This window comes from Crotalus tigris, unplaced genomic scaffold, assembly GCF_016545835.1.
Source record: "Crotalus tigris isolate CLP2741 ecotype Arizona unplaced genomic scaffold, ASM1654583v1 scf7180000024361.1375286210:1436186, whole genome shotgun sequence".
Taxonomy (NCBI): domain Eukaryota; kingdom Metazoa; phylum Chordata; class Lepidosauria; order Squamata; family Viperidae; genus Crotalus; species Crotalus tigris.
Window position 1 is genome coordinate 301738 of NW_024100529.1, and position 56449 is coordinate 358186.

At 46.5% G+C, this 56449-nt stretch overlaps 1 protein-coding gene across 3 annotated transcripts; it reads left to right on the plus strand.

Moving 5' to 3' along the window:
* The first annotated feature begins 3700 nt into the window (after positions 1 to 3700).
* On the plus strand, positions 3701 to 51966 carry EIF4E2 (eukaryotic translation initiation factor 4E family member 2). Of its 3 annotated transcripts, XM_039327388.1 has the most exons (9): positions 3725 to 3847; positions 10435 to 10473; positions 12329 to 12443; positions 14616 to 14750; positions 25030 to 25134; positions 26556 to 26708; positions 27894 to 28030; positions 45161 to 45242; positions 51579 to 51966. In XM_039327388.1, exons 1-8 carry the CDS (start codon positions 3828 to 3830, stop codon positions 45204 to 45206), a joined length of 750 nt encoding a protein of 249 aa, XP_039183322.1. In that variant the 5' UTR covers positions 3725 to 3827; the 3' UTR covers positions 45207 to 45242; positions 51579 to 51966. The 3 variants fall into 3 exon arrangements, with proteins under 3 accessions (XP_039183324.1, XP_039183322.1, XP_039183323.1); XM_039327390.1 differs by lacking the exon at positions 10435 to 10473 and having other exon boundaries at positions 3701 to 3847; XM_039327389.1 differs by lacking the exon at positions 45161 to 45242.
* The last annotated feature ends 4483 nt before the right edge of the window (positions 51967 to 56449 follow it).

Consider the following 56449-nt stretch of genomic DNA (forward strand, 5'->3'; position numbering starts at 1 on the left):
GGAAAAACTGCAAAGAAGAGCAACTAAGACGATTAAAGGCTTTTATGGCGGCTGCAGTGTCTTGGAGTCATGTGATCACCTTTTGCAACCTTCTGACAAGTGTGGGAAGACAGCACCCCCTCCCACAGAAGGAAATATTTTGGGGAATATTAAAAAGGCAGAATATTATATTTCCCCAAAGGAAAGGCAGAATCCCACCCACTCCCAAATCTCTCTTCCCTGAGCAGAGGCCAGGTCTGTAGAAATGCAGATTTGATCATCCTTTCAGAAAGACTGGAGCCAGAATACTTAGGGCTGATGGGATTAGAAAGACAAAGATCCCTAGAACCAACAACCCCTCACCCACAAAATCCAGCACAGGACATAGCCATCAGCCCCAACCCCAGGAAAGCAGGACATGACTTTTAGGAATAGGATTAACTCACCACCATTAAAATACCAGGAAAGCACAGGTCGAAGTTCATGCCACAGGAATAACTCCAAACACAAAAGCCCAAGGAGATATTAAAAACCCAGTTTTCTCAGAGCTTGTCTGGCTCTGCTCTTCAATAAACTACAATCTTCTTTCTACAGTAGTCTCCATTTTGTTTATTCCCGGCTTGGACTGGACCCCGATGAAGATTTTTCTTTCAATACAAGCAAAGTCAATGAGGGAAGCCAGGTTTACTTAGCAACCGTGTTACTAACCGAACAACTGCAGTTATTCCCTTAACAACTATGGCAAGAAAGGTCGTAAAGTGGGACAAAATTCGCTTAACAAATGTCTCGCTTAACAACAGAAATTTTGGACTCCATTGTGGTCATAAGTCAAGAACTACCTGCATTTGCCAGCAAGGAAGTTTTATTTCTATTTATTTTCTAAGCAGTGTCACAGTCTAACTTACCCTAAGCTGCTCAAATGTCCCAAAGTTACAGATCTACTGGTGATGCTATCTAGCCTCCAAATATCAAAATATCTGCAGGAAGAACACCAAGAATCCAACTAGCAGGTATATTTGTACAATGTGCTATGCTTGGTTACTCTGTTCCTCTGGTTATAGTCAAATATATTCTGTCTGCTTAGAATATAAATTAATTCAGGGTTGGACTAGAAGACCTTCAAGGTCCCTTTATGTTCTGTGGGAAGTCAGCCCCCCAGAGAAGGAAATATAAAAAGGGCAGAAAAATATATTTCCTCAAAGAGGCAGGAAAGCAAGCCCAGTTTTCTTAATAGCCCCAGGTCTCCCTTCCCCAAGCAGAAACCAGCTCTATACTATAGAGATGCAGATGTAAATCCAGGGAGCTAGGAGATTAAGAAGACAAAGACCTAAAATCTACATACCCCATCCAAACTAAGAGTCCTCAGCCCCAGCCCCAGGGAAGCAGGATATGACCTTTGGACATAATAGGATTAACCTATCACTATCACAATACCAGAAAGGCACACTCAGACTCAGGTCAAAGTTCATGCCACAGGAACAACTCCACAAACAAAAGGCTCCAGAGGGTATAAAAATAAGGTGACCAACTTTTTTACAATGAAAAGGAGGACACAAATAAACTGAAGAAAAAAATATCGTAAATAAAAGAAACATTTTATTCATTGCAACAATAATACAGACAACTTGCATGTGCAAAGTTTGCCAGCCGGGTGCTTTGGCGCGCTCAGCAGCAATTCCAATTGGTTTTCGAAAGCCGATAGCGGGAGTAGCACAGCTGATGCAAAAGTTGAAAAAAAAACCATCCAAAAAAAGGTGCCAGAACGCCGTTCTATGAGGAAAAAAAAAGCCCTGCAGATTAGTCTTCAAATATCGAAAAGGAGGACATGAAGGAGGACACTTTTTGAGGGAGGACAGAACTTACAAAAGGAGGACTGTCCTCCCTAAAGGAGGACAGTTGGTCACCTTATAAAAAACCCACTCCCTACATGTGTTCACTCTTTTTTCTACCAGAGCCATCTTTCTTCTGGCTCTCTTCTTCAATAAACTGCAACCTTCAATAAACTGCAGTCACCATGTTGTTTATCCCCAGCTTGGACTGAACCATGATGAAGACTTTTCCTTCCAACAGTTCTGTATTCTAATTCAGGTACCAGGTTAAGCGGGTCTATGGCAGGGGTGTCAAACTCAATTTCATTGAGGGCCGCATCATCATTGCGGTTGTCCTTGGTGGGCCAGGTAAGTGTGGCCAGGGTGGGTGCAGCCTATTGGATGGGCTTTGTCAGAAGTAAGTTTTCATCCTGGTTCATCCAAGCTGGGAATAAATAAGCAACATGGAGACTGCTTTGGGAAGAAGGTTACAGTTTATTGAAGAAGCAGGAAGATGGTCCTTGCAAGAAAGAGCAGAGGAGAGAAGGGCTGAGCACATGGGCAGTAAGTTTTTATACCCTCTCTAGCCTTGTTTGGAATAGTTTCCTGTTCCTGTGGGATGAACCTTGAGGCTGTTTCTGAGTGTTTGTCTAGGCCTTGATATCTGTAGTTTAATCCTATTATCATATCCTGCTTCCCAGGTGATGGGGCTAATGACTCCTAGAGTTTGGGTGGGGTATGCAGATCTTCTCTTTGTCTTCTTGAGTGCTCTGGCTTCAACTCTCTGATGGTTTTACATCTGCATTTGTATGGGTCTAGCTCTTGCTTGGGGCAGAGAGATAGATTTGGGGCCAGGTTTGGTTTTTAAAAAAGTCCTTTTGAGGAAAAATATATTTTTCTGCCCTTTTTAATACTTTCTTCTCTGGGCTAACTTCCCTCAGCGTGGCTGGAGTGGGTGTGCCCTACAGGGTGGGCATGGCCAACTCTACATTGTTCGCATCAAGGGCATCTGTGGGGGCCTGGGCAGGAGTGGGACAGATCTGAGGGTCTCTGGAAGAAGCGGGTGGGACTGGGGCAAGTGCCAAGGCATGGTCCACTGGAAGAGTAGGCGAGGGCCATTTGCTGGACACTTCCAACTGATGGTGCATTTCTTCATTCCTCACAAAGGGTAACACCTTCCCAGCATATCATCCAGAGGGCAGGGCCGATGCGGCAGGAGCTGGTCCCTTGCTGTTTCTAGATGGCCTTGTGGAGCTAAGCCTGAATGTTTTTCAGCATAGATGGCCACCACAAAATTGTGCATTGGCTCCTGACCAGCCTGGGCAAGGCAGTGGGGGCCGTTCCCTCACTGTTTCCAGGATGGCTTTGCGGGCCACATGAAACCACTTCGCGGGCTGCATCCGGCCCCCAGGCCTTGTGTTTGACATGTCTGGTCTATGGTCTAATGCCCGCAAGGTCCAGGCTAGCCAAGTGCACCCCATAGAATCACAGAGTTGGAAGGGATCTTGGAGGTCATCTAGTCCAACCCCCTGTTCAAGCAGGAGACTCTATGCCATGTCAGACAAATGGCTCTCCAGTCTCTTTCTGAAAGCCTCCAATGATGGAGCATCCTCAACTTCTGGAGGCATAGTTACCCTTTTAGGTGCCCAGCCCTTCCCACGTTGCGCAAAACCTGCTTCATTCGCGAATTTTGCGTGGCCGTGCTTTCTACGGGCGGTTCTCAGATTTTAAGCACGCGAGCCAGGAAACAGCCTATCCACGGAACGGAGGTGCTTCTCTTGTTTCTCTGCTCTACGAGAAGCAGCACAGGGATGACGAGGCGTAGAGGGACTCAACCATAGAGTGCCACAGTCAAGAAAGTCTCTCGCAGCAGCCGGAGTCCTACCGCCTCTTCAGACCGGGCAGAAGCCGCCGCCCAAGAAAAGGGTTCCGCCGAGCCGGAAGTGGGGGAAAACTGCGAATGGAAGAGAGGCAGGCCGCTGAACGGAAGTCGTGCGGCTGAGGGGAGGCGAAGCGGCTTCGAGTGACGGAGCGAAGAGGATGAACAACAAATTCGACGCGTGAGTGAGTCGGGACGCCGCGGCATTGCGGGACAGGGCCGGAGGGAGCCTCCCGGTCGGGGGGGGGGAGCCGTGGCGCGTGCGCAGTTGGTCCCAGGAACGGGGGGGGGAAAGCGGGGTTCGCCGAAATACCCCTTTGCTCTGGACTCTCGAAGACTCTAAAACTTTTTCGGGGACTGCCAGTGGAGCCCCTAACAGGCTCCGGGGCTTCGGCTTCCTCAAGCCCGGAGCCAAGGTTCTAGTCCTCATCGTCAAAAGTAAAGACCTAAAACGAGCAGGAATGTCTAAGCAGCTGCTTATGAAATGCGAGGGGGGGAGGAGGAGGGAGGGTACAGGTAGTCCTCGACTTAGGACCACGATGGAGCTCAACATTTCTGTGGAGGACGTTTGTTAAGTGACTTTTGCCCCATTTTACGACCTTTCTTGCCGCGGTCGTTAAGCGAATCATTGCGGCTGTTAACTTAGTCACGCGGTTGTTAAGTGAATCCGGCTTCCCCCATGGACTTTGCTTGCCAGAAGCGTCGAAAAAGGGGATCACAAATGCCGGGACACTGCGACCGTCATAAGTATGAGTCAGTTGCCAAGCGCCTGGATTTTGATCACGTGACGACCCTGGGGAGGCTGCCAAGGTCGTAACTGTGAAAAATGGTCATAAGTCACTTTTTTCAGTGCTGTTGTGACTTTGAACGGTCGTTAAAAGAACTGTTGTAAGTTGAGCACTGCCTGTATTGAGGCCAAGGAGCTGGACCTGTCCCAGGCAGGGGATGATGGGCCATAGCTCCTCCCCAGCAGCCCTTGGAGGGGAGACCATCAGAAAATCCTTGCAGGGCACTCGAACAGCACCCCAAGAAAGGGCAGTGGGGGGGGGGGCTTGTCTCTCATTGCTGATGGCTGAAGGCAGCCTTGACATTCTCCATAGACCAGTGTTTCTCAACCTTGATAATTTTAAGACATGTGGACTTCAACTTCCAGAATTCCACTGCCAGCAAAGCTGGCTGTGGAATTCTGGGAGCTGAAGTCCACATGTCTTAAAATTGTCAAGGTTGAGAAACACTGCCATAGACATACAGGTAATCCAAAATCTACGTTGCTCGGTGAGAAATCCGTTGAGTGAGGTTTGCCCCATGTTACGGCCTTCCTTGCCGCAGTTGTTAAAAGTGACTCACTGCAGTGGCTAACTTAGTCACACGGGTTGTTAAGTGAATCCGGCTTCCTCATGGACTTTGCTTGCCAGATGATTGCCAGAGGTGATCACGTGACCCTGTCACCGTCATAAGTAGGAGTCAGTTGCCGAGCATCCGAATATAAATGACATGACCACGGGGGGATGCTACAAGGGTTATAAGTGCGAAAAATAGTCAGTGCCGTTGTAACTTCGAACAGTTATTAAGGGACTGGTTGTAAGTCGAGGACTGCCTGTGGTTGGCCACAAGCGTATGGGGCTCATGGCAGCCTTGGGATCCCTGGAGGGTTTGAAAGGATCCATTTTCCCAAGCTCCCGGCAGCTTTTCTTTGGGCACGAAGTCTCGCCAGAAAGCCTGGTCTTCAGTCCTGGATCTCTGTAGCTCCTGCCTCCTCAGCAGCCAAGAGCCAATGATCTTCTGGGAACACACACACACACACACACACACATAAACACACACACACCTTGTCATTTTCTTGGCCATAAAGAAGGCCTTGGGTGAGTCCACAGCCCTGCTGTCTATGGAGATTCCCAGTCATGCTTGTCTCAAAGGTGCTTTTTTCAAAATGACTGGCCTCAGACACTGGAGATTAGAAAGCCATTTATCTGGAATGATATATAGGGTTCTCGAGCAGAGGGTTGGACTAGAAGACCACCAGGGTCCCTTCCAACTCTGGTATTCGGTTAAAAGACAACTGGACTGTGTGTTTCCTTGAAGGAGGAGGAGACATTTCACTTCTCATCCAAGAAGCTTCAAAACCAAATGCACAGGTGTAGTATAGGTCAGGGGTGTCAAACTGCCAGCCTGCGGGCCGGATGCACCATAGCGAAACCAACAATGGCAAAAAAAAGGTCATGATATGTCACGACATGTCATGTGACGTTGCAAGTTTGACACCCCTGGTATAGGTGGTACTTTGCTCAATAGCAGTAACTGTGAGAGGGATCTCGGAGTCCTAGTGGACAATCCCTTAAATAGGAGCCAGCCATGTGTTGCAGCTGCCGAAAAAGCCAACACAGTGCTGGGCTGCATTAACAGAGGGAGGGAATCAAGATCATGTGAAGTATTAATACCGCTTTACAAGGCCTTGGTAAGGCCACACATGGAATACTGCATCCAGTTTTGGGCACCACGATGTAAAAAAGATGTTGAGACTCTGGAAAGAGTGCAGAGAAGAGCAACAAAGATGATTAGGGGACTGGAGGCTAAAACATACAAGGAACAGTTGCTGGAATTGGGTATGTCTAGTTTAATGAAGAGAAGGACGAGGGGGGACATGATAACAGTCTTACAATATCTCAGGGGCTGCCCCAAAGAAGAGGGAGTCAAGCTATTCTCCAAAGCCCCTGAAGACAGGACAAGAAGCAACGGATGGAAATTGATCAAGCAGAGAAGCAACCTAGAACTAAGGAGAAACTTCCTGACAGTGAGAACAATTAACCAGTGGAACAGCCTGCCTCCAGAAGCAGTAAATGCTCCAACACTGAAAGTTTTTAAGAAGAGACTGGACAGCCATTTGTCTGAAACAGTATAGGGTTTCCTGCTTGACCAGGGAATTGGACTATAAGACCTCCAAGGTTCCTTCCAGCTTTATTTTAGTATTAGTATTATCCTTCCACCGCTCCCACCATCCTTATATCCTGTCACAACGAATCTTTCCATTCCCCCTTCTCTATCCAGCCAGAACTGATTAATCTTTTTGGATGAGAAGCCAAATGTCTTCCTCAAAGGAAAACCTACTCCAGTTGCCTTTCAAAAAAGCACTGTTGAGACAGCTCTGCTGTTTCCTCGTGGTCTCCTTTCCAAGGTCCTGACTTTTTGAGGTAAGCCAAGGACCAGGTAGCAGGGGACGCAAAAGAGCTCAAGCCAAGCCATGCTAAAGTTAAATGAGAAATTGTTCTGGCTCGTTATTTATGTTGGCTGGCATTAACACAGCTTTCTTATTTATATTGGCTGGCATTAACACAGCTTTCTTTCTAGTCCTTGTTAAATACCTTAAGGGGTAACAGATACAAAGAGGTATGAACATATAAAGAATGGTTGCAGGATTTGGGTTTGGCTGGGGGGGGGGATGTGATAGCAGTATTCCAGTGTTTGAGAGGAGGGGGTCAACTGGTTTTCCAAAGCAGCAGAAGGCAAGACAAGAAACAACGGATGGAAACTAATCAAGGAGAGAAGCAACCTGGAACTAAGGAGGAATTTCTTAACAGTGAGAACAATTAACCGGTGGAACAACCTGCCTCCAGAAGTTGTGGGTGCTCCATCACTGGAGGTTTTTAAGAAGAGACTGGACAGCCCCATTTGTCTGGAATGGTATCTGGTCTTCTGCTTGAGCAGGGGGTTGGACTAGAAGACCTCCAAGGTCCCTTCCAGCTCTACTCTGATTGAAATTGAAGGTGCCAAGGAACCTTTTCTTCTTAATAACTATAGTGTATCAAAGAGATTTTTATAGCTATGCCTGTTGAAGCGACTACTTCCACGTAATAATTAGCCCAACTATTCTTTGCAGGGGTTGCTTTATTTTATAGTCATCTGTATTACCCATCATTGACTAAGGCTGAGTTGTTTTTTTCCTGGCAAAGTATATAAGGCAAGCAAAACATTCAGCAGCCAGAATGTTGATAGATCAGGCACCGCTTTCTTTCCTCAAGAAAGTTTTCGGAGTTCCTTTATCTGCCAACAACAAAGATTTATTTGATATGTCTTTAGTTGTCGAGCTTTCTGCCCTGAGGTATTATTTGCTACCCAAATTGAGAGATGAGAACATTTTTTTAAAATATTTTGCTCGTTCAGATAAATTCAGGTTTAACACTTAAAACAGAAACCTGCTTGGGAATGGATGCATATGCTTTAAAGCAGGAGTCTTCAAACTTGGCCCTTTTATGACTTGTGGACTTCAACTCCCAGAATTCCTCAGCCAGGCACGCTGAGAAAAGTGTACAGTAGAAATGCCACTTTTGGTTAATTTTCCACCCATTTTTCTCCTAATTTCTTTATAACTATAGCCTTCACTTAATAAGACTATTTTACATCGCTTTCTGGACGACTGGTCAACTCTTTATACCATCACTTTAATTTTATGACGTTTTACAAGCTCACTAAATGAACATAAAAAAAAAAAACCCAACCAACTTGATAGCCATCACATAACACACTGACCAATGTCCTCCTCTCAGCTTCAATATAGAACATCGATAACTGAATCCTAACTGTGATCTGATTGGCTCATTGCCAAACAAGGTGACACCCAATTGGCTCTCTAAACACTCATGCTCATTGGCTACAATCAGGTGAAGGAAAGCTCCCTGAGATCAACCTAAGCAAGTTATGCTTCCTTTTTCTGGTTAGTTGGCTATAACTTTTCATAGAATACAGTACAGATAATTGAACAGACTTTGCTGCCTTATATTCCTGATTAAATTATCTTTCCATTGATATATAATTTTATGGTACTGCTCCAAAAAAAGGGGTATTATTAGCCATCAAACCTCAAAAAATACACTTTTCCCAAAAGGTTTCCACAATTTTGGCCACTACTGTTAAGAGAATCACCCCTCAGAGATCGTCATTGGAAGCGCGATCTCTAGCAGCCTACCTTTTGGAAATTTGGTGACCCTCAGTAGAGCTGCTCCTCGATTTACAACCACAGCTGAGCCCAACATTTATGTCGCTAAGCAAGACAGTTATTCAGTGAGTCTCGCCCCATTTTACCACCTTTCTTACCACAGTCCTTAAGTGAATCACTGCATTTTTAAATTAGTAATATGGTTGTTAAAGTGAACCGGGCTTTTCCCCGTTGACTTGGCTTGTCAGAAGGTTGAAAAAGGGGATCCCATTTCAGACAAATGGCTGTCCAGTCTCTTCTTAAAAACTTCCAGTGTTGGAGCATTCACTGCTTCTGGAGGCAGGTCGTTCCACTGGTTAATTGTTCTCACTGTCAGGAAGTTTCTCCTTAGTTCCAGATTGCTTCTCTCCTTGGTTAGTTTTCATCCGTTGCTTCTTGTCCTGCCTTCAAGAATAGCTTGACTCCATCTTCTTTGTGTCAGCCCCTAAGAGATTGGAACACTGCTATCATGTCCCCGCTCGTCCTTCTCTTCGTTAAACTAGACATACCCAATTCCAGCAACCGTTCCTTATATATTTTAGCCAGTGCTTTTTTTGTAAAAAAAAAAAAAAAAAAAACACAAGGTGCCGGAAATCACACACATTATCCAACCTGCCTTGCCTACCCTACAAGGTTCCATCCAAAAAAGGTGCCGGAATTCCGTTCTGGGTGTTCTATGACAAAAAAAGCCCTGGTTTTAGCCTCCAGTCCCCTGATCATCTTTGTTGCTCTTCTCTGCACTCTTTCTAGAGTCTCAGCATCTTTTTTACATCGTAGTGGCCAAAACTGGATGCTGCATTCCAAGTGTGGCCTTAACAAGGCCTCGTAAAGCGGTATTAACACTTCACGTGATACTTGACTCCCTCTTCTATGAGGGGGAAGGTTCGTTCTCTGAGCTTGGGAGTTGGTTTCTGTCATAAATGTGAACCAAGTTGCCAAGCATCTGGATTTTGATCACGTGAGCCCCGGGGATACTGCAATGGTCATAAGTATGGAAAACGGTCCCTAAACGAATGGCCGTAAATTGAGGACTACTTGTAACAGTTGCAGAATGCTGCCCTCTGCATTCACGTCTTGTAGATAATGATAATGTCCTGGTTCCAACAGATGAAACTCTTCAAAGAACTTCGAGGCATTGTTTACCTTAAAGAATCTTTATTTGAGAAGCATAGCATCTGCACTAACACAGCTGAAACCAAAAACTGGATTCCCCCCCCCCCACAGCACATAGTATCAAAGCATAATTCCCTCCTCCAATTAACTGTCATAAATCACATTCCCTAATTAGCTTGAAATGCAGGTTCTCCCTCCAGTTCTCCAGCCCGGGCCATTTCTTATCATTTCTTATTTCAATAACCTTGGTTCTCATGCTAGGTCCAGTATTGTTATCTCTAGCTAAACTCGCAGGCACATTCCTCCCCCAACATCATCTAACTCTAACTCTAAGAGTAAAACATAAGAAGAAAATGGTTGCATCTCCATCTGTTGTCAAAGCAAAAACATCCAATGTTAGCAGCGTTGACAGATAAAAGGAGAAGCTTGTTGATTTTTTTTATTTTAAAAAAAATAATGCCGTAAGAATTGATAAGTCAGCAGCTCAGTTTGCATTCTCAGGTCAGGTGAAGGAGGAGGAAAAAAGAGAGGCTGAAATGGAACAATTTGTCTCGAAGAAGACCAAGCTCTTAAGTTTTAACTCCGCTGGTCAGGATTGTGGGAAATAAATTAGCTTACCTCTGAACAAACTCTCCTTGAACGGAAGTTGTTATTGTTATTCACTCTTCTTGTTTCTCTCAATACAGGACATATAGTTCCCACTGCCATTCTCAAAGTCCTGTTAGGTAAGTTACGAAGGTCAGTGAAAAAGCTTTCACTGAGTAGAGATTCCAACTCAGCTTTTTCCCCTTCACTCCACCGGACTTCCCATTTGGGCATGCACACACAATTGTGGCCAAAATTGTGGGAAACTTTTGGGAAAAGAGTACAGTCGAAATGCCACCTTTGGTTAAGTTTCCACCCATTTTTCTTCTCATTTCTTTATAACTGCAGCCTTCGTCACTTAATAGGACTATTTTGCATCGCTTTCTGGGCGACCGGTCAACTTTTTGCACCATCACTTTAATTTTATGACGTTTTACAAGATCACTCAATGAAAGAACACACACAAAAAAACCCCAACCAACTTGATAGCCATCACATCACACACTGACCAATGTCCTCCTCTCAGCTTCAATACATAACATCGATAACTGAATCCTAACTGGGACCCGATTGGCTCATGGCCAAAACAAGAGGACACCGGATTGGCTCTCTAAACATTCATGCTCATTGGCTACAATCGGATGAAGGAAAGCTACCTGCGATCAACCTAAGCAAGTTGTGCTTCCTTTTTCTGCTTCTTTTCATAGACTACAGTACAGAGAATTGAACAAGCTTCGTTGCATTACATTCTTGATTAAATTATCTTTCCATTGATATATCATTTTATGGTTACTACTCCAAAAACCAAGTGGTGTTATTAGCCATCAAACACGAAAAATACACTTTTCCCAAAAGGTTTCCACAATTTTGGCCACTACTGTAATTGTCACCTGTGTGAAATTAACTCCTTGCAGTAAATGCCTCGGCCCACACTTAGTAAATAAAAATGGAACTTATACTAAATAATCATAATAATACTCTCTCTTTCCCTCCACTCCCCCCTCCACGGTGATGGGTGTTTTCTTGTCTTGGAGAAAATAAGAATGCTGCTTGGTATAACTAGGGGGGGGGGGAAATTCTGCTTCCCAAATTAGTCCAGGAAAAGGTTTCTCACAAAATAATTGTTGCTCTGCACGTCACATCCCTCTCTCTGTTTTGCCCTCTGAAATAAAGAAATAAACTGCAGCCTTGGATAAACCTGGGACAGGTAGCTAAAATGATTGCTAGAACTGAACCCTCTGCCTTGAGAACTGAACTGTCTGCAATTTCTCCCCGCGGTGGCATTGATTTAGCTTCTGATGTTGGGAGGTAATTTGACCGAACAGTTTGAAGATGAAAGAGGCCTTGGTGTTTTCCCCGCTGTGTAGGATAACAAGCCCTCTAATGCACCTCAGGAATCCTTTTTTAAAAATAAATAAAATAACATAAAAATATCTAAGGCCATCAGACAAAGCTATTATTTTTTGACTTGGATTCCACGTATCGCGGGAACGTATGTATTTATTCAATGTTTATAGCTGCCCAAGCCAACCAAGTGACTTTGAATGGTATAGCTCAGGGGTTGGCAATCTTGGCTCTTTTATGACTCGTGGACTTCAACTCCCAGAATTCCTGAGCCAGCACGGGGGAACTATGGCCCCTTCATGACTCGGGGACTTCAACTCCAAGAATTCCTGAGCCAACATGGGGGAACTATGGCCCCTTCATGACTCAGGGACTTCAACTCCCAGAATTCCTGAGCCAGCATGGCTCAGCTTGGAAACCTCTCCCTTTTCCCTCAGCATGGCTGGCTCAGGAATTCTGGGAGTTGAAGTCCACGAGTCATAAAAGAGCCAAGGTTGCCTATCCCTGGTATAGCTCCTGCAGCTTATTCAACCGTCCCTAGTCCGAACTCGGTCACAAAGGCTTTTTTTTTTTTTAATCTCGAAGGAAAAGCAGGTGTTCTCGCTTTCAAGCTGCTTTTTTCATTCTTTTTTTCTTTTCTTTTTTTGCTAGCCTGAAGGATGACGACAGCGGCGATCATGACCAGAATGAAGAGAACAGCACACAGAAAGATGGTGAGAAGGAAAAAAACGACAAAGACAAACCCCAAAGCAGTGCCAAGAGGAAGGTATGTCCCCATCTTTTCAATCAATCAATCTATCAGAAGAGAGCCAGAAGGGATATTAGAGATCTCCTAGCCCGGCCCCCTGTCTAGAGCAGGGGTCACCAACCTTTCTGGGTTGGCGGCCTGGTGGGAAAGGGAGGGACAGGCACCTTTAGGCGTGGCATGCGCACAGACGCAAATGTGGCTGAGCGTGCGCGCGAACGGAGCTGTGAGCATATGCGCTCTGCAAATGGGGCGGCTTGCACCGGCTTGTGGATGCTTGGCAACTGACTCGTATTTACGACGGTCGCAGCATCCAGTGGGGGGGGGGGTCACATGATCCCCCTTTTGCGACCTTCTGACGAGCCAAGTCAACAGGCAAGCCAGATTTCACTTAACTACCCTGTTACTAACTGCAGTCGATTCCTTTAACAAGGGCCAGAAAAGTCGTAAAATGGGAGAAAACCTGCTGAACAGCTGTCTCGTGTAGCGACGGAAATTTGGGGCTCAGTTGTGGTCGTCGGTCAAGAGCTACCTATAGTGGAGGCAGGGGGCTCTCGCGCCCACCCCCAAAATTAGAGCAACGAGAATGCAGAACAGGAGGAGGAGGAGGAGAAGGAGGAGACTTTGTGTGGAGAGAAATCTTAATTTTTAGTCTTTGTGACAGGGTGGGAGGGCACGCAAAGCTGGACCACAGAGACCGATTTAAACTCAAACTCCGTCCCCGTAAAGGTGCCTGTTTTGGGACCGCTGCAGGGGAGATGGGATTTCAGACTTTTAACAGGCCTTGTCTTTAAAAAGTCATTATTATTATGGTGGAAAGGAAACTTTCCTTGCTTAAAGGCATCTCTCCAGCAGCTTTTACTGTGCCTGTGATTTGGGAAGGAGTATAAAACGGATCTTGAGCCGTGGTGGCCCGGTGGTTAGAATGCCGTATTGTAGGCTGACTCTGCCCACTGCCAGCAGTTCGATCCTGACTGGCTCAAGGTCGACTCAGCCTTCCATGCTTCCGAGGTCGGTCAAATGAGTGCCCGGATTGTTGGGAGCAAATAGGCTGACTCTGTAAAAACCACTTAGAGAGGGCTGTAAAGCCCTGTGAAGCGGTATATAAGTCTAAGTGCTATTGTTATTCCTTCCTCCCTCCCTCCCTCTCTTTTTCTTTGCATCTTCCCTCTCTCTCTCTCTCCCTGTCTCTCTGCCTCCCTCTCTTCTTCTTTGCATCCTCCTTTTTGCCTGCCTGCCTGCCATGGTTAACAATGCAGTATTGCAGGCTAATTCACTGCCCACAGCCAGCAGTTCGATCCTGACTGGCTCAAGGTCGACTCAGCCTTCCATCCTTCCGAGGTCGGTAAAATGAGGACCCAGATTGTTGGGGGCAACAGGCTGACTCTGTAAACTGCTTACAGACAGGGCTGTAAAAAAAGCACTGCAGAGTTGTATATAAGTATGCTATTGTTCCTTTCTTCTTCCTTCCTTCCTTCCTCTCTTCTTCCTTGCATCTTTCATTCCTGCTTCCTTCCTTCCTTCCTTCCTTCCTTCCTTCCTTCCTTCCTTCCTTCCTTCCCTTCCTTCCTTCCTTCCTTCCTTCCTTCCTTCCTTCCTTCCTTCCTTCCTTCCTTCCTCCCTCCCTCCCTCTACCTCCTTCCTTCCTATGTAAGGAAGGTATATACGTGCTATTGCTATTTTTGATTTGCCCTTTATTAATTGGGAGCTGTACTCCTGACTTTTGCTATTCGGGCAATCTAAAAAACGGAGCAGAGTTGGTTTGCTTAAATACCTTTTGCGGCGTTTGTCAGAGCAACTCAACTCCACCTGCTTCCTTTAAGATCTGTTTGCCTCCAACCAAGAGGCACATCAAGGCGTGTAAAGCAGAGTTCGTGAACCGGTCTTGTGCAACGAGCTGCTTTTAAGGAAGACAAAAAAGGCCTCTGTGGAGCCTCATCCTCTGCCAATTTGGAGAAACTCCAGCAGACAGCAAACGCCGCTAATCTCTGACTTAAAAGCGTAGTCAATTTCTGGCAGACTAACGGTCTGTTTCAAGCTATTAAGAGAGGTGGGGATTTCAGGAAGAAAACGAAGCGAAACGGTTGGTTCACACAGGGCGCCAGCGGGAACAGGCGTGTTCCTAACTCTAGAAATATCTGCTTTAGAGAAAGACGTTAGGATCAGTGAGTTGTTTGAATGTCACACACACAGGCTGCAGTTCCGGGACCGGCGGAGCACCCTCTGCAGTATAATTACACGTTCTGGTACTCCAGGCGGACTCCGGGGAGACCCACCAGCTCTCAGAGTTACGAACAGAACATCAAGCAAATCGGCACTTTCGCCTCGGTGAGTGCATTGCGGTTGTGCGGCTGCGATGCAGCTTGAATGGGGTGGGATGCCCACGCCTGGAAAAATTAAGGGATATAATAATAATAATAATAATAATAATAATAATAATAATAATAATAATAATAATAATAATAGTTGTGGGAACATAGGGTAGAAAAAGTTATTGAGAAGATTGGAAGATCTGCAAAAAATATCATTTGCCTGTAGGCAAAAACTGGTGGGATCATAAAATAGAGAAAGTCATAGAAAATGATAAAATTAAACTGCTCTGGGACTTCAGAATTCAAACAGACAAGCACCTGCAACATAACACCCCAGACTTAACAATTGTCGATAAGAAAGACAAAAAAGTCTGGATAGTGGACGTGGCAGTGCCTGGAGACAACAAAATAGACGAGAGAGAACTGGAGAAGATAACAAAATGCAAAGACCTACAAATAGAAATAGAAAGACTGTGGCAAAAGCAAGCAAGGGTAGTACCAATAGTCATAGGCGCTTTGGGTGCAATCCCAAAACAACTGGAGCACCACTTGAACACTATTGGCATTGACAAATTCGCTATTAGTCAATTGCAAAAGGCGGCCTTACTAGGAACTGCTTCCATCCTGCGACGATATCTCTAATACCATCAAACATCCACATCTGCCTATCCCAGGTCCTGGGTAAGGACTCGATAGGTAGACAAAATGCCAAATCCAGTCTGAACATCTGGGTGACTGTGCGATGATCCATAATAATAATAGTCGTTGTAACATAGGGTAGAAAAAGTTATTGAGAATGAGAAAGTGAAGATCTTGTGGGACTTTCGAATACAGACAGATCAACATTTGGAACACAACACGTCAGATATCGCAGTTGTAGAGAACCGACGTGTATACCTGATTGACATCGCTGTACCAGGAGATGCCAGAGTCGAAGAAAAAGAACTGGAAAGAGAAATTACAAAATATCGCGAGCTGGCCATCGAAACTGCGCAATTATGGATGAAATGTGTAACAGTGATACCCATGGTCATCAGGGCACTGGGAACTATGTCCCAAAACTTTTGCAAAATACATCAAGAAACTGCAGCTTCCTGCAATAACTCCAGCAAAGCTACAAAAAAATGCGCTACTCAGAACATCTCACATTTTAAGGAGGTACCTGGTTGACACCCAGACTGCTGGCAGCATCCCGTGTCAATCATCAGCGCCAGCCAATTTGAATGTTCAGTTGACTGAGGTTCATGTCTAACGAATAAAAGATGATGATGATGATGATAATAATAATAATAATAAAGTTGGAAGGGACCTTGGAGGTCATCTAGTCCTATCCCCTGCTCAGGCAGGAAACCCTATACCATTCCAGACAAATGGCTGTCCAGTCTCTTCTTAAAAACTTCCAGTGTTGGAGCATTCACCGTTTCTGGAGGCAAGGAGTTCCATTGGTTAATTGTTCTCACTACCAGGAAATTTCTCCTTAGTTCCAGGTTGCTTCTCTCCTTGATTAGTTTCCACCCGTTGCTTCTTGTCCTGCCTTCAGGTGCTTTGGAGAAGAGCTTGACTCCCTCTTCTTTGGGAGACATGAGAGCAGCGTTCCAGTATCTCAGGGGCTGTCCCAAAGAAGAGGGAGTCAACCTATTCTTCAAAGCACCTGAAGGCAGGACAAGAAGCAACGGATGGAAACTAATCAAGGAGAGAAGCAACCTAGAACTAAGGAGAAATTTCCTGACAGTTAGAACAATTCACCAGTGGAAGAACTTGACACAAGAAATTGGGGGCGGGGAGCCTTCATCAGTGGAGGTTTTCAAGAGGAGACTGGACAGCCCTTTGTCCGAAATGGTATAGGGTCTCCTGCTTGAGCAGAGGGTTGGACTAGATGACTTCCAAGGTCCCTTCCAACATTATTATTATTATCGATCATCGCACAGTCAGCCAGATGTTCAGACTGGATTTGGCATTTTGTCTACCTATCGAGTCCTTACCCAGGACCTGGGATAGGCAGATGTGGATGTTTGATGGTATTACAGATATCGTCGCAGGATGGAAGCAGTTCCTAGTAAGGCCACCTTTTGCAATTGACTAATAGCGAATTTGTCAATGTCAATGGTGTTCAAGTGGTGCTCCAGTTGTTTTGGGATTGCACCCAAGGAGCCTATTACTATTGGTACTACCCTTGCTTGCTTTTGCCACAGTCTTTCTATTTCTATTTGTAGGTCTTTGTATTTTGTTATCTTCTCCAGTTCTTTCTCTTCTATTCTGCTGTCTCCAGGCACTGCCACGTCCACTATCCAGACTTTTTTGTCTTTCTTATCGACAATTGTTAAGTCTGGGGTGTTATGTTGCAGGTGCTTGTCTGTTTGAATTCTGAAGTCCCAGAGCAGTTTAATTTTATCATTTTCTATGACTTTCTCTATTTTATGATCCCACCAGTTTTTGCTTACAGGCAAATGATATTTTTTGCAGATCTTCCAATGCACCATTGTTGCTACTTTGTCATGCCGCTTCTTGTAATCAGTTTGTGCAATCTTCTTGCAACAGCTTACCAAGTGGTCCACTGTTTCTTCAGCTTCTTTGCATAGGCGGCACTTACTGTCTGTTACTGTCTTCTCAATTTTGACTTTGTATGCATTTGTCCTTAAGGCTTGGTCTTGTGCAGCCAGAATTAGTCCCTCGGTCTCTTTCTTCAATTTTCCTGCTCTTAGCCATTGCCAGGTTTTATTGTTATCTGCTTTCCCAGCTATTTTTTTCATGTATCGGCCATGTAGTGCTTTGTCTTCCCATGCCTCTATTCTGTTCTTCATTTGGTCTTTCTTGAAGGCCAGTTTGGTCTCTCCAGTAGTTAGTAAGCCTTCCTGATATACTAATTTCAGTGCATCTTCATCATTGTTCTTCAGATATTCTTCCAAAGCCATTTTTTCTTCTTCAACCATCTGATGTACTTGTAGCATTCCACGCCCACCTATTTGCCTTGGTAGATAAAGTCTATCAATGTCACTGCGTGGATGAAGGGCATGATTCATTGTCATTATTTTTCTGGTCTGCCTATCCATTGCTTTTAGTTCTGCTTGAGTCCAGTCCACTATTCCAGCTGTGTACCTAATGACTGGGATTGCCCAGGTGTTGATTGCCTTTATGGTATTTCCTCCATTGAGTTTGGATTTTAAGATCTTCTTCACTCTCTTGATGTATTCACCTCTAATCTTTTTCTTGACTTCAGTGTGCTTGATGTTGTCAGCTTGAAGGATACCCAAGTATTTGTAGTACTCTTCCTCATCCAGACTCTTAATGTTATTTTCGTGGGGCATCTTGATTCCTTCAGTTTTCACTATTTTTCCTTGTTTGATAGTAAGTGTGGCACATTTGTCCAAGCCAAACTCCATTACAATATCTTGGCTATATATACGGACAGTGTTGAGCAGCGATTCTATTTCAGATGATGTTTTTCCATACAGCTTCAGATCATCCATATAAAGGAGGTGGGATAGTCTGGCAGATGTTTTTGATGTTTGATAGCCATGTCCTGAGTTATTCAGTATTGTTGACAGAGGAAACAGTGCAATAACAAATAGTAATGGTGATAATGAATCTCCTTGAAATATTCCTCTCTTGATATTAACCTCTCCCAGCTCTCACCATTGATCTGCAACTGTGTCTTCCATTGTGCCATCGATCTTTGCACAAATTTTCTGATGTTTCTACTGACTCCTGTTATTTCTAGGCACTTTATTATCCAATCATGTGGCAGAGAGTCAAATGCCTTTTTGTAGTCAATCCATGCCACATTCAGGTTGGTCTTCCTTCTCTTGCAGTTTTCCAAGATCATTTTGTCTATTAGGAGTTGATCTTTTGTTCCTCTGCTATTGGGGCGGTTTCCTTTCTGCTCAGGTGGAAAGAGATTGTTTTCAACTAGATGCTGTTGTACTGCATCAGCTACCACACCAGTTAGTAATTTGAAAGTTGTTGGTAAGCAGGTAATTGGCCTGTAGTTACCTGGTGTTGCCCCTTTTGCTGGATTTTTCATTATTAGGTAGGTTTTCCCAGTTGTTAGCCACTTTTCAATTTCTCCTCCTTGTAGTATATTGTTGAACTGCTTGGCAATGAGTGGGTGTATAACAGTTAGATGTTTCAACCAAAACCCATGCAGTTCATCTTCACCTGGTGCTGACCAATTTTTGATTTTCTTTGCTCTTTTTTCTACCATTTTTGTTGTTATTACTAGTTCTTTCATTTCAACTTCTGTTTTATTTGCATCCACCTCTTTTAACCAAGCCGCATCCTTGTTGTATTTCTTTGGGTTATCCCATATCTGCTTCCAGAACTGCACTGTTTCTTCCTTGTCAGGTACTGACTGATTCCTTGCAGTTTCTCCATTGATGGATTGGTAGAAACGTTTCTGATTGGATTGAAATTGGAGGTTCTGCCTATAGTTTGCAATTCGAGCTTCATATCTACTGATTTTCCTGGCTATAGCTGTTATTTGTTGCTTTATTATTTCCAGTGCTTCCTTGATCTTCCTTGTTTCTAAGTGGTATTTCTTGATTAGGTATTCTTTGGTCTTCTTGTTCTTCAGCTTCTTTTCTTTCATCTGTTCTAGCTTGCTTGCATGTGATCTTAACTTGCTGATCTTATTTTCTAGTCTAACCTTCCATTTTTCTGGTGCACTGTTTGTTTGTTTTTCTTCTTTGTTGATTTTGCATCCCAGGTATTCTGTTATAACTGCAGCTGTGCTGTACATTAGTTGGTTTGTTTCTTGCAGTGAATTGGTGCTTATACTTGATATTGCAGTATTTGCATCTTTTAATGCTTGTGCTAGCTGTTTCTTTGGAACAAGCTTCAATGCAGGTAGCCTTATTCTGTTGTTTTTGTGCTGTTCTAGATGCTCAGTTATTCTTTGTTTCAATTCTTTTATTTCTTTAGTTAGAGGGTTTTGTTCTTCCTGAGGAAGAGGTGCCTGGTTTCCAAATGAGAACAGTTGTATATCTCTGCTGGATTCTTTCACTGCCAACTCCCCCTGGTTTGCCTCTACATTCTGAATTACTTCTGGTAAGGCTTTGATTTCTTTGCCCTGGGTAAACCTTTGCAGTTCGTCCAATTCTGTTTCTGTGAATATTTTATTTCGTGTTATAAATCGGCGTTGATCTGCTAGTCTCTGTTCTGTTATTTCTGATTCTGGATGTTGTTCTTTCCACAACTGGTGCATTCGTTTTAGATATCCTCTTCTTGTTGGACTTGATCTGTAGTAACAGATCATTATTTCTTTGTTTTCCATCACTGTGTATCTGCGACGGGTAAACACCTTTTCTTCCAGTAGTTCTGCAGCTGCTGGCCCTGGTTGCTCAGCCAACAGTCCTGAGTCCTGTAACCCATTTTTCACCAGATATCCAGGAACTCCAATATCTAGTGCGGACCTTGTTAACCCGGGCGACGTCCGAGCCGGTATGGCATTCTGAAATTTACGTCTCACCATATTTTTTATGGGAGAGACACTCTTTGTCTGACTCCTCTGATGAGACCTGTCCAGTATGGTTGAACCTCTGGCATAGCTCTCATCTTCCTCAGAGTACACAAGCCCCACAACCACGTCAAGGTAGTGCCTCACTGGGGGATTATTATTATTATTATTACTATTATTATTACTATTATTATTATTACTATCATTATTATTATTATTATTATTATTATTATTAGACCTCCAAGGTCCCTTCCAACTGTGATGATGACGACAAGTCCAGCGTGCAGGTATAATTCTTCTCAGTTCTCTTGGATATCAAGAATTCGAGGATCAGGATCTCTACTGAGATACCAATTGCCTTCACTTTTTAACCAATTCCTCTCTGTTGGATCCAAGACAGCAGATCTCTTGATATCTTTTCCACCATTTGACAAATTTGTCAGCAATACAACAGTTTACTGACACTCTAGCTCTAAATTCTCTCCGTGCATTTTGTTGTCCTAATAACAGGGGAGAAAAAAATGAAACGGGGACACTGGCACTACAGCCATATTATATCTATTTCAAAGTATATTTGAACCTGCCAAGTAAATTTGGATCTGCTACCAATTTTTTTCCAAGTGACTTGCAAGTCAATCAGCCAGAGCTTCCAGCGTGTTGTGATTTAGCAAAAGCAACAAGGGAAACCTGAGCCAAATGAGTGAAATACACAATAACATTTTTTAAAAAAAACAAAACAAACGAAAAGTGTAATTGACAATTAAATTCTGCGGTTTTGTCTCTAAGCATTTTACTCGTTTTCTGCACTGGATTTCAGCATTCTAGTGAGATACAAAACAGATTCCAGAAACATGCCGTTGCCCTCCACTTCATGTTTTATGTATTTTATTTTTATTTTTAATTGGGTATGTCTAGTTTAATGAAGGGTTACCTGCCTGAACAGAATGCTCCAACACTGGAAGTTTTTAAGAAGAGACTGGACAGCCATTGGTCCGAAATGGTATAGGGTTACCGGCCTGAGCAGGGGGTTGGACTAGATGACCTCCAAGGTCCCTTCCAACTTTATTATTGTTGTTATTATTATTTTATTTTTTATTTATTTTATTTTATTTATATCCTACCATTATTGTTTTTATAAACAGCTCAAGGCAGCGAAGGTATCTAATGTTCTTTCTGTTTTTCCCACAACAACAACTTGTGAGGTGATTTGGGCTGAGAGGCGGGGGGAGGACTGGCCAAAGTCATCCATCTGGCTTCAATGGTGAAGGCAGGACTAGAACTCATGGTTTCCTAGTTTTTAGTCTGGCACCTTAACAACTGGACCGTCTCTCTGATCTTTTTGACTTTCAGCAGACGCCATGCGTGAGGAAGGCCTTTTCCATCAGCTTCTTGCCACGGGACACTCCCGGAATTATATCTGGGAACTTTTGTGTAGCAAGCAAATGCTTTCCTGTTCACAGGACTCCAAGGTCCCTTTCACAGTTACCGTTTTTAAGCCAGGTCTCGCCCAATCTGTATTCATGCTTTTGGTTTTTCCTGCCTAAGTGTAAGATTTTGCTTTTCTCCACATGGAAACTCATTTTGTTGGATAGGGCCCATTGTTCGAGTTTGTGAAGATCTTTTTGGATCCTGAGTTTGTCTTTTGGGGCAGGGGTAGGCCACCTCGGCTCTTTCATGACTCGTGGACTTCAACTCCCAGAATTCCTGAGCCAGCATGGGGGAACTATGGGCCCTTCATGACTCGTGGACTTCAACTCCCAGAATTCCTGAGTCAGCCATGCTGAAGGGAAAGGGAGAGGTTTCCAAACTGAGCCATGCTGACTCAGGAATTCTGGGAGTTGAAGTCCACGAGTCATAAAAGAGCCAAGGTTGCCTACCCCTGGCCTATGCACTAAACCAGGAGTCTTCAAACTTGGCCCTTTTATGACGCGTGGACTTCAACTCCCAGAATTCCTGAGCCAACCATGCTGAGGGGAAAGGGAGAAGTTTCCAAGCGGAGCCATGCTGACTCAGGAATTCTGGGAGTTGAAGTCCACGAGTCATAAAAGAGCCGAGGTTGCCTACCCCTGCTCTAGGGCGTTGGCTACTCCTGACAGTCTGGTGTCATCTGCGAATTTGATGAGTTCCCCTTCAATTCCCTCATCTAAATCATTGATGAAGATGTTGAAGGGTGCTGGGCCTAAGACGGAACCTTGTGGTACCCCGCTGCTGACCTCTCCATCAGAAGGCTAAATATTGGAGAGTCTTTGTGCTACGGGTAGTCCTCAACAACCACAATCGGTACCCACATTTCTGTGACTACCGTGTTTCCCCCAAAATAAGACCCAACTGGAAAATAAGCCCAAGTGTGATTTTTCAGGATGCTCGTAATATAAGCCCCACCCCCAAAATAAGCCCCAGTTAAGATCGTCAGCCAGACGGATGCATTTAGTACCGTATTTCCCCGAAAATAAACCCTAACTGGAAAATAAGCCTTAAATAATAATAATAATAAAGTTGGAAGGGACCTTGGAGGTCATCTAGTCCAACCCCCTGCTCAGGCAGGAAACCCTATACCAGGGGTAGGCAACCTTGGCTCTTTTATGACTCGCGGACTTCAGCATAGCTGGCTCAGGAATTCTGGGAGTTGAAGTCCACGAGTCATAAAAGAGCCAAGGTTGCCTACCCCTGCACTATACCCAGTGCTTTTTTTGTTTTAAAAAAAAAAAGGTGCCAGAACTCACACACTTCATACAACCCACCTTGCCTATCCTACAAGGTTCCATCCAAAAAACGTGCCGGAACTCTGTTCTGGGCGTTCTATCAGAAAAAAAGCCCTGCCTATACCATTTCAGACAAATGGCTGTCCAGTATCTTCTTAAAAACTTCCACTGTTGGAGCATTCAGAGCTTCTGGAGGCAGGTTGTTCCACTGGTTAATTGTTCTAACTGTCGGGAAGTTTCTCCTTAGTTCTAGGTTGCTTCTCTCCTTGATCAGTTTCCATTCGTTGCTTCTCGTCCTGCCTTCAGGCGCTTTGGAGAAGAGCTTGACTCCCTCTTCTTTGGGGCAGCCCCTTAATGCGTCTTTTGGAGCAAAAATTGATATTAAGACCCGGTCTTATTTTTGGAGAAGCAAGGAATTCAGCTGTGCCTGATTTTACAAACTTTTTGCCACCGTAAAGCACATTACAGTGAATCGTTGGGTCATTAAGGAAATCTATCTTTCCCCCCTGATTTTGCTTGTTGGAAGCCAGCTGGGAAGTTTTGCAGATGGCAAAACACAATAATCCTGTCATAAATACATGCCCTGTTGCCAAGTGCCCAAATTTTGAGCATATGACTGGGGTTGCTACAGCTGTTGTAAATGTGAGGACTGATCATAATTCACTTTCAGTGCCGTTGTAACTTTGAACAAACTGTTTGTAACTGCCTGTATGATCTTTTGACATCACCATAGACAATTCTAGAAGGCAGACCCAGAAAGGTTGCAGATGCTTAGCCTTCGTGGAGCTAGCCCGTTCAGTCACTTGCGCCTACCCCAGCCCTATTCCGATTTTAATGGAGATTCTTATCATAGATTGATGGCGCTGCTTACAATACCAGACGATCTCTACATCTGTTGTCTTTTCGTCGGACTCGGATACAAAATCGGTGTTTAATGCCGCCACATTTTCTCCGGTAGTTCGTAGAATTTGACTGCAGATTAGCAGCTGGTTAATTTCCAACGTTTTATGTGGGTTGTATAATGATAATGATAATGTTGATTTGTTTCTTTTGCTTGGATTGTTTTTAGTCCAACGTATGGAGGAGATTGCACTGTTCTAAAGAACAGTGCAATCTCCTCCATACGTTGGACTAAAAACAATCTTTAGCGATGTCAACCCTTCTTTTTCTTCTTGTGCCATATCCGTTATCAGACGTTGGCGATCATGTTGGCGATCCTGTTTTTATCAGCAGCCGCACGAAAAAGTGTTGCTGAGTTTTTTCCAAACCAGTCCCTTAGATTTTGAAGCCACGATGTTCTTCTGCCCGGACCTCGTTTGCCTTCCATCTTTCCCTGGAGGATTAAAATGGAGTAGGCCGTATTTTTCTGGGTGTCGCCTCACATGTCTGAAATATTCTAATTTTCGTTTTTTTAATTGTTTTGATGATTTCCCTTGGCTTTCCCAGGTGGCTGATCACCTCCTCATTTCTGATCTTGTCCGCTAGAACAGTGGTTCTCAACCGGTCGTAAGTCGAGGACTACTCAACTGGTGCAGCACCGTTTGCAGAATGGGACTTTTGGCGGGCTCAACAGGGCAGAGACAGTCTGGACAATTCCTATTGGCTTTGGAAAGCCAATAGAATTAGACTCTATTCAAGAGAGTCTATTCTATTGGCTTTCAAATGCCAATAGAATAAAAGGGAGTAGCACAGCTAAGGAAAAGGGTAAAAAAAAATGGCGGACTGCGTTGTTTGGCGACCCCCGTGAAATGGTCGTTCGACCCCAAATGGGTCCTGACCCACAGGTTGAGAACCACTGCGCTAGAAGCATGATAAACCCAAAACTACGAATTGGTACGTGGAATCTTGAGAAGCCTATACGATGTCAACCCAGTAAAATAAAATAATAAAATGAAATAAAACGTAAAATGAATAAAATAACCAAATAGCATAAAACATAAAATAAAACAATAAATAAAATAAAATATAAAACAAGATCATAAATAATATAAAATATCTGTGAGATGCAGGCAGCACACAAAACCACGCACCCTCCAGTCCACAGGAAAACCTCTCTCCACAGAACCGGTCCCTGGCACCCAAAAGATTGGGGGACCTCTGTCCTATGCCGTACCCTAAATAAGTAAATAAATTTCTTACAGGTGGAACAGTTCTGGCGGTTTTACAGCCACATGGTCCGTCCTGGGGACCTGACAGGCCACAGCGACTTCCATCTTTTCAAAGAAGGGATTAAACCCATGTGGGAGGTGAGTGTTAAAGCTGATGGCGAGATTTGCTTAATAAGGCCTTTCTGGCGCTGTGGAAGTAAGTCGGGCTTCATCCCAGGTTTAACACTGAGTAGTCTGATGGGAGGCACTCAGTCCTGGTTCCGATAGATGAGACCAGTAGAAATAAGAACTCTGAGGCAATTGCTTTCCTCAAAGAACAATTTTAATGGCTACGTAATATCAGCACGAGCATAGGTGAAACCAGGACTGGAAGTTTCCCCTCCCCCCCCCGTCCCAAAAGGTTACAAAATAAAAGTTAAACTTCCCACCCGCTAAATATGTAATAAATCACATTCTCCAATTAACACCTTTGGCGGGCTCTCTAACGGTAATTCTAGCCCGCCAAACACTTGAGCGATTCGACCTTGGTTCCCACAGGAAAGTTATTGTTGTGACTGAACTAGAAGAATGCATTTTCCCCCCCTCCCTTAGCTGTGGCAAGCCGAAAATCGAAGGAAGATGGCTGTGTGACCAAAAGTAGCTTTGTAGGTTTGACACGCCTCATTGTCCCCCATTGTTGTGGTCATCGGTTTTTTTCACTTGTTCGGCGAGAAGGGCAGCCGTTGGCCAACGATCCTGTTAGCGAGAGGGAGGCCAAGAATTTGCGCACGGTACTGGTTCAGAATGCTCTGGCCTATAAATTATTTATTTATTAGATTTCCTTTTTCATCTACCCTTATTACTTTATAAGAAACTCGAGATGGCGCACGTAGCTAATACTCCTTCCTCTTCCTAATTTTCTCCACGATAAACAACCCAGTGAGGTAGGTTGGGCTGAGAGAGAGGGACTGGCCCAGAGTCGCCTAGCTAGCTCTCATACCCAAGACGGGACTAGAATTCACCATCTCCTCGCGACTGACCCAAAGTCACCCAGTCGGCTTTCAGGCTTAAGGTGGGACTAGAACAAAGATCTCCCGGTGACTGGGCCAGAATCACCCTGCCAGTTTTCATGCTAGAATTCTCCACCTCCTAGCGATTGGCCCAGGGCGATCCCGTCGACTTTTATAGCTGAGGCAGGACTAGAACTCACCGTCTCCGAGTGACTGGCCCAAAATCACCCAGTTGGGTTTCATACCTAAAGCAGGACTAGAACTCACCAACTCTGAGTGATTGGCCCGCAGTCACCCTGTCAGTCTTTGTGCCTAAGAGGGGACTAGAACTCACGGTCGCCTGGTTTCTTGGCCAGCTCTTTAACTGCTACACCAAACTGTCCATAAAGTGGTGCTGTTATATTGGAACTGCCGCCCTCTTTCACCTGTCAGGGAATAGACACCTGGATGCTTCTGTTGAAGGAAAATAGTCTTGTCCTGTCGCCCCCATCAGCGCAGCATCCCTGCTCTCGGCAAGCTCAAGCCAGCGCTGTGGTTTATGCCTAATTTTCTTCCCCACCCTCTTCCCAGGACGATGCCAACAAGAACGGGGGCAAGTGGATTATCCGCCTCCGAAAGGGCCTGGCATCCCGGTGCTGGGAGAACCTCATTCTGGCTATGCTGGGAGAACAGTTTATGGTGGGGGAAGAAATCTGTGGGGCCGTCGTCTCCGTCCGTTTCCAGGTGAGTCGCCGGGGGGGGGTGGAGTTACAGAGGCGGCTGTCCAACTGAGCACAGGGACTGCCCTCTTTAATCTTCTCTTTTTATATATATATGTCTTTGGTTATTCGGGTTTTCTCCCGCATAAAATTGGAAATGTCTTGGCGACGTTTCGACGAAGTTCCATTTGTCATCTTCAGGCTGGTGTTTTCAGCTTCATGCTTCTAGGAGCAATAACCAAAGACCTACATACAAACACCCACGAAAACCTCAGAAAACATAGATAGATAGATAGATAGATAGATAGATAGATAGATAGATAGATAGATAGATAGATAGACAGACAGACAGACAGACAGACAGACAGACAGACAGTTTTATTGATTATTTTTTTAACAGAATTCAATAGTAATCATTCAACAAAAACATCTGAATATTTTATTCACTAATACAAATTAAATTCCTAATCCCTAAATCTTTTCTCTAACCATCGATAAAACAGGTCCAAAGTTTGAAAATGTTGTTTCTTTTTCTTTCCACCTTAAAGTAAGTCTGTCCATTTCTGCAGTCTAGTATTGTTTTGATACTTTCTTCTTCTGGTGGTGTTTCTTCCTTTTTCCAACATAGTGCAAATATAATTCTTGCCACTGTTGTCCCATGTAAAATCAAGTATGTACTGTGCTTATCAAGTTTTTCTGGCATCATGCCTAGTAAAAAAAATTCAGGCTTTACAAACTCTTTTTTTTTTTAAGATATTTTATTAATTTTCCAGTTTTACATATAAGTATTTAGAAGGCAATGTGGTAATTGGGTTAAACAATAATTCAGTAATACAATCTTTAGTAGGTATCTCAGGTTACATCATCAAATATTTCTTCTCTTGTTTCCCTTAACACTTGCTGTCTCATACTTAAGCTAACAAATTTCTAATTGTATCAGAACTTAGTATAAATTTCATTATCGCATTTATAAATACATTTTTTGCTTAACATATCTTAATAAATCTCGATGCACAATCAACGCCCTGTTATTAAATTTTTACCTAATTTTAAATTTTAATGATGTATTCCCAACTGATCATTAGTATCCATAAAATTTAACTTTCAGGTGAGCCGAATTTCCTTTATCTCGTTTCATATAAATTATAATGTTTCAAATTCACATATTTACAAACTCTTTTCAATCGCCTCTGGGCGGTTCTCCCTGCAGGAAGATATCATCTCCATATGGAACAAGACAGCCAGCGACCAGGCCACCACGGCCAGGATCAGGGACACCTTACGACGAGTTCTCAACCTTCCCCCCAACACCATCATGGAGTACAAAACGCACACGGACAGCATCAAGTACGTGCCCGGGATGCGGGGAGGGTGCGAGAAATGGCCAGAACGCGCTTGGTTTCCGTGCCCTCTTACGGTGCTGAATGCTGCTTGAACACAAATAGAAAGCATGGTGGGCGCATATTCTATGGCAGTGGTGGCTAACCTATGGCACACATGCTAGAGGCGGCACTCAGAGCCCACTCTGTGCCACCGCCACCAGCAACAGATCCATCGGGCCACCGCTGCCGCCCGGAGCAGGACCCCTGCCCAGCACAAAGAAGGCGAAGCGGCCGACTAGCAAGCTGGAATACAGGTGATAGAGCAGAGGTCACCAACCATTGTCGATTGGTGGGCTGGAAGAAAAGGGAGGGGGAAGCATTTTACATGCGTGTGTGCGCGCACGGGGCCGCGAGCACACGCGCTGCAAATGGGGTGGGGCTAGTGCCTGCGTGATACTAGCCCTGCCCCGTTCTTGCGTGGTGCAGTGCCTTGTATCTGCATCCCGCGGCGCGGCGGTGGCCGTTTTTGCGCGTTGCAGCACGGCGGCCTATTTTTGCGCCCCCGGGGTTTGCGTGCCAGAGGCAACACTCAGAGGTACCCCCCTCCCCGAGGGCACCACAATGCCGATGCGGCCCTGGCACTTTGCAATAAATAAGTGGGTTTTGGGTTGCGGTTTGGGCACTCGGCCTCAGTTTTGTTGTAACTTGGCACGGCCACTAAATGAACTGTTATAAGTTGAGAGCTACCTGCATTAGGCCATCTCCAAGCCACCATTTCTCAATGTTGAGCAATGGTGGCTTAGAGAATTCAGCTCCCAGAATTCCCCAGTCACCTGGGGGTTGAAGTTGAAGTCCACCCGCAGGAAGTCCTTGACTTAACACCACAATGGAGACTGGAATCTCGGCTGTAAGCCATTACGGTCGTAAGTGGAGGCACCACATGGTTGGACTTGACTTTACAAGTGTTGTTATGACTGTGGGAAATGAGTTACCACGATGGAAATTCAAATCATGTGGCCATTAAGTAAAATCACGGGGTTATTAAGCGGATCCATTCTTAGGAATGGATTTTTTCATTCATTTATCCATCATTCAATCAATCAATTTCTGCAGCCAGTCACTCATCTCACTTTGGGAGGTTTACAATTCAAAAAAATATATATTAGAGGTAAAATACTAAAAACATTTTAAAGTAATAAAATCACTTGTTCTTGTTAGTTGCGAAGTCGTGTCCGACCCCTCGCGACCCCATGGACCACGTTCCTCCAAGTCTTCCTGTCCTCTACCATCTTCTGGAGTCCATTTAAGTTCACACCTACTGCTTCAGGGACTCCATCCAGCCACCTCGTTCTCTGTCGTCCCCTTCTTCTCTTGCCCTCCATCTTTCCCAGCATTAGGCCCTTCTCCAGTGAGTCCTTCCTTCTCATTAGGTGGCCAAAGTATTTGAGTTTCAACTGCAGGATTTGGCCTTCTAAAGAGCAGTCGGGGTTGATCTCTTCTAGGACTGACCGATTTGATCGCCTTGCAGTCCAAGGGACTCGCAGGAATCTTCTCCAGCACCAGAGTTCAATGGCCTCAATTCTTTGGCGCTCAGCCTTTCTAAGACAACCAATCAATACCATAAAACAAAACAATCACTAAAAACAACCAGATTAAAGTTTTGTTGGAAACTGTCAAAAAAAAAAAAAAAAAAGTTGGAAATCGTGGCCCTGTGGACCACAGGATGCTGCAAACGGGAGCCAGCTGCCAAGCAATCAAAATGGCGTCGCCTGGCCTCAAGGATGAGTCATAATTAGCTTTCTTAAGTCCATCAGAACGTCAAATGGTCGTAACTTGGGAACGCCCTGAATCTTACAATTGCCCCCCCCCTCCCCGAAAAAATGAAAAAACCTTGCTCCGAACGGCCAATGCTACACAAACTACCTTTTACAGTTAAACTGCCTCGGTTTCCAACCACACCTGAGACTGGGAATTTCTGTCACTAAGCAAAGAGAGGGTGGTTAAATGAGTCGGCCCGATTTTACAACCTCTTTTAGCCATGGCCGTTAAGCGAATCACTGCCGTTAAGTGAATCACACAGTTGTTTAGCAAACCCGGCTTCCCCCGTTGACTCGGCTTGTCAGAAGCCGGCTAGGAAGGGGGCAAAGGTTGATCACGTGACCCCGGAATGCTGCAAGCGTCGTGAATGCAGGCTGGTTGCCAAGCGCCCGAATTTTGATCCCATGTCCGGCGGACTGTTAACGACAGTCGTAAATATGAGGAGTTGACCATAAGTCACTTTTTTCAGGGATGCTGTGACTTTTTGAACGCTGAGTCAACGAAAGCTTGTAAGTTAAGGTAGTCCTTCACTTAACTACAGTTCATTTAGTAACCGTTCAAAGTTACAACACCACTGGAAATAGTGACGTACGACCACTTTTCGCACTTAAGACCTGCACGGTCACGTGATCAAAACCCAGACGCTCGGCAACCAACTCACATTTAGGACGGTTGCAGTGTCCCAGGATCACGTGATCCCCTCTCGTGGCCTTCTGATGGGGACACCAGATTCGCTTAACTTACAACAGTGGCCAAAATTGTGGAAACCTTTTGGGAAAAGTGTACAGTAAAAATGCCATCTTTGATTTAAGATTCCACCCATTTTTCTCCTAATTTCTTTATAACTGCAGCCTTCTTCACTTAATAATACTATTTTACATGGCTTTCTGGGCGACCAGTCAACTCTTTGAACCATTACTTTAATTTTATGACGTTTTACAAGCTTACTCAGTGAAAGAACACAAAAAAAACCCAACCAACTTGATAGCCATCACATAACACACTAATGTCCTCCTCTCAGCTTCAATACATGACATCAATAACTGGATCCTACTGTGATCTGATTGGCTCATTGTCAAAACATCCGATTGGCTCTCTAAACACTCATGCTCATTGGCTACAATCAGATGAAGGAAAGCTACTTGAGATCAACCAAAGCAAGTTGTGCTTCCTTTTTCTAGTTCTTTGGCTATAATATTTCATAGAATACAGTACAGATAATTGAACAAACTTTGTTGCATTACATTCTCAATTAAATTATCTTTCCACTGATATATAATTTTATGGTTACTACTCCAAAAAGGGTGGTGGTGGTGTTATTAGCCATCAAACCTGAAAAATACACTTTTCCCAAAAGGTTTCCACAATTTTGGCCACTACTGTAAAATGCTGACTTTGTAAACTGCTTAGAGAGGACTGTAAAGCACTGGGAAGGGGTATATAAGTCTTAAGTCCTATTGCTATTGGTAATATTCATTTAACACAGGGTCTTCAAACTTGGCCCTTTTATGACTTGTGGACTTCAACTCCCAGAATTCTTCAGCTAGGCATGCTTACTCTCTTGTAATCCCTTCCTATGCAATCTCTCCACTAGAGGAGGTAAGAGAAAAAAAACAAAACAGGCATGGCTGGCTGAGGAATTCTGGGAGTTGAAGTCCTCAAGTCATAAAAGGGCCTAGTTTGAAGACCAAGTGCAGTGGTTCACTTAACAAATGTGGCAAGAAAAATCATAAAATGGGGCTAAAACTCGCCGAACTCATTTCTCGCTCAGCATGCATAAATTTTGGGCTCCATCGTGGTTGTAAGTCAAGGACTACCTGTTGTTGTTGTTTTTTTTTGCTCTGATGGGTTTCTCATCCCAAACTGAACAGTGCAGCCTCCAAGGGGAACCAGCCTGGCCCCCAAACCCCCGACGCAATCTGCTTTCCAACCCAAATTTCCCATAGTCGCCGGTCTGGGGTTCGAATTCTTTGCGCCCGTGAGCCAAACTGGCGTGAGAAAAATGTGTCGTGTGGGCCCGCTCTGCCTTGCTGGGGGCAATAAACTACGGAAACTAACGAGGATGTATAAGCCCATTAGATTTATAAATGCTCTCAAGAAGGCTCTATGTAAATGGACTGCGGCTGTACAAATGATTTCCCATCGTTCTAAACGCCGTATATTAAATTTCCCCAGCTCCCTCAGTGACAAGGGCCCTTTTAAACCAGAACAGAGGAGAGTAATAGATGAAGGAGACAAGCGTATTTTCAAGAAAGCTCTTCCAGTTTACCAGAGCGCAGGCTGCTAGCGCAAGATGAACGTTTATTTTCCGCCAGAAATGATAAAAGATTGCCGCGTATTTGAGAAATTGGGGGGGTTGGGGTGACGAATGTGGAAAAAAACACCTAAAGTGCTCTGTAACCAAAGATGCCGGTTGGGTGATGAGGACTGACGTTAAAAAAAACCCAACAACTAATCGAACAGGGCAGAAAATAAAACTCAGCCCTGAGAACAGTAAAATAAGGTAGGATCCTCCCCCTATAGGATCCTTCCTACCCGCCAAAAAATAAAATAAAATAAATTCTCCGGTAGGATCAGATCAAAAGTCCTCGGCTTACCGTAAGTTGCAGCAATTCCTATAACAACTGTGGCAAGGAAGGTTGTAAAATGGGTCAAAATTCACTTAATAACGGTTTTCTGGGGCAATGATGGCGAACCTTTTAGAGACCGAGTGCCCAAAAATTGGCCTCGCCCCTGCTCCACCCCCTGTCCCCCCAACCTGCCCGCAGGGCCACTCACCGCCTCCAGAGCCTGCCGCAAATCACCCAGGCAGCCCAGCAGCGCCATGTAGGCCACGCCCTCTGCCCGCGCCCCGCAGCATCAACTGTGCGCGATGGGGCGTGAGGGCAGAGTCTTGTCTACGCTGCCTGGCTGTCACGTCCTTGGCTGCGCTGCTCCGTGCGGGCCACGCTTGAGGGCGACTCTCCTCCAGGGGGGCTGCTGGAGAGGAGGGGGTCATGGGGGGAGGCGAGGCTGGGGCAACGGCACGTGCGCCCACAGAGAGGGCTCCGAGTGCCGCCTCTGGCACCCGTGCCATAGGTTCGCCACCACTGGTATAGGGCTTCCTCAGGAGTTGTCCCTGCTGTCTCCAAGAAGCACCTACCGGAGGGGGAAATTGCTGGCCATGTCTTGGTCACCGTATTAGATTTCCATCTGGAGATTTGGCAGTCTAGCTGAACCCCCAGATCTCTAGTGAGATAAATTCTTGAAGTCTTTCCTTCCTTCCTTCCTTCCTTCCTTCCTTCCTTCCTTCCTTCCTTCCTTCCTTCCTTCCTCCTTTCTTCCCTCCCCCTTCTTTCCTTTTCCCATCTCCCTTCCTTCCTTCCTTCCTTCCTTCCTTCCCCATCTCCCTCCCTCTCCCCCTCACTTCCTTCTCTTCTTCCTTCCTTCCTATCTCCTCCCCTCCCTTTCTCCCTCCCTGCTTCCTTCCTCCCATCTCCCTTCCTTCCCTCCCTCCCTCCTCCCTTCTTCCATCTCTCTTCCTTCTTATCCTTCCTTCCTACTCCTTCCTTCTCCCATCTATCTCCCTCCTTCCTTCCTTCCTTGCTACCTACCTATCTCCTTTCTTCCCTCCCCCTTCTTTCCTTCTCCCTTCCTTCCTTCCTTCCTTCCCCCATCTCCCTCCCTCTTTCCCCCTCACTTCCTTCTTTTCTTCCTTCCCCATCTCCTTTCCTCCCTTCTTCTATCTCTCTTCCTTATCCTTCCTTCCTTCCTTCCTTCCTTCCTTCCTTCCTTCCTTCCTTCCTTCCTTCCTTCCTTCCTTCCTTCCTTCCTTCCTTCCTTCCTTCCTTCCTTCCCCTCCCTGCAATAACTCACCAGCGGAGATTAGGCACAGGTGAGCCGGAGCTTTGGTTCTCTGCAGCCATTCCTCTAGGCCAGGGATAGGCAACCCAAAACACTCAAAGAGCCACTTGAACCCGTTTCCCACCAAAAACAAAACACTGGGAGCCGCAAAACCCTTTTGATATCTAAAATGAAGATAACACTGCATATATCCTTTTTTATCTTTATTATAGGTGTGTGTGTGTGTGTGTGTGTGAGAGAGAGAGAGAGAGAGAGTTTGTGTATGTGTGTGTGTGTATACACACACACACACACACACACACACACATTAAAAATAAAAGTAAAAATATGACTCTTGGGAATATCCATACTATTAAAACAATGATCACCGAGATAATGCTTTAAGAGAATAAAATTACATACACACAGAGGTAAAAAAAGGATATATGCAGTGTTATCTTCATTTTAGATGTCAAAAGGGTCTCTCTCTCTCTCTCTGTGTCTCTCTCCCTCCCTCCCTCTCTGCCCTTGGTCTGCCACTCCCCTTCCCCCACTCTCTTTCTTTCTCTCTCTTTCCTCTCTCTCTCCCCCTCCCTCCCTCTCTCTCTTTCTCTCTCTCTCTTTCTCCCCCCCATCTGCTGCTCACCTGGTAAGCTTCAAGTTGTTCTCCAACAATCTCAGGGGTAGGCAACCTCGTGTCTTTTATGACTCATGGACTTCAACTCCCAGAATTCCCGAGTCAGCCTAGCTGGGCTAGCTAGCTCTCTCCTGCCCTTCCTGCTTCCTGCAGAGACGCAGCAAAGGGAGGAGCTCCGCCCAGGAAGCTTTTCAGCTCCTCGGAGAACAATGTGAGTGCACTCTCTTTTACATACACACACACACACAAAACACACACACACACACACACAGAATCAGGGAAGCGCAATTGCCTGTCTCTGTCTCTCTCTGCAAAGGCAGAGGAGGCTGGGAGCCACAGGGGAAGGCTCAAAGAGCCGCATGCGGCTCCGGAGCCACAGGTTGCCGACCTGTGCTCTAGGCATTGTGTTCCCCAACTAGTGATGATGACACTAAGGGTGCCACCATACCCTTAAAATGAAGCAGTTGCCATTTTTTTTCTAGACCGAGGAGGCTTGGGCAGACAAAGCAGGCATTCTGTCAATATTTAAGTTTTTATGGTTTTATATTATTCTCCCTCTGCTGCAATCCAGCAACCGTCCCACATTTTACAGCCTGGTTTATTCACAAGGGCCATCTGTGTTGCGTATGTGTTGCACAAAGGGATTTATTATTTTAGGGGGACATGGCACTGCAAGCCTGGGGTGGCCAGCAAGAGCTGGCTCTCCAAAGCTCCCTCATTTGAAGGTAGACCAGTCAGATGCTGAACTGAATGTTCCTTTATTTCTTCCATTTCCTGGGCTTTTTTTATATCCGTGATGAAATGCACGCGAACACACACACACCATGTTTCCTGCTTTTCCATGCAGCAGCAGGCTCTTTACAGCATCCCCTTGTGCCAGAGAAACAGATGGAAAATGGAAGAAATCCCCGATAATACTTCATAAATAACCTCGGCATAGCTGCAGGCTTCTGATTGTGGGGAGGGAGATTTAGGGAGGGTAAGGAGTGGAGGGAAGCTGCTTGCTTAACAGGAAAGGAGATTTATTAACGAATTGGTTAACAGCAGCTCAGAGCATTTGGGTGCTCTGCCACTCCAGTGGCGCGCACCTGTTTAAGCCTTCCCCAGACGTGCGCCTCCCCGGACGCCTGCGGGGGCTGAGGCCATCCGGCCTGCCCACGATGCGTGTTGCATCCTCGTACATCTGGAACGCCCAGCTGACATGTCTTCAAACGTGAGGCAAAATGCCGTAAAATAAATAACCGGCGCAGGAACCAGGACGTGGAGAGGCTCGCCACTTGGAAAACGAATTTGGCGATGCAGCTGCTTGTGCCCGAGATATCCCCTTATGGCCGAGATTGTAACTGTCAGTCTCCTTTTTAGCCGCGTAATTTTAGCAGCTTCCAGCACGGAACTAATTTGGCCCCGAAGCACCGAAGTTAAAAAAAAAGAGAGAGAGAGAGCATCAAAGCAGAAAGAGGTCAATTGACTTGTTCCTTTTTTGTCTGCAGAGCCTCCCCGAACTGTCAGCTTTAGGGGGGTGAAAAAATCCCAATTCTGCGGGCAATTCAGGAAGTCAAATTGGCTGGAGTTGTAGAAAGTGTTCTGTATACCATTTTCATGGGCTCTTTAGCTGCCTGTTTTCTAATCCAGGGGTCCCCCAACCCTCCGGTCCTTGGACCGGTACCGGGCCACGGCATGCCAGCAACCGGTCCGCACAAGCACGCAAAGTCCCATCCGTGGGATGCAGGCAGCACACAAACCCACGCAACTCTCCAGTCCGCAGAAAAACTTTTCACCACGGAACCGGTCTCTGCTGCCCAAGCGGTTGGGGACCCCTTGTCATGGTTCCGACAAATGAAATTCTTCAAAGAACTTCGAGGCATTGTTTACCGTAAAGAATCTTTATTTGAGAAGCATAATATCAGCATGAACATAATCGAAGCCAAAAACTGAATTCTCCCCCCTCCCTCCTCTTGAGCACATAGTATCAAAGCACAATTCCCTCCTCCAATTAACATTCATAAATCACATTCCCCCTCAATTCTTATCATCTCTTATTTCAACAACCTTGATTCTCACGCTAGGTCCAGTATTGTTATGTTTAGTTGAACTCTCATGCACATCCCCCCCTCCCCAGCATCATCTAACTCTAAAAGTAAAAATAAGGAAATGGCTACATCTCCCATCTGTTGCCAAAGCCAAAACATCCGCTGTTAGCAGCATTGACACCCCTGTTCTAATCCCTAATCCTTCCATCGCTTCTGGATTTATGCTTTGAATACGGGTAGCCCTCGATTTACAACCACAGTTGAACCCAGAAACTCTGTTGCTAAGCGAGAAAGCAGTTAGGTGAGTTTTGCCCCACTTTGTGATCTTCCTTGCTTATAGTTGTTACGTTGTTATTGTTAGTTGCGAAGTCGTGTCCAGCCCATCGCAATCCCACGGACAACGTTCCTCCAGGCCTTCCTGTCCTCCGCCATCTTCTGGAGTCCATTTAAGCTCACGTCTACTGCTTCAGTGACTCCATCCAGCCACCTCATTCTCTGTCGTCCCCTTCTTCTCTTGCCCTCCGTCTTTCCCAGCATCAGGCTCTTCTCCAGGGAGTCCTTCCTGCTCATTAGGTGGCCAAAGGACTTGAGTTTCAGCTTCAGGATCTGGCCTTCTAAAGAGCAGTCAGGGTTGACCTCTTCTAGGACTGACCGGTTTGATCGCCTTGCAGTCCAAGGGACTCGCAGGAGTCTTCTCCAGCACCAGAGTTCAAAGGCCTCCATTCTTTTGTGCTCAGCCTTTCTTATGGTCCCACTTTCACAGCCATGCATTGCAACTGGGAAAACCATAAAACTATACGCCCTTTTGTTGGCAGGATGATGTTTCTGCTTTTTAGTAAGTTGTCTAGATTTGCCATAGCTTTCCTCCCCAGGAGGAAGCCTCTTTTAATTTCTTGGCTGCAGTCCCCATAACACACTTGTGTAGAGAGCCTGGCTTCCCCATTGACTTTGTTTAGGAGAAGGTGGCAAAAGCAGATCCACATGACCCCAGGGCACTGCAACCGTCATAAATACGAGTCAGTTGCCAGCTGTCTGAATTTTGATCCCATGACCGCTGGGAATGCTGCAACAGCCGTTAGGTGGGAAAACGGTCATAAGTCTCATTTTTCAGTGCTGTTGCAACTGGGTCACTAAACACACTGTTGTAACTTGAGGACTGTCTGTACATCACGGAAAAAGAAAGCTCTTCCATTTATCACAGTGGTTCTCAACCTTTTTAATGCCGCGACCCCCAACCAGTCGTAAGTCGAGGACTACTCAACTGGTGCAGCACCGTTTGCAGAATGGGACTTTAGGCGGGCTCAGCAGGGCAGAGACAGCCTGGACAATTCCTATTGGCTTTTGAAAGCCAACAGAATTAGTCTCTATTCAAGAGAGGCTATTCTATTGGCTTTCAAAAGCCAATAGAATAAAAGGGAGTAGCACAGCTAAGGAAAAGGAGGAAAAAATGGCGGACTGCGTTGTTTGGCGACCCCCGTGAAATGGTCGTTCGACCCCAAATGGGGTCCCGACCCACAGGCTGAGAACCGCTGATCTATCAGGAATTCCTCCCCCGTATGCCCACCCTACTCCAAGTGGCTTTCTAATCATTTCTGCCCTGCACTGGAAGAGCAGCTTGGAGGCAAGGAATCTGTGGGACGTTCCTTGTGGTGGGCCAGGCTTCCCATGTGCTTACGGGGTTCGTAATCCACCTTTGACGCCAAAGGCCCCCCCAAAGCCATCTTTGCAAAATCCAAATTAAAGCAGTTATTGCCATTTAAAAACCAATGGCCCGGCCAGTGCAGATGGGCAGGCGCCTTGGACGGTCAGGCTTCCAGCGTGCGCCAAGTCACCAAGAGCTTTACAACCCAGACATTACGGTCATCTGTCTGTAGTGGAGATTTAATTTTTCATTTGCCCTCCTCCCCCCGCCGCCTCCTCTCCCCGTCTCCCGCCCCCGGCAAATTTTACAAGTTATTTGCAGTTTGGTTTTCTGGACAAATGTCAGGTTTGAACCTCTACAGTGCTGTTCTGTCCCAGCCTACGTGAGTCCTTGTTAACTCACAAGGACCAACCCCTCTTTTAACAAGTAGGCTGGAGATGCAGGAAAAACAAACCCCTTTTATTAATTAGGTACAGACCTGCAAAATGTCCCAAAAGCAAAGACAAACAAAACACGATGCAAATGGAGAATTGTCCCAAAGGCAAAGAGAGCACGATTCAAATGAAGAATTGTTCACAGACAAGGCAAACAGAACAGGATTCCATGAAACTTGAGTCCTTTGCAAATGGTTGCCTTCAGCAATTAGCACCACCCACACCTTCCCTTTTTATTATGCAGTCCCCAGGCATGGCTTCTCAATGCCTTCTCCTCCTCCCTTGGAGTCGCCCCATTGCCTCCCTCTGTCCTGCTCTTGTTGCCTGTCTGCGTTTGTGAGCGTCTCTAATGTCTTCCAGCTGTGAGTCCTCAGAGTTTGACTCAGCTTCCCCGCACAGCTGGGTCTCAGCCTGAGCACGATTGGAAGGGCCAAGCTCTTCATCAGAGTGTAAGTCCTGGAGCTCATCAGAGCCTTCCTCCGACTCTGATGGCTCTCCAGGCCCCTCCTCTTCCTCCTCTGATTCCCCGGATTCAGCTGCCGGGTCCACTGGCTGGCACAGACTCACAATAAGTGCAGGAGTTCTCCAGGTACAGGTAGTCCTTGCTTAAGGACTGCTCGCTTAATGACGATTTGAAGTTACATCAGACTTCCAAAAAGCTACTTACCGGTACAAAGTTAATGACGGCTGCAACAGTCCTTTATTTCACGCGACGACTTGATAGCCATCACATAACACACTGACCAATGTCCTCCTTTCAGCTTCAATACATGATATCAATCACTGAGTCCTAACTGTGATCTGTTTGGCTCATGGCCAAAACAAGAGGACACACGATTGACTCTCTAAACCAGCGGTTCTCAACCTGTGGGTCGGGACCCCATTTGGGGTCGAACGACCATTTCACAGGGGTCGCCAAACAACGCAGTCCACCATTTTTTCCCCCTTTTCCTTAGCTGTGCTACTCCCTTTTATTCTATTGGCTTTTGAAAGCCAATAGAATAGACTCTCTTGAATTGAGTCTAATTCTATTGGCTTTCAAAAGCCAATAGGAATTGTCCAGGCTGTCTCTGCCCTGCTGAGCCCGGCAAAAGCCCCATTCTGCAAACGGTGCTGCAACAGTTGAGTAGTCCTCGACTTACGACCGATTGAGTAGTCCTCGACTTACGACCGGTTGGGGTTACGGCATTAAAAAGGTTGAGAACCACTGCTCTAAACACTCATGCTCATTGGCTACAATCAGATGAAGAAAAGCTACCTGATATCAACCTAAGCAAGTTGTGCTTCCTTTTTCTGGTTATTTGGCCATAACTTTTCATAGACTACAGTACAGATAATTGAACAAACTTTGTTGCATTACATTCTTGATTAAATTATCTTTCCATTGATATATAATTTTAGGGTGCTGCTCCAAAACAAAAGTAGTGTTATTAGCCATCAAACCTAAAAATACACTTTTCCCAAAAGGTTTCCACAATTTTGGCCACTACTGTAAGTGTGCTATTGTTCCTTCCTTCTTTCCTTCCTCCCTCCCTCCCTCCCTCCCTCCCTTCCCTTCCTTCCTTCCTTCCTTCCTTCCTTCCATCCATCCATCCTTCCTTTCTCCCTCCCTCCCTCCCTTCTGTGGTGGCCCAGTGGTTAGAATACAATATTGCTGGCTGACTCTGCCCACTGCCAGCAGTTCAATCCAGACCCGCTCAAAGTTAACTCAGCCTTCCATCCTTCTGAGGTGGGTAAAATGAGGACCCAGATTATTGGGGACAAGATGCTGACTCTGCAAACCGCTTAGAGAGGGCTGTAAAGCTCTGTGAAGTGGTATATAAGTCTAAGTGCTATTGCTGTTCCTTCCTTCCCTCCCTCCCTCCCTCCCTCCTTCGCTCCTGTGATGGCCCAGTGGTTAGAATGCACTATTGCAGGCTAATTCACTGCCCACTGCCAGCAGTTCGATCCTGACCGGCTCATGGTCGACTCAGCCTTCCATCCTTTCGAGGTGGGTAAAAGGAGGACCCAGATGGTTGGGGGCAAAGAGGCTGACTCTGTAAACCGCCTAAGGAGGGGCTGTAAAGCCCTAGGAAGCAGTAGACAAGTGGCATTGCTATTGCTATTTTAAATTATTTTAAATCATTAAATCGAATTGTTGAATTGTCCCTTGGCGAGATGTCTGGGGCAAGTTGTCCCGTTCTGCAACCAGGAGATTTAAGACATTCCTCTCCCCATTTGTCTAGCTTTGTTAAGCAGGCAGGCTGGATCTCTCTCTCTCCCCCCCCCCCAGTTCCTTTTTCTCCATCGGCAAGAAAAATAGCCCCAGCGGCCGCCCCATTAGACCCGTTCCCCGAGATTTATTTGAAAGCACTTTTGCGGCATATATAGCCAGAGCGGGTTTTTATGTTTATTCTGGGTGTCATTAGCAAAGCAGATTTAAAGCAAGCTGTGACTGGGAGCGATTGGTTCCCCCCCCCCCTTTCCCAATCTAAAAAAATGGCTCTATTAACAGATTCCGTGTGCGGCTTGCAAAACGATGCATTGGCCCAGGTTGTGTCAAGTCTTGGAGGGATCAGAAAGCATGGGTTCTTTCTTTCTTTCTTTCTTTCTTTCTTTCTTTCTTTCTTTCTTTCTTTCTTTCTTTCTTTCTTTCTTTCCTTCTTTCTTTCCTTTCTTTCCTTTCTTTCCTTTCTTTCCTTTCTTTCTTTTTCTTTCTTTCTTTCTCTCTCTTTCCTTCCTTCCTTCCTTCTTTCTTTCTTTCTCCCTCCCTCCCTCCCTCCCTCCCTCTCTCTCTCTCTCTCTCTCTCTTTCTTTCTTTCTTTCTTTCTTTCTTCTCTGGTTAACAGCCCGCATGTTCTACCAGCCTAGGAAAGATAAGGCCATCAAGAGGGCAGTTTATATTCAGTCAGTGTGGACAGTATCGGTTGGAGGGGTGATGGGTGACCATGTTCCTTTTGCTCAGCTTTGGAAAGTTGCAGGGCTGCCCCAAAGCAGAAAGGGGGCGATCAAAGTTGACACTAGACCAATAATCAGGTAAACATACCCCAGTCAGGGAACTACCCATTCAGACAAACAAGCTAGCGGTAAATAACAGCCTATTCGGGGGACCCATCAACATTTACAGGGCAAACTCTTTGTATATAATCAGCAACAAGCCCCACTCCCTTCTAGCACTGATGATGTTACCTAATTGGGCCGTGAAACGTCTGCAAGAAAATAACCAGGTTCAGAGGGCACCAAGGACCCCACAGTCCCCCTCCTCTTCCATGTCCACACCCCCCCTCCAGTCTCCTCCTCAGCATCTGAATTTTGGCCACATGATCCCGGGGGACGTTACAAAGGTCGTAACTCTGAAAAATGGTCCTAAGTCACTTATTGCAGGGCCCTTGTAACTTTATAAACATTCGCTGAATGAACGTGTTGTAAGTCAAGGACTTCCTGCATAGAATCTCCTGCTTGAGCAGGAGGTTGGACTAGAAGACCTCCAAGGTCCCTTCCCGCTCTATCTTGTATTCTGTAGGAGGATGTGTGGTGGTTATGTCCTGACATGACTGGAGATGTTCTTACATTAGGACGATACTGTGTGTGTGTGTGTGTGTGTGTGTGTGTGTGTGTTCGTTCGTTCTTGTGTATATTTTGGGACCTCTCCTTGTGCAACTGCATCTTGAATATCATAAAAGCAACCATTTAAAACAGTACTAGAAATATTTTCGTTCATTGTTTTATAACAGGGGTCTTCAAACCTGGCCCTTTTATGACTTGTGGACTTCAACTCCCAGAATTCCTCAGCCAGCCTCCATTTTGTTTGTTAGATTTAGGACAGAGTTCTTCAAACTGGCCCTTTTATGACTTGTGGACTTCAACTCCCAGAATTCCTCAGCCAGCCTCCATTTTGTTTGTTAGATTTAGGACAGAGTTCTTCAAACTTGGCCCTTTTATGACTTGTGGACTTCAACTCCCAGAATTCCTCAGCCAGCGTGCCTGGCTGAGGAATTCTGGGAGTTGAAGTCCACAAGTCATAAAAGGGCCAAGTTTGAAACCCCTGATTTATCATTTCCACTTATAAGGCCGCCCGCCGGTAGAGTCTGTGGGTAACTAACAAGGATGCAGACCCTAAAACAATTAAACTAGGATTCCCTTGGCATTTCAGAGGAGGGGGGGGAAACTCCACAATGCAGGTGGTCCTCGACTTACGACTGCTCTTGAGGCCAAAATTTCTGTTGCTAAACGAGACAGCAGTTAAGTTGAGTTTTGCCCCATTTTACGACCTTTCCTCCCTCCGTTGTTAAGTGACTCACTGCAGTGGTTAAGTTGGCAACAGGTTTGTTAATCTGGCTGGGTCAGAAGGTCACAAAAGGTGATCTCGTGATCCCGGGACACTGCGACCGTCGCAAATTCAAGCGTCTGAATTTGGATCACGAGACTACGTGACCACTGCAACGGCTGTAACTGTGAAAACTGGTCGTCAGTCACTTTTTTCCAAGTGCCGTTGTAACTTCGATCACGAAACAAACGGTTGTAAATTGAGAACTACCTGTAATTCCACAGCATTCAACCTAATGGTGGCCAAACTCCAGAAAAGAGTCTGGTGTCACCTTTTCTGATTTCCAGCTAATTTGTTTTGATTTCCATCCTTTTGGGTTTCGGCTGCTATGGACTCACACGGCTCTCCTGCTGCAGAAACTAATGGTAGGGGGTATTGTAAAGACCCCTGCTCTGGGCCCAGTGCAGAAAGTCCACCATTTAGCCCATTCTTGAAAAAAAAATCAGAGCTTAGGACTGTGTGGTAGTCTCGGTGGAGGTGTTATTTCCAGAGGCAGGCACAAAACAACTGATAGCAATAACAAATAGCACTTAGACTTATATACCGCTTCACAGTGCTTTTATGGCCCTCTCTAAGCGGTTGACAGAGTCAGACTATTTGCTCTCAACAATCTGGATCCTCATTTTACCGACCTTGTCAACCGTGAGCCGGTCAGAATCGAACTCCTGGCTGTGGGCGGTGAATTAGCCTGCAATGCTGCATTCTTAACTATTGCACCACCATGGCTCTAAGGAGAGGGAGGGAGGGGCGAAGGAAAGAGGCAAGGAAGAAGTGAGTGAGTGAGGAAGGAAGGATAGCAATAGTACTTAGACTTATATACCGCTTCACAGTGCTTTTACAGCCCTCTCTAAGCAGTTTACAGAGTCAGCGTATTGCCCCAAACAATCTGGGTCCTCATTTTGCCAATCTCAGAAAGATGGAAGGCTGAGTCAACCTGGAGCCGGTCAGCACTGAACTGCTGGCGGTGGGCAGAGTTAGCCTGCAATGCTGCATTCTAACCACTGCACCACCATGGCTAGAAGGAAGGAAGGAAGGAAGGGAGGGAGGGAGGGAGGGAGGGAGGGAGGAAGGAAGGAGGGAGGGAGGGAGGGAGGGAGAATGATGCAAGGAAGAAGAGAGGGAGGCGGGAGGGAGGCAGGAAAGAAAGATGCAAGGAAGAAGGAAGGAAGGAAGGAAGGAAATAGCACTTAGACTTATATACTGCTTCACAGTGCTTTTACAGCCCTCTCTAAGCAGTTCACAGAGTCAGCCTATTTGCCCTCAATAATCTGGGTCCTCCTTTTACCCACCTCAGAAGGATGGAAGGCTGAGTCAACCTTGAGCCAGTCAGGATTGAACTGCTGGCAGTAAGCAGAGTCAGTCTGCAACGTGCCATTCTAACCACTGCATCACCAGGGCTCTTCGTACCAATTGATAAACAAAACAACTGTTTATCCAGCTTCTTTGGGGAGGGGTGGAGAGAGAAGGGATCATTCACAACCAGGTAAAAGGTAGGTATACTAAGAAGAACCTTGTAGTCCCAGCTCCTGGAAGGGGAACCTTATAGGGACGGGGGCGGCAGGGCAGAGTAGAAGAGAGATGAGGGACTAAGCCAGGGGTAGGTAACCTTGGCTCTTTTCTGACTTGTGGACCAACTCCCAGAATTCCTCAGCCAGCGTGGGGGAACTATGGCCCCTTCATGACTCGTGGACTTCAACTCCCAGAATTCCTCAGCCAGCGTGGGGGAACTATGGCCCCCTTCATGACTCGCAGACTTCAGCTCCCAGAATTCCTCAGCCAGCATGGGGGAACTATGGCCCCTTCATGACTCGTGGACTTCAGCATGGCTGGCTCAGGAATTCTGGGAGTTGAAGTCCACCAGTCATAAAAGAGCCAAGGTTGCCTACCCCTGGTCTATGGGAAACACAATTCTGAGCATGTTTGATAGAAAAAAACTAAGTTCAACGAGGTTGTACCTTGATAAAAGTAAAAGGGAACTATGGCCCCCTCATGACTGGTGGACTTCAACTCCCAGAATTCCTGAGCCAGCATGGCTCAGCTTGGAAACCTCTCCCTTTCCCCTCAGCATGGCTGGCTCAGGAATTCTGGGAGTTGAAGTCCATGAGTCATAAAAGAGCCAAGTTTGCCTACCCCTGGACTAAGCAAAGGCTGGATATGAGCCAAATCTCTCCTGCTTCACATGGGGATGGGGGCATCCCAGCTGCCTTTCGATCCCTGGCCTGGTGGGGCTCCATCTCAGCCCCCCCCCCCGGAAAGCAACTTAGAAAACTTTGCCTTCCCTGCCCAGAAAAATGCTTTAAAAACCGCACGCGATTGTCTTTTTCTCTTATTCAGAGTTGAGCCTTTGGTTTGAAGTGCTTGTGTTGTTTTTTTCCTTTTGTGTGTATGTTTCCCTGGCCCCTCCCCTTCTTCCTCCTCCTCCCCCCCTTTGGCTTTCTCCCACCCCACCCCCCTCTGGCTTGCCAGGGCCTGGGAAGAGTTTCATGGCCTGGTGAACAGCAGCGGCCGCTGAAATGAGCGTCTTCCCTCCCTCCCTCACACGCCCAGGGTAGGGCATCATCTTTCTTTTTTAACCATTATGGGATGCACCTCTCAGCCAGGGTTCCTGCCCTCCCCCCCCCTCCTCCAGCACCATTCGCACTCAACCCCCACCCCGGGGGACTTTGAAGGCCTGCAGCCTTGAGATACTCCTGGCCGGCTGGTTCTTTGCCCTTAATCAATGTCTTTTTCCAAAAAAATAAAACTAAAAAAAAATCTTCCTAAGCCAGTGGTTCTCAACCTTTTTAATGCCGCGACCCCCAACCGGTCGTAAGTCGAGGACTACTCAACCGGTCGTAAATCGAGGACTACTCAACTGGGGCAGCACCGTTTGCAGAATGGGACTTTTGGCGGGCTCAGCAGGGCAGAGACAGCCTGGACAATTCCTGTTGGACTCTATTCAAGAGAGTCTATTCTATTGGTTTTCAAAAGCCAAATAGAATAAAAGGGAGTAGCACAGCTAAGGAAAAGGGGGGAAAAAATGGCGGACTGCGTTGTTTGGCGACCCCTGTGAAATGGTTGTTCGACCCCAAATGGGGTCCCGACCCACAGGTTGAGAACCACTGTCCTAAGCCATCTTGCCATATCAGAGCAGGGCATTTTAAGTGCGACCAAGCCAAATTGTTCCGCCTTTGAATTTCACGCTGCTCTGAACTAGCCGGGCATTTAAAAACAAAAAGAAAAAGAAGAACCCCAGCCATGTTATCCCATCCTTAACCAGATTGAAGATATTTACCCCTCGGCTTGGAAATTTGCAGGGAGTGCTCCTTAATGGGGATCTCATGGAAAAGGAGGGTTTTTGGGGGGGGGGCAGCCTAGGCTAAATTCTCGGGTGTCCAGGCCCCTAAAACACCTGAGCTTGCCTCCTTTGTTGCCCAGGCCCTTCCAAGGCTGACAGGTACATCCTTAGCTTGCTTGTGTGGTGTGGATGTGGGGCCATCGAGTGGGGAGGGAGGAAGGCCCCCCAGTCCAGCCAGCTGCCACCTCACTTGCCGACACAGCTGGAGGACGACCGGCAGTCCGGGCACAACCTGCCAGCCCCCAATTGCCTCTCTCAGCTTTTAAAAACGCGATAACACAACCTGGGAAGGACTTCCGGCAGATATGACCTCGTCCAGCATCTTCCGTCCAAATGTGGCCGGTTGGCTTGCTGCACAAGGCATCTCTGTAGAACTGAGGCTCAGGGTAAGAAGAGCAGTAGCAATAGACTTATAGACTGCTTTAGAGTGTTCTCTAAGCGGTGTACAGAGTCAGCCTCTTGCTCCCCCGACAATCGGGGCCCTCATTTGACCGACCTCGGAAGGGTGGAAGGCTGAGTCGCCCTTGGGCCGGTCAGGATCGAACTCCTAGCAGTGGGCAGAGTCAAACGGCAATGTGGCATTCTAACCACTGCACCACCATGGCTCAAAGAGGGAGGGAAGAAGAAACAGTGGCATGGTGGTTAGCACTGCTATCCTTCCTTCCTTCCTTCCTTCCTTCCTTCCTTCCTTCCTTCCTTCATCCCTCCCTCTCTTCTTCCTTGGATCTTTCTTGCCTGCCTGCCTGCTTCCCTCCCTTCCTTCCTTCCTCCCTCTCTTCTTCCTTGCATCTTTCTTTCCTTCCTGCCTGCCTTCCTCCCTTCTTCCTTCCTTCCTCCCTTCCTCCCTCCCTCCCTCCCTCCCTCCCTCTCTTCTTCCTTGCATCTTTCTTTCCTTCCTGCCTGCCTCCCTCCCTTCTTCCTTCCTTCCTTCCTTCCTTCCTCCCTCCCTCCCTCCCTCTCTTCTTCCTTGCATCTTTCTTGCCTGCCTGCCTGCCTCCCTCCCTTCTTCCTTCCTTCCTTCCTTCCTTCCTTCATCCCTCCCTCTCTTCTTCCTTGCATCTTTCTTGCCTGCCTGCCTGCTTCCCTCCCTTCTTCCTTCCTTCCTTCCTTCCTTCCTTCCTTCATCCCTCCCTCTCTTCTTCCTTGCATCTTTCTTGCCTGCCTGCCTGCCTGCTTCCCTCCCTTCCTCCTTCCTTCCTTCCTTCATCTCTCCCTCTTCTTCCTTGCATCTTTCTTTCCTTCCTGCCTGCCTCCCTCTCTTCTTCCTTGCATCTTTCTTTCCTTCATCCCTCCCTCTCTTCTTCCTTGCATCTTTCTTGCCTGCCTGCCTCCCTCCCTCCCTTCTTCCTTCCTTCCTTCCTTCCCTCTTCTTCCTTGCATCTTTCTTTCCTTCCTGCCTTCCCTCTCTTCTTCCTTGCATCTTTCTTGCCTGCCTGCCTGCTTCCCTCCCTTCTTCTTCCTTGCATCTTTCTTGCCTGCCTGCCTGCTTCCCTCCCTTCTTCCTTCCTTCCTTCCTTCATCTCTCCCTCTTCTTCCTTGCATCTTTCTTTCCTTTCTGCCTGCCTCCCTCTCTTCTTCCTTGCATCTTTCTTTCCTTCATCCCTCCCTCTCTTCTTCCTTGCATCTTTCTTGCCTGCCTGCCTCCCTCCCTCCCTTCTTCCTTCCTTCCTTCCTTCATCTCTCCCTCTTCTTCCTTGCATCTTTCTTGCCTGCCTGCCTGCTTCCCTCCCTTCCTTCCTTCCTCCCTCACTTCTTCGTTCCTCCCTCCCTCCCTCCCTCTCTTCTTCCTTGCATCTTTCTTTCCTTCCTGCCTGCCTCCCTCCCTCCCTTCTTCCTTCCTTCCTTCCTTCCTCCCTTCTTCCTTCCTTCCTTCCTTCCTTCCTTCAAGCCATGGTGGGGCAGTGGTTAGAATGCAGTATTGCAGGCTGACTCTTCCCACTGCCAGGAGTTCGATCCTGACCAGCTCAAGGGCGGCTCAGCCTTCCGAGGTCGGTAAAATGAGGGCCTGGATTGTTGGGGATAATATTCTGACTCCATAAACCGCTTAGAGGCGGGACGTAAAGCACTGTGAAGCCGTATATAAGTCTGTTAGTGCTATTAGATGGCTATGTTCAGCACCCACCCAGAGTCACCTTCTGATGGTCCTCATCCCCTCAAGTTCCAGGAAGAAGAAGACCAGGGGAGCATTCCGAAATAAAATTAGCTAGGGGAAACCCGGTGACTCTCTTGGGCTCCCCTTGGTTTCATTTTTTTTAAAAACGTTTTATTGATTTCATTTTGCTGCTGTTGCTGTTGTGAATGTGCTGTTTATTGCAGGGTGTGGTGGGGCTGGGCTAATCCCTGATCCGGAGGAGGAAACATCCAGGCTAGCTTTGATCTGCCTTCACGGTTGACTTGACATTCAACTAGGAAGATCTTCCCCGCTGGGCTTTCCCTTCTCGGGCTGCTGTGTATTTCATGTTTAAGTCTCCGGCTGGCCCTAATAGGAGTAGAAGGAACAAAGAGTAGAAGATCCCCTTAGAAAGGTTTTGTGTCAGGAGTGCCTACACTACTCTTGGCAACTTTAAGGCTTGTGGACTTCAACTCCCAGAATTCCTCAGTCAGCCTCCATTTTGTTTGTTAGATTTAGGACAGAGGTCTTCAAACTTGGCCCTTTTATGACTTGTGGATTTCAACTCCCAGAATTCCTCAGCCAGCCTCCATTTTGTTTGTTAGATTTAGGACAGAAGTCTTTAAACTTGGCCCTTTTATGACTTGTGGACTTCAACTCCCAAAATCCCTCAGCCAGCCTCCATTTTGTATGTTAGATTTAAGACAGGGGTCTTCAAACTTGGCCCTTTGATGACTCGTGGACTTCAACTCCCAGAATTCCTCAGCCAGCCTCCATTTTGTTTGTTAGATTTAAGACAGGGGTCTTCAAACTTGGCCCTTTTATGACTTGGGGACTTCAACTCCCAGAATTCCTCAGCCAGCCTCCATTTTGTTTGTTAGATTTAAGACGGGCCTTCAAACTTGGCCCTTTTATGACTGGTGGACTTCAATTTCCAAAATCCCTCAGCCAACCTCCCTTTTGTATGTTAGATTTCAGGGGTCTTCAAACTTGGCCCTTTTATGACTCGTGGACTTCAGCTCCCAGAATTCCTCAGCCAGCATGCACGCTGGCTGAGGAATTCTGGGAGTTGAAGTCCACGAGTCATAAAAGGGCCAAGTTTGAAGACTCCTGGCCTACAGGGTACAGTCAGAAATTCAGATTGTCGGCCAGGACAGTCCAATTTAAGCCCCCCCCCCTGCTTCCATTGCACTATTGTGACCGCCACCCGCCATCTTGACTGTCATTGGCCACGCCCCATGGGCCCCCTCTGCTTTCCATTCACTAATTAACCTCCGAAGCATAAACAAATCGTCTTGGATTGCCAGGAGTAAGCAACACAGGCTTACAAAACACCAAGCTCTTGAGCAGGAATGGGCCAAGTTTGAAGACTCCTGGCCTACAGGGTACAGTCAGAAATTCAGATTGTCGGCCAGGACAGTCCAATTTAAGCCCCCCCCCCTGCTTCCATTGCACTATTGTGACCGCCACCCGCCATCTTGACTGTCATTGGCCACGCCCCATGGGCCCCCTCTGCTTTCCATTCACTAATTAACCTCCGAAGCATAAACAAATCGTCTTGGATTGCCAGGAGTAAGCAACACAGGCTTACAAAACACCAAGCTCTTGAGCAGGAATGGAGGAGGGCTGGAACAACACCACCACACACATTCCCCCCCCCCCCAAAAAAAACAGCCCACAATAAAAGGGAAACCCTCCCTAGGCAGAGCAGAAAGAGCTAGAGCAGGTGTTGGTTTTATTACCTTCCATCACTAACAAGCTTTGTTGGCATTGTGCAACAATTACACAGTAACCCAAATCGCCTTGATAGATGGCAGTTTACAGAAGAGTGAAATGTTTGATTGCACAGGTATCTGCTCCTTTTTTTAAGCAAGGGCAAGGCCGGGCTTGAGATGGACTCCAGTCTTTCCTTTTCTTAAAAAAAAAAAAATCTGTATCCCTCCAGGGGTTCCCTCGTATCCAGCTGTTGCCCTTGATGGCAGCGGAACGGGACAGCTCACCGCGGAACAATTTGACAATTCAGTTTAATGATTGAAAATCATTTTAAACATTTAATTTTTGTCGTTCACATTTCTTTTGGTCGCTCCTTCGGCATCCTTTCGTTAACAGCAAGAGCGCTTAGTCTTATTTATTTATTTATTTATGAGACTTATATACCGCTTTAAGTGCAAGCACTCTCTAAGCGGTGTACACCAGTAAGCAATGTATATATATATATATTTACATTGCCCCCAACAATCTGGGTCCTCATTTTACCTACCTCGGACGGATGGAAGGCTGAGTCAACCTTGAGCCGGTGAGATTTGAACCGCTGACCTGCTGAACACAGTCAGCTAAAGTGGCCTGCAGTACTGCACTCTAACTGCTGCGCCACCTCGGCTCATATACCGCTTTGTACTGCTTTACAGCCCTCTCTAAGCAGTCTACAGCAGGGACCCCTCCCCCCAATCTCTGGGCCATGGCCTATTCGCAAGCAGGCCACGTGAGTGATGGGCTGGCGCATTGTTGGGGAGAGGGCAATATGCGGACTCTGTAGATCAGCGGTCCCCAATCTTTGCGGCTTGGAGGGGGGGGTCAGAGGGCTGCGTGAGCATCTGCACACAGCTCAACTTGAAGACCCCTGTCTTAAATCTAACGTACAAAATGGAGGCTGGCTGAGGAATTCTGGGAGTTGAAGTCCACCAGTCATCAAAGGGCCAAGTTTGAAGACCTCTGTCTTAAATCTAACATACAAAATGGAGGCTGGCTGAGGAATTCTGGGAGTTGAAGTCCACCAGTCATCAAAGAGCCAAGTTTGAAGACCTCTGTCTTAAATCTAACATACAAAATGGAGGCTGGCTGAGGAATTCTGGGAGTTGAAGTCCACCAGTCATCAAAGGGCCAAGTTTGAAGACCCCTGTCTTAAATCTAACAAATAAAAAGGAGGCTGGCTGAGGAGTTCTGGGCGTTAAAGTCCACAAGTCATCAAAGGGCCAAGTTTGAAGACCCCTGTCTTGGACCCTCTCCCCACCCTACAATTCCTCTAGCCCGCAAAAATCACAAGAGAGAGCATCCACACTGGGAGGGAAAGCCGGCCGCGTCCTTTCGCTCGCAGCGCGAGGTTTAAAACAGAAGCCTATTTGAGACTCCCCCTCTCTCTTTTTTTTTTGCACTGGGACCCTCTTTATGCAAAAAGCCATCAAAAACTTAACAAGCATGCTGGTTGGACGCTTTCCCTGCCCTTAACGGGTTAGCTGCCTTCAGGCACCCTCAGGGTCCAAGCAGAAAGAGAGTCGTGGTGTGTACTACACACTTGACAGACGGCCATGGTGGGGGGAGGGCTAATGGGTTCCAGGAAGTATTTGCTGCTTCTGCAAGGGAGGGACTCCCATCCTCCTTCGCTCGTTAGTTTTGCCTGTCACTCATAAACTGCTCTGTTTCCTTCCTTTGTGTTGCAGGGATAATTCCAGCTTCCGGAATACCAAGATCACTTTGTGAGCAGGAGGCGAGGATTCAACACCAACCAGCTCCTCCGGGGTCCAGCCTGGTAAAGGGGGCGGGCGCCTCCCTCGGTGCCCTCTAGGCCAAGCTGGCAGGACAGCCTGGACCCTTGACCCTTCAAGACAGCCTTTACACCCGTGTCAAAGACTGACCTTCGGCAACCAAGGGACCTGCCAGGCCAAGCAGCGGGGAAAACGCCCTTGGCGTTCCTCGGGACCTCAGCTCCTCTTGCGAAGGGCCCACGTCTGCCCAGAGGCTTTCCAGTATTATGAGGGTCTCCGCGGCGGCAGAGGCCATCGGAGAATTGGCACCCCTTCCTTCTGCCAATAAACAATTAGGCTCCTAGTTGCTCCCCCTCCTCCTCCTCCTCCTCCTTGCGTCTCGTTTTCAATGAGGGTGCGGGAATCTGGTTTCGACAGACGGCCGAGCTCAGCTCGGAAGCCCCCGCTCGAATTTGCAGCAGGTCAGACAGGCGAATGCAAATGGGGGAGCAGGCTGCCTTAACGCGGAATTAATGGTCAAGAGCCCGGGTGGCGCAGTGGTTAGAATGCAGTATTGCAGGCTAATTCACTGCCCACTGCCAGGAGTTCGATCTTGACCGGCTCAAGGTTGACTCAGCCTTGCGTCCTTCCGGGGTCAGTAAAATGAGGAGCCAGATTGTCAGGGGGGGGGGAGGGCAATGTGCTAACACTGTAAACCACTGTGTATATAAGTCTAAGTGCTATTGCTATTTTTCCTCCCTCCCTCCCTTTTTGCATCCTTCCTCCCTCTGTCCTTCCTTCCTCTCTCCTCCTTCTTGCCTCCTCCCTCTCTCCCTCCCCTTCTTGCATCCTTCCTTCCTTCCTTCCTTCCTTCCTTCCTTCCTTCCAATGTAGCATTGCAGGCTAATTCACTGCCCACAGTCAGCAGTTTGATTCTCATAAGCTTAAGGTTGACTCAGTCTTCCATCTTTCTGAGGTCGGTAAACTGAGGACCCAGATAGTAGGGGGGCCAATGTGCTAACACTGTAAACCATTGTGAAGTAGCATATAAGTCTAAGTGCTATTGCTATTCTTCCTCCCTCCCTCTCTCCTTCCTTACTCTCTCCTTCCTCTCTTCCTCCTCCTTCCTTCCTTCCAATGTAGCATTGCAGGCTAATTCACTGCTCACAGTCAGCAATTTGATTCTCACCGGCTCAAGGTTGACTCAGTCTTCCATCCTTCTGAGGTCGATAAACTGAGGACCCAGATTGTCGGGGGGCCAATGTGCTAACACTGTAAACCATTGTGAAGTAGCATATAAGTCTAAATGCTATTGTTATTCTCCCTCCCTCCCTTCTTTCATCCTTCCTCTCTCCTTCCTTCCCTCCTTTCCTTCCTTCCTTCCTTCCTTCCTTCCTTCGTGACAAAGTGATTAGAATGCAGTATTGCAGGCTAATTCACTGCCCACTGCCAGCAGTTCAATCCTGACCGGCTCATGGTCGACTCAGCCTTCCATCCTTTCGAGGTGGGTAAAAGGAGGACCCAGATTGTTGGGGGCAAGAGGCTGACTCTGTAAACCGCTTAGAGAGGGCTGTAAAAGCACTGTGAAAAAAGAAAGAGAAAGGAAGTGTTGAAGCAAAAGTCTTCATCGTGGTTCAGTCCAAGCCGGGAGTAAACAACATGGCGACTGCTTTAGAAAGAAGGTTGAAGTCTTCATCGGAAGGAACTCATCTCTTCAATACAAGCAATCAAATTAAAAGCAAAACGGAGTCACGTACCCAGTGCTGAAATAAAGTGGCAGAAAATCTCAGGCAAACAGCTTTGATTAAACAAGCCCGTTGCCAGGTGCTCTTGGGATCAAAAGACCATCATCCACTTATCCTCCCCGAGACTTTTATCTCTGCTTGAACAGCGGCTCCCTCTTTCTCATGAAATCTATCACGAGCCAAGAGCAGCCGAGTACAGTAATGAGCGAGGGAGAGGAAAACTGGGGGTTTTCATCTTTTTTTTTTTTTTTTGATACAAAGATCCTGGTCGCTTTGAGACACCATCCTGGGCTGTGCAAGCATCACTCAGTTTGGGACTAAAGTGACACTTGGATCAGCCCTGGATTGCTTTAGCGTCCCTTGATTGGGGCTCTAAGGCCAGTGTTTCTCAACCTTGACAATTTTAAGGCATGTGGACTTCAACTCCCAGAATTCCACATGCCTTAAAATTGTCAACAACTCCCAGAATTCCACATGCCTTAAAATTGTCAAGGTTGAGAAACACTGCAAGTTAAGCCAAGGGTCCTCAACCGTGGCAACTTTAAGACTTGTGGACTTCAACTCCCAGAATTCCTCAGCCAGCTTTAAGTCCACAAGTCTTAAAGTTGCCAAGGTTGAGGACTCCTCAAAGCTGGCTGAGGAATTCTGGGAGTTGAAGTCCACAAGTCTTAAAGTTGCCAAGGTTGAAGACTCATCAAAGCTGGCTGAGGAATTCTGGGAATTGAAGTCCAGAAGTCTTAAAGTTGCCAAGGTTGAGGACCCCTGGTGTAGGGTCTTCTGCTTGTGGACTTCAACTCCCAGAATTCCTCAGCCAGCTTTGCTGGGAGTTGAAGTCCACAAGTCTTTAAAGTTGCCAAGGTTGAGGATCCCTCAAAGCTGGCTGAGGAATTCTGGGAATTGAAGTCCACAAGTCTTAAAGTTGCCAAGGTTGAAGACTCCTCAAAGCTGGCTGAGGAATTCTGGGAATTGAAGTCCAGAAGTCTTAAAGTTGCCAAGGTTGAGAACCCCTGGTGTAGGGTCTTCTGCTTGTGGACTTCAACTCCCAGAATTCCTCAGCCAGCTTTGCTGGGAGTTGAAGTCCACAAGTCTTTAAAGTTGCCAAGGTTGAGGATCCCTCAAAGCTGGCTGAGGAATTCTGGGAGTTGAAGTCCACAAGTCTTAAAGTTGCCAAGGTTGAAGACCCCTGGTGTAGGGTCTTCGGCTTGTGGACTTCAACTCCCAGAATTCCTCAGTCAGCAAAGTCTAAGCAACTGAATGTATTCAACATCAGGCCCATGAACCCATACAAGGAGAACACTAAGCAAGTGTCACTTCTGTACAGGAAGTCCTCGACATGATCACAATGGAGCCCAAAGGTTCCATTGCTCAGCAAGATAATTGTTAAGTGAGATTTGTCCCACTTTACGACCTTTCCTGCCCCAGTTGTAAAGCCAGGAATAGGGTTGTGAAGTGAGTCTGGCTTTGCTTGTCAGAAGGTCGCAAAAGGGGATCACGCGACTCCCCCCCCCCCAGACACTGCAACTGTCATAACTACCTGCCAGTTGCCAAACCTCCAAAGTTTGATCATGTGACCCTGGGGACGCTGCAACCGTCGTTAAGTGTGAAAAATGGGCATAAGTCACTTTTTCCAATGCCATTGTAACTTTGAATGGTCACCAAATGAATAGAACAGAACAGAACGGAATAGTATCGACAGAGTTGGAAGAGACCTTGGAGGTCATCTAGTCCAACCCCCTGCTCAGGCAGGAAACCCTATACCCATTTCAGACAAATGGTGGTCTAATTTCTTCTTAAAAACTTAAAAAACTGTTGGAGCAGCCCACAACTTCTGGAGGCAAGTTGTTCCACTGATTAATTGTTCTAACTCTCAGGAAATTAACAAGAATGAACCACGGCAATCATTTAACCATCGGAACGATTAACCATCGGAACGCCTCGCCTCCAGACGTTGTGGGTGCTCCAACACTGGGGGTGGTTTAAGAAGTGGACAGCCATTTGTCTGCAATGTTATATAGGGTAGGGGTCTTCCAACGGGGCGCTTTTAGGACTGGTGGGCTTCAACTCCCAGAATTCCTCAGCCAGGCACGCGTGCCTGGCTGAGGAATTCTGGGAGTTGAAATCCACCAGTCCTCAAAGGGCCAAGTTTGAAGACCCGTCTTAAATCTAACAAACAAAATGGAGCCTGGCTGAGGAATTCTGGGAGCTGAAGTCCACCAGTCCTAAAAGGGCCCCGTTGGAAGACCCCCGGTATAGGCTTTCCTGCCTGTGCAGGGGGTTGGACTAGAAGACCTCCGAGGTCCCTTTCCACCTCTGCCATTTAATATTCCGCAACAGCCTCCCGGCACCCTTAGCTGCACCCCTCGCCCCATCCGGAGGCAGTCGGTGCTTCTCTATTTTATTCTATTTGATCTTTTTTTTCTTCTGCGCCACTGCAGCAGTCGGACATTTATTATTCGGCTAAACAGCCGACCCCCTGCTGTCTCCGATATTGGTTCTGGTGCGATTTTTGCGCTCCGCTTCTAATAGCGCTCGGCTGCTGTTAAGCCGCCCGAATGCCCGTGTAAAAAAGCGGCTTGCCGCTGCCGGCTGTGCTCTCCTGCCCCGCCCCGTTGCATTAATTGTTTTTGCAAATGACGGCACTTAAAGGCTTGAGTTGCCGAGCTCCTGAGCCCAGCTGCGCCCAGAACAAGTTTTCGCCCCGGCTTCCTTGGCTCCCGCACCGCTCAGCCTCCGAGCTCCGTCCCCAAAACTCAAGACTGCAAAATAATAATAATAATAATGATATCTGCAAAAAATATCATTTGCCTGTAAGGAAAAACTGGTGGGATCATAAAATAGAGAAAGTCATAGAAAATGATAAAATTAAACTGCTCTGGGACTTCAGAATTCAAACAGACAAGCACCTGCAACGTAACACCCCAGACTTAACAATTGTCGATAAGAAAGACAAAAAAGTCTGCATAGTGGACGTGGCAGTGCCTGGAGACAGCAGAATAGACGAGAAAGAACTGGAGAAGATAACAAAATACAAAGACCTACAAATAGAAATAGAAAGACTGTGGCAAAGGCAAGCAAGGGTAGTACCAATAGTCATAGGCGCCT

Coding starts and splice junctions, on each gene's coding strand:
- EIF4E2 (XM_039327388.1), top strand. CDS start 3,828: ATGAACAACAAATTCGACGC. Junction 3,848..10,434: donor ATGAACAACAAATTCGACGC/GTGAGTGAGTCG, acceptor CTCTCAATACAG/GACATATAGTTCCCACTGCC. Junction 28,031..45,160: donor ACGCACACGGACAGCATCAA/GTACGTGCCCGG, acceptor CTGGCTTGCCAG/GGCCTGGGAAGAGTTTCATG.